Genomic DNA, 72,089 nt, shown 5'->3' with positions numbered 1-72,089 from the left:
TGAAAATATATAAGAATCAACTAATCTCATTTAAGAATAATGTCTTTCTCACAAATCAAACTGTGATGTCGTCCATCCCATAACTTACAATTACGTTTTATGTTACATTGCCTACTGGGGTTACCGGACGCTTTTTTAGCTGCCACGGTAGAGTACTTTACACAATGAGATGCGGTGTGATTGCCGTTGCAGAACGGGCAAGCAGTTGCACGGTTAGCATTCGCTTCGGACCCCTTCTTACAGGCGGTTAACAATTTCTCCCCTCTGCAACAGATCATCCTCCATTGGTCATACAATGAAATCCAGCGCTTCAAACAATTTGTTTAATGAAAAATCACATTTACACAGATACTCAACTACCTTGGAATAGACTTGTCCTTGCGACAACTTCTGGTTGGTAAGACTTAGCAACATGCCATGATCTAATGGGGATCCGCTCAAACATTTGATTTGTTCAATTGAAAAAGTTAGTTCTATGCAGAAATTTTTTAGGTCAACATAATTGCACTTGGGGAAAAGATATTGGCTAGCCTTCTATGCAGAATGGCTAGTGTCTGCTGCTGTTTGCCATAATACTTCTCAAGCAAATCGCGGGCAACTTGGTGGTTTGTAGCTGTTACGCTCAAGGATTGAATGACCTTGAGCAGCCGTCCTTCTAATGAACCTAACAAATAGGTATACTTAGCAACATCATCTAGATTAGATCTACTATGCACATGGGCATCAACCAGTTCAGTAAATGTGGCGAATTCGCTTTTTTCGGCTCTAAATATGGGCAGGGGTAGCTCTTTGAGAAATGGTAAATGTGTTGTTGGCTGCACTACGTTAGTCAACGTGCCAATATGACTCAATAGCAAGGTTACAACTTGGCCTGCATCTTCCAGGACATTAATGACTTTACTTTCGAGTGATGACTCTAATTTGACTGTGTGACACGTACAGCATTCGTAACTTTCTCGTCTGATTGAACTCTGTCTAATAAATTCTGGTAAACATTCCCAGTTAATGAGTTTACAAGATTTGTACTGGCACAACTGATCATGGTGGTCAGAAGGCCTAAGAGGGACTCGGTTTGCGTTACAGAGGCAGCCGCCATTTTAAGTTTCTCAATCAATTCCAAATGATACAAAGGAAATGACATCGCCCTTAACGTTACGTTACGTTAATGATTTCCTGATTGCTTTTTCTGCCCGCTTGCGGCAGATTAATCTAATGACACAAGGAAATACGGCTGAACATGAGCACAATGGTTAAGCTAGCCTTGCACTGGCAGAGGGTCTTGCATCTAAATAGCCCCTAACGTGGGCAAAAAACAAACTAGACTGTCACAAAGCACCTAGCCTACAGTAACTTTTGCGTTTTCATTACACGGCGGGCATGAGGGCAGTTGCGAATGACCCAAAACTAAAACATTGAATACCATAATCAAGCTGCCGTTGCTTGGGGACTGGATCCTTGGGGCTATCCGGTTCGAAGGACCAAAATGTCGCAAATGTTATTGCGACTGGTTTCAGATTTGTGTCAGATAGAGGGAGGCTTGATAGCCCTACCTTAAGGGACAGGTTCAAGCCCGTGCACAAGGACAACTTAAATGGTAAACACGGAGGATTTTAACAATTTTATTACAAAACTAGAATTTACTGACGTCTACAGAGAAACAAAGCAGTGATGCATGAATTTAGGTGGCAAAGCACCCAAAATTTACATGAATTTAACGTAGCCATAAGACCACTCGAAAAAAACACAGAAAAGTCACTTAAATTGAATCATACTTTCATCAAAATAGCTAGGGACACATTCCAAAAAGTTGATTAAATAATGACAGCAAAGGTTTAAATCAATTAGCCCAACAATGGCTAAAGGAAAGAACGATTACTTACTGTACATAATGATGGCGTCGCTCGCAACTCCCCTCATGGATATGTCTCGCTCATGCACCACGTACCTGGGCCAGAAATAGCTACTGACTGAACTGAGTTAATTAGAAGGAAGAGGATGTGTTGTTTGTGCACTCACCTTTTATACTGGATGGATCAGGTTAGTCAATTTACTGGTAATTTTTTCACCTCAACAAGGAAGCATTCTTCTGTTTCTTAGATAATTTACATAACAACAAGAATTCTGTCATTAATCCACGGGGGGAACGAGGCAAGGACTAATAAATGTGAACTGACAAGGAAGAACCATTCTGCTATTTTTTCTCCATTAGGGTAATATATACCCTAAGAGAGTAAAAATAATTTGCAAGGATACAATTGTTACCCTTATAAAGTATTTTTATTCTATTGAGCGTCAAATCACTAAATCAGCATGAAAAATACAGAAGCAGCTTATATTTTGAAACTCCTCCTCAGTCCCCCTCCTCCTCTTCCTCCTGCAGCTTCTTGAGGGTTTTTAAATATATATATATATATATATATATATATATATATATATATATATATATATATATATATATTACCCAGGTTTCAACCTGGGTAATCTTAAAAGGGTTTGGTAGCGATGAACCGTGCAGCTAGGCACTGGAATAATATCCGTTTTCTCTCACCCTCCTCTCTCTCTCTCTCTCTCTCTCTCTCTCTCTCTCTCTCTCTCTCTACATTACCTAAGGCAATTAAATCAGACTCGTGAACTACAAAAATACATTTATTTAAGAGCAAAGCATAAACTAAATAACTCAGGTTCTTAACAAAATGATTAAATGAAAGGTTGAACTCAGATAGTCCACTCCATATTTCTCCCACAATAACCAACATTATTTTAGTCATAAAACTGGGCATAGTCATAGTGGAGTCTAGTACACAACGGAACATCAGTTAAGTTCTCATATAAATTCCCCTTTCTTCCAGAATCAGCTATAAAAAGACAGGAGAACATATCGATAAGCAAAGATTAAAAAGCAAAATAAAAAGGTCAAATGAAATAGAACATCTTTGAAATACTATTCAAAATACAGTCAAACCACACTTTTGACTAAAGAATAAGTATGCTTACCCATTCAACACAGATTATACACACTTCACTAAAAATACTATTGGAGGAGCCATTTTGCCCCTTTGCCGACTCTGTAGCAATCTCCCCTCTTGGCTAACTTACTTTCTCATTATGTAGGGAAAAAGCTCGCACACACACACACAAGACACTCCTAATAAGTGTCGTCACTAACTTAGTCACAAGATCATGACGGGATTATACAGAACATTGTTCACGCACAAGAAACAGCTTTAAACCAGATTCATAAGGCACCTCTGCATCAAGCGCCCATCCATAGAAACAGGACGTGGCACTGATCTGCATAGGTAGCAACTTCGACATCGCGCCACCCGAGTAAGGATGTGCTAGCACTTCCAAGACTTGTCACTTTGGGCCACTGTTTCCAAGGAAGTTAAATTGATGATCCCTACATTCTAAAAATGTCACAGCACATCACTTTACAACGGTGTCTTAAATATATTGTCTTAACTATTCCTTGTTGCATATACATACATAATAATATTATATATATATATATATATATATTTATATCTATATATATAATATTAATATATATATTATATATATATATATATATTATTATATATATATATCTTACACCCTTTTGACAAAACTACACAAACTGGAAACCCTTACCTGTTGACAGTGGCGCCCTCTATCTGCAAACATATCATTAGGCTATTAAGCTCACATAAATACAAAAATATACTATGTATTACCCAAAGCAGATGATCATAAAATAGAACAAAATGATTAACAAGTCATAGTGATAAAAACCCAAGTCTGCCCCACAAAGAAAACTAATAAGTTATCATTCCACTCTCCTGGCTAAGTATTCACTCCCAGACCCAAAATGTCAATTGTTTCATTGTATTAGTCAGGATAGAGAACCCCGTCTCTAATATCATGAAATAGAGCCCATCTGTAATAGAGCTACATAACATAATATTAAGTAAAGAGATACACTTCACACTTCTCTCTTTTCAAAGGAATTATTAAGTAAAGAGATACATTTCACACTTCTCTCTCTTTCAAAGGCAATATTAAGTAAAGAGATACATTTCACACTTCTCTCTCTTTTCAAAGGCAGCTGTTTCTAAGTCATTTAAAATATGTGCCATACCTTTTGGGTTGGGTTTTCTCCCGACACCTGGCGTTTACCAAAATTACCTCTTTCCTATCACAAAAGGAATGTGTCTATCTCGCAAGTGCCTTGGTCGGTTAGACCTGTGACATTCGTACAAATGAATGTACATTCTCGACACACCCCAAACCGCCCTGGCAACAGGACGGACAGCCTCCAGATTAAAAAAACTTATGCATCAGATTCCTTCATTCAAGAAGGCTGCCTCTACAGCTCAATCTGTCTCCAAGCAAGACATGATATGTAATTCACTAACACATCACACACTTGTAAGATGGCTCGACCACCTACGTCCTTTGTGCACTCCTGTCGCACACCACATCAGCAACTAATGCACAATGTATCAGTTTGCAACAAGATTTAGGGCTACCTCCGTTGCTGGAGCCCTTGTGCTTCGCCGACGCACAGAAGTTTAAGAACTCCTAGCGCACAAGTTGTGATCAGTATAACACCTAGCATAATCACTAATATTAGTATTGTGTAACGTTCATTGATGAAAGGCTCATCCTCGTCATTAAGATAAGCAGAACTCAATAAATAGTTGTAGACGCAGGTCAAGTGCGTAAACCAACTCGAAACAACTCAGCACACGCCATTATTCGGCGTCCGCAACCCTCGTGAGTGTATCCAACACCCTCTCGTCACGAAACTGTAGATTCAACGTTTTCTACTGAAGGAAACGTGGTCACCACCCCGTTGTCAAGGAAATATCCCATGACTTCCATGCAAGTGCTACTTGCACTCGCCTCATCGAAGATTGTAGACTCCTGATTTATCCCAGAACGTATCCTGAGACGATATACCGAAGACATCTCATCCTTTGCAAAGGCAGTCCATAGAAACGCCATTTGTGTGTAGACTCGACTTGACCTCTGGTACTGTAGAACAAAGTCGTTTCCATCGCCACCATCACGTAAAGTTGGGAATTCTCTAAAGTTTAAAAGGTCTACATGATCATAAGATAACTAAAGTCTTGCTTTACCCCATAAATCCGTCATTAATTAATATACTCAATCTCCTAGTCAAATATTAAAAATTCCTCACTAAACAAAACATAATCTTTACCCACTGAATCCTCATAAATAATCCCATATCTGACAAACACACTATCAAAAGAGAACCCATAATGTCTAACAGCAAAAACCCCTTTTATTGTTTATATAACTAACCTCCATAAAATATAATGCCGAACACCCCTTCTATCTAACTCACATACCCCGACAAATTATATCTCTTATCTAAAATAGAAATGCTATTTAGAGCTCAACACAAATTACAACATCTCTCGTAAGAAAAGAAAAAAATAAAAAAGAAAAAAAATAACAACAACAATAATAAGTGAATTTTCCCCCATTACACAACCCACATAAGAGAAAAAGAAACATATATAATTCAATATCTTTCCCGAACAGAATATGTACCGTTACGGAATTTGCTACCGCAGCAATCCCATCGACCAGAAACGACCGAAAAAGAATCCCCTTACATGATACATTTCCGTGGAATGCCATAGTCAACATCTACGAGAATAGTGCAAATGTCCGAGTAATCAACTCCAAAGGGAAAAATCCGCAACTGGATTCATTAAAGCATCATTAGCAAAAATCCACCTGTGAACACCTCAGATGCTTCAAACCGCACTACAGATTTGTTTAGTCAGACTTGCAATGCCAGAAACCCTTATTCTCCAAAAAAATCCTATACTAACACCACATAATCACATTCCACAAACTTATCATCAGGATATCACCAAGGTGTTCCCCCCCCACAAAAAAAAAATTGTCCTTAAATCATACCTCCCCACGACGTTACCCCAGTTATATAAAACCCCAATGTCACCTATTCGGCTCGTAAAACCACAGAAATTCAGCCCCAAATATCATACACACAGGAATTATTACATGTTTATCATCACGTTTCTCAGCTAAAACAAAAATTTGCCATATTTCCAACAACTTCCCACGTAAAATATTAACCTCGAAATCTTATGCCAAAATGCCGCAGATTTGTGCATAGTAAGAAAAAAACAGTAGAAGGAAAGGAGAGAAAAAAACCGTAAAAGCATTTTGCCACCAAGTTGCAAAAAAATAGACAGCAAGAAAAAAAAGAAAAAAATGCAATTGTGTGACAATATATTAATCACCACAACCACTTCTTTTCAATTTCGAGATATGTGTTAACCTCGATCGACCTGTTTTTTCCTCTAAGACTACAAATCTGTTTCCAATTTTCTCTTCAATGACTTTAAAAGGACCTTCAAACTTCGGGCCTAATTTGTAATTTAGTTCATTTCTCACATTAAGTTTTAAAAATACCTTGTCTCCGACATTGATCTTGGGATCAGATGTTTTATTATTACTCTTCTGTACCATATCTCTGGTTGGGGATTCGAGATTACGGCTGAGACAATCATGTCTCTCTCTCGCTGTGGATACCAACGCCTCGATCGTATCCTCCCCATGATAAGGTATAGTTAGCAAATCAAATGTGCCTCGTGCTGGACAACCAAACAAAGCTTCAAATGGGAACATTTTAATGGAATCACTAACCATAGTATTAATACTATGTCTAACAACATTAACATATCAGTCCCAATTCTTATCATTACCACCTACAGTTTTCCTGAGAGCCTCGAGCACTTTCCTGTTTGCTCGTTCGCACAACCCATTAGCCTCAGGTCTGTATGGAATAATTGTTACTTTCTGTATCCCCATGACTTCTGCTAAACATTCCAAAGTTTTGTTCACAAATTCTCTACCATTGTCGGTCAATAGAACTTCGGGTGAGCCATATCTGCAAATGATACCATTGAAAAACGCTATGGCTACTTCTTCAGCCGTTTTATGCTTAACTGGGAAAATTTCTACTATCCTTGTAAGTTCATCTATTATCACTAACAAGTACTTGTTCGCATACCTAGACTCACAAAAATTCCCCAGGATATCCATATGCATTCTCTGAAAAGGTCTACTCGGTATAGGATACGATCCTAATTTGCATGAAGTTATCCTTGCAGGCTTACATGCGTTGCACACCGTACAATTCCTTACAAAATTTTCCACATCTTTCCCCATGTTTTTCCAAATGTATTTAGCACGAACCTCATCATACGTTTTTTCTATTCCCAAGTGTTGACTACCGAACCTGCAATGAACTATATCCAAAACCACTGGAATTAGGACTTTCGGAATTACGATCTGTGTTGTATCTCCTTTACTTTCACTAGTTCTCAATTTATATCTAATTTTCCTTACCAATAGATTACCTTCTTACTCCAAACCCGAAAAAGGCAACTTATAACGTTTCCTAACTAATTCCCCTCTAAGAAACGCTTTTGCATCTGCTAGAATCTCGTCTTCATCTTGCCTTTGCTCTATGAGAGATATATCCCACTGTATAGCCTCGCTAGTGATTTGCGCGACTTGGAATTCTACTGAGAGCATAAGCAAATACGTTAAATTTGCCCTCTATATATTTGAGCTTTGCATCAAAATCTCTGATAGTTAAAAACCATCGATCTCTTTTAGGCAACAAATCGGGTTTATTAAAAAGATCTAATAATGGCTTGTGGTCTGTAAGAACTTCTACTTTATTCCCCATCAATAACATTTTAAAATGAACTAAGCTCGACACTATTGCAAAGGCTTCTTTATCTATGGTAGCCATTGATCTCTCGTTGCTGCCCTTTGTCCTGAACTTCCTGCTATAAAAGAATATGGCATGGAATTTCCCATCAAACTTTTGCATAAAGGAAGCACCTATACCTTCCTGGCTTGCATTAGCCTGGGGTTCCTTCCATTGAAATTGGACGTCTTCCCGCAATACATCAGTTAGGGGAGCTGCTATATTAGAGAACCCTTTCACAAACCTCCTGAAGAAACCAGCGATACCCAGGAATGACTTAATCTCTTTCTTAGATCTGGAGGTGCGAAAATTCGCTATTGCTTTGACTTTATCGTCATTTACTCTAACCCCTTCCTTAGATATGACATGGCCTAGATATGTGATTTGCTTTTTCAAGAACGAATACTTGGCTAGCTTAATTTTCAACCCCGCTAATCTAAGCCTCCTAAGTACTTCTGTAAGCACTTCCAGGTGTTGTGCGATCGTGTCTGTTGCGACCAGGATGTCATCCATATACACAAAAACCTTTTTGCCCAATAACCCGTGCAAAACTGTGTTCACAAACCTGGTAAAGGTCATCGGGCTGCCCGATAAACCGAAAGGCATTCGCGTAAATTCATAGTGTCCCTTGGGCACTGAAAAAGCGGTATATTCCTTGCTACTTTCACTAAGAGGGACCTGCAAAAAACCCTACGCCAAATCAATTGAGCTATAAATATTATGTCCCCGACTTCAACAAAAAGATCTGGTATGCACGCGACTGGATAGCAGTCAGGGATCGTCTTTTCATTTAAACGTCTAAAATCGACGCATACATGGACAGAACCATCCTTCTTAGGCACCGCTAACAAAGGAAAGTTGTAAGGAGACACGCTAGGTCTAATGATTCCTTCTTCCTCCCATCTATTGACCTCTTCCTCTACCTGTTCTCTGACTTGGAAAGGTATGCGATATGCAGTAATATAAATAGGTTTTGTGCCACTCTCCAAATTTACCTTATGCTCTAACACATTAGTCTACCCCCAATTTATCACCTTGTAAGGCTACCATATCCCCAAATTCTGCCAAGAGCTCGCTTATCGCTTCAACATGTTCGCTATAATCTGCATTAGCCAAATGTTCTCTAAATATCTGTTTCCTTGATTGCGTTTCTGCCTCTGAAAACTCAGGTTTCCCCTCTACGATAACCACTGAACCAGTATCACGACTCCAATCTTGGAAATCCAACATATATATGTATTCATTTGGTATCTCCTAACTGTATCATTACAGTTTAATAACTCCAACCACGTGGTCCTATCCATGGATACACTGTTCACCGATGCCGTGCTAATAACCCCTCTAAGCCTCTCGCCATTTCCAATAACACACACATCTGTAGGTTTTCTCACTTCCTTCAATTTGACTTTTACCATAGTCTTTGAACCAGGTAGTAACACAATATCTTCGGATAAAACACCTCTGTATTTGTGGTTAGTATAAGTAGACTCTTCTCGGGCTGGTGGAGCATGTCTCAAATTGCTACTCATAAAGTAGTTGGCAAGGTCATCAACGTACATGCTATTCGTGACTCCACTCGGTAAATTTATAGTAATGTCATTAATTCCTAAAGCAAACAATGTACGGCTTAAGACACTACCTTAAGGGATTCCTTCTTCAAGTTTATAGGTTTTTGAGTAGAAATTTTCTTCTCGTACTTAAAAAGATTCTGTCTGTTAAAAAGTTCTTAGTAAATATTGGTAAGTGGCCTCTTAATCCTTTGGAGTGAAATTTTTGCATGATGTTGTGTTTCCGTGTTGTGTCATATGGTTTTTCTATATATAGAAAAATATTACTACTGTCAATTTTTTCTGTTCAAATTCTTTTTTATATATCTTCTAAATGTGTTGATAGATCAAGGGTAGACCTGCCAGCTATTGAACCTGATTGAGTTGGCATTAAAATAGATGTTTTGGTTATAACATGTTAGGCTTGTGTTGCCATTTTTGCTAAGATTTTGCATAGACAGCTTGTAAGGGATATCAGTCTGTAATTAGATGGGTTACTCATATCTTTTCTTGGTTTATTTATTGGAATAATAATAGCATGATTCCTTTTTTCAGGAGAGGTACTTTTTAGCTAGTTACCATTATAAAATGTCAATACATATGATTTAGCTAAAGGAGCAAGTTTTTGCACAATTTCAAATGATATTTCATCATATCCTGGTGCTGAAGGATGACATGAGTTGAGGGTGTTGTCTAGTTCATCCACGTTAAAGATAGAATTATTCCAGATCTTCAAGAGTTTCAGAATTAAGTATAATATTTTCTTTTTGTTTTCTGAAGTCCTGAAAATGTGTATTTTAGATATGGTGTATTCGTCTCAACTATTGCAGTTTTTCTCAGTTTGCCTGGATATATTATTCAATGGTTTAATGTAGTAGTTAATTGTCATATATTATTACTATTTTGTTTGAAATGTTTACATTGTAAGGCATTTTGTTGAGTGCTTTAGGCGAGTTTTGAGCCTGTTAAGGTTGCAAGCTACTATGAGATTCAGGGCCTCTGTAACACGGTTTTTTCGCAATAACTTTTTATCTATGCATTTCATAAATATAACGCTTATTCAGAATACATATTATATCAACACATAAATTTTTAGTGTATTCTGCACCACGTAGATTGGCTATACGTAACGAAGGCTAAACCTCTGGCAACAATGACATACAAATTTAAATACAAGCAAAGCAGTACACCTTTATGAACTCTGGAACCTCTCCACTGATAATTGTCATAATGAACAAACCAACAAAATATGTTAATAAATACAAAAACACTTCGATTATTAGTCTAAATCCCAAAATAAGTTTCCAAAGAAATTACAGACTACTTTATAGGTCACAATCAGATTGACAAGATGTAGGGAATAGTTGGTAATTGTCAAAAACATAGTAGACAAGCTTGATTTGATAACTGCTATATCTAATGTCAAGCAATTTTTATTTATTGGCTATCTATCTATTTACTGAAAAAAAAATAGCCTGTACCGTATATTGGCTTTAAACCTTCACCAATAATTATCGTCAGAATGGTGACTTCATGAGGCTCCACCCACTTTCGCCTCGTTATAATTCAGGATAACACTGAAGGCTACCATGGGTATTGTTGGATTAGAAAATTTATCTTCTGGCTATAAAAACTAATTTCTCGAGTAGTTGTAAGAAGTGCTAAATGATCCTCAAGGATCCCAGCAGTTGGCCTAAACGTTTAATTCATGTATATTACTGCTATACTGTTGTGGCACTACTGCTACAGTAGTATTACTACGCTAGCACTGATACCCCACCCACATCTATGTATCGTTCCGCCATTCATAAAGTCTTTGGGTATTGGGTTTCAGAGCCGATGGAATTTGTCTGGTGGATGGGCGGGGCAACATTTAGTCAAAAGGTGTTTGTTTACCTTGCTTACGTAATGGCTCGTAATCATTGGCCATGGCGTCGGCTAGATCATTTTTACTCTATAAAAATTAAAACTATCGGGTTTAGGTTATTGATAATGCTGACAAAATTTGTGTGTGGTTGTAAAATATACATATGTCAACTTTCAGCTACATTCGATGCTTTGACAAGGAGCAAAGTCCAAAAAACCATGTTACAGAGACCCTGAATCTCATAGTAATATATGTTTTATTTTACTTAAGGCTGTTAAGGATAGATTCCATCGTGGGGGTTCAGGGGATTTTGTGGAATGTGGTTTAATTTTTGGAATGCTAAATTTTATCTGTGGCATTTGTTATGAAGTTTGAGAAGGATTCGCTGTGGTACTGTGATCTTGATTATGTGGGAATGGTGGTATATTTCGAGAGTATACGATATAATTATCCTAATCAGCTTTTTGGACATTATATCTTATACATGGTAATATTTTGGCATTGACTAGTTTAGGATATTAGGGAAATGGTCGCTGGTATACAAGTCGTCTAGGACATTTCATTCAAAAATTTCGGCTAAATCACTTAAACATAAAGAAATGTCAATCGTAGTCAAGGTTAATCAGGTAAGTATTGGAAGTGTGTTGGAACATCATTTTCACTGAGACAACATAAGTTGTGTTCCATTATATTTTGTTCTGTGTTGGTTCCAGATATGTCAGTGTGGTTATTAACATCCCATAGGGGATTAAAGCCTCCTACGATAAGTAGGGGCTCGTGTATATTGTTAGTGTGGAGTCAAAGAAGACAGAATTGGGTGCTGACTGATTTATTACTGTTGTTTGAGATTAAGCTAGCCTTATACCAGCACAGGTTGTTGCTCATAGAGCAGTCCGTAGTTTGTTTATTACTTTGGCAAAGGGTATACATACCAGCGTGCGGACGGAAACTTGGTGCCCGACCCCAGGTCTCGTGACCCGCGCGCAGAGTGAGAGCAATTTGTGTTTGATAACAGTCAATCAAATAACAATAACAAGAGACATAATGTACATACAGTGATAAAGTATATATATTGGCCAAAAGGCCAGGAAATTATACATTCAAATATGTACATGAGATTCTTGCTGCGTTGATAGATGCGGTACATGATCATAATTAATGGGTAAAGAAGATTGACTTTACAAGTACTTCCTCCCCCCTCCCGCCCAGACAATGATTATGAAATAATGATTGGATATGTTGATATCTGCAGTTGTGGGGTGGTTTTGACTGCGGTTTTGCCGGGTGGATGACATCCTTAGTGCGGCCCTTGGGACGTCCTCGACCTCGTTTATGGATGCCAATCTCTTCATCCGAAGTCTTGTTTTGTGGAGGAATTCTGGGATGTCTACCAGTTTCCTCCAGGGTTCTGCTGTCCATTAGGAAGGCTGGCTTTAACCTGTCCATAGATATCCAGTCTTCCTGCCCGTGGATGTTGATGAGGTAGGCCTTGGATGTTCTACTGATGACTTGGTATGGTCCTCTTTATGGTCTGGTCAAGGGTGGGCGGTGGGTGTCGTTCCTCATTAAGATGTATGTACAGGTTTTCAGGCCTTCTGGGCTGAAGTTATGGGTCCTGTCCACGAAAGTGTTCTGGGTCTGTGGCCTGTTCCTTCGCCAGGTCTTCGTAGTATATTCCCAGGTGGACTGAATTTATTTCAATCCTTGATAGGGCGTTGGCTACCGGGTTCTTCTAGCCAGGGACGTAGCTGATGGTGCATCCAATTTCAGAGATAGCAGCCAGGTGTGATTGCTGTCTTGCCGATCATGCGTCTCCCACCTTTGTAAATGCATGTACCAACAGGTTGTGGTCTGTTAGGATGGTGAATGGGCTCCCGTCCAGTAGGTACTTGAAGTGCCGCACAGCTTTGTAGAGTGCCACCAGTTCCCTGTCGAATGCACTGTAGTGGGTCTCCGGCGGCTTTAACTTGCAGCTAAAAAATCCTAGTGGGTGGGGGAACTGTATACTATCTGCTCCAGCACGGTTCCGCAAGCGACGTTGCTGGCGTCGGTGGTATGTCTCAGAGGGGCGGTGGGGTCTTGATATGTTTAGGTGGTGGCTTTGGCGAGGGCTGCCTTTGTCTGTTTGAATGCCTTTTGCTGTGGGACTTCCCAAGTCTGTGCTTTTGGCTTCCCTTCAGTGCTGTGGTTAGGGGATACATAATGTGGGCGATGTCCGGCATGAATTGTCGGTAGTAGTTGACCATGCTAAAGAACTCCTGAAGGGACTTGATCGGTTTTGGTGTTGGAAAATCTTTCACTGAGTCAACCTTGGTGGCCATGGAGTTGACGCCTGTCAGAGAGACCTCATGTCCCAGGAAGTCTACCTTCTCCACTTCGAAGGTACATTTGTTGAATCTGACTATCAAGCTGTTCTCCTGAAGGGATTTCAGCATAGCCCGGACGTGACCCAGGTGCTTCTCCAGGGATCTGAGGCCTAAAGAGGAGTAGGAGAAGGTATACGTCCCGAACGCGTGATGATGGCTATCTTCGGAATGTCGTCGGGATGTACTGGCACCAGAAAATAGGTCTTGAGAAAATTCATTTTTGTGAATATCTTGGCCCTGTGCACTTGTGCAGGACTCCTGTTAGATCCTGCATGTTTGGCAGGGGATAGTGGTCCGGTGTTGTCATTAGGTTCAGCCGACGATAGTCCCCACATGGCCTCCAGGTTTCTTCATCATGTGGAGGAGGGACACCCATGGACTCTATGCTTTTTTGCAGATACCCATCCTTTCCATATCGGCAAATGGTCATTTAGCATCCTGGAGTTTCTTAGGTGGCAGGTGGCGAAACTTGGTATGTGTCGGCGGGCCCGAGGTTGTGATGTGGTGCTGTATGCCATGCTTGGCCTGGGTAACTGGCACCTGACGTAGTTCTGGCTTGAAGACATCTGGGAATTCATGCAGGAGGGTGCAGTATTTGTTCAATGAAATGGAGCATACGGCAGGCATTCATGGTCTGGCGGAGTGCAGTCAGGAGAGGCAGGTTCCAGTGTCTAGAAGGCATTTTCGGCCAACGTCTACCAACAGTCCGTCTTGTGCAAGGAAATCGGCGCCTAGTAAGGGAAACTTGACATCTGTGATGATGAAGAGATATTCATGGTGGGAGTTCTGTAGGAAGGATCTAATGTAGACCTTCAAGATTTCAGGGGGAAGAATCTAATGCCAACCTTCAAGATTTCAGGGGGAGCATCAGATGGGGCTTCCATTTGCAGCCACTAGTGTGGCTGGGCACCGGATGTGCAGTCGCAGTTCTTCCCTGATGGCAGAAACACTGACTACATAGCCTCCGTGTCTATCAGCACCTGGCGTCCTGACATGGCGTCGTGGATGAAGAATCCTGCTGGCTGTGATTCTCTAATGTTTGCAGTCACTGCTGTTATGGGTGACCGCCTTCATAGTGTTTTGTGAAAGAACAGGGGGCTCTGCAATTCTTGGCGTCCTTTCTGAACCTCTGACGGAAGTAACACCAGGCTGGATTTGTCCTCAACTTCTGCTGCTGCAGCAGTGCCTTCTTCCTGTATACCGCATTCATGTCCCCCTCCTCAGCTTCTTCTGCTACTAGGCTGCAGGTGTTGTGATGTGCTTGGAGGCTTTGGTGGCCTCGTGTAGTCTGTGTGCGATGCTCACCAATTCGTCCATCATGAGCGTGTCTGCTTACATGATTGGGGCCGCACCTCCTGCGGAAGGGGCCACAGGAGTATTTACCACAACAAGCTGATCTCCCTCCTCCGTCTGTCTGAGTCGAAGCCCAGAAGCATCAGGAGACCTCATAGTTTGTCCAGGTGTCACTGAGTGATGGTCCCACAGGGGCTGGTTTATCAGGTGAAGGGCGCATTGGGCTCTCTCTGGGACGGGCATGGAGTATGTGTCAATGAGTTTCTTTCGTAGGTCTTTGTATTTGACTTTGCCCAGCTGCGAGTCCAACTATGGGGTAATTCTGTTGAAGACCTCCTCCGGCCGCGTTGTCATGGTGACGTCTGCTTTGGTTTCCTCGTCCGTGATTTTAGCTACACGGAAATGGACATCTGCCCGTAGGAACAAGGATGCGGTATTTTGCCACAGGAACTGTGGCAGTTTCATCGCCTGGGGTATCGTTACCTTCGAAGGCGAGAGGGGGATGCAGAGGATCTGTTTGTCCTTGGAACGACTTTCTGCCTTAGTGCCTAGCATTTTGACTCACATCAAAATGCGAAATATACGCTGTATTTAGTCAGTTAATGGTGTTTGGGGCTCATCAGAAGTCAAATCTATACACCGTGTGGTTCCGTTAATACTTCTGAATACGATCGACGTGAATTGTAAATGACAGGGCCAAACTGTTCGAGAACACCAGAATGTACCTGAAGAAGCTACACCATAATTAGTCCATTAGTGGTGTGGGTGTTCTCCGAGGAAGTAGCTTTCAGAGGTCTAGACTTTGTCGCTGTATGGTTCTGTTAAAGTCCTCTGAAGGTAAAGCGGCCGTAGTAAGTCCGTTAATGGCGAAGCCAAAACCACTGTGTTTACCGTCGCTCCCCGGATCACCAGTTGTGAAGTCAAGAAGATAGAACTGGGTACTGACTGATTTATTACCCGGCCAAAGGGTATACATAGCAGTGTGTGGACAGAAACGTGGCACCCGACACCAGGTCTCATGACCCGCACGCTGAGTGAGAGCAATTTGTGTTTGTTAACAGTCAATCAAATAACAATAACAAGAGACATAATGTACATACATTGATAAAATATATATTGGCAAAAAGGCCAGGAAATTCTACATACAAATATATAAATGAGATTCTTGCTGCTTTGGTAGATGTGGTACATGATCATAATTAATGGGTAAAGAAGACGTCTTTACATTAGTAAATTCAAATAAAATTTTGGCTTACTAATACAGGCGGTCCCCGGGTTACGACGGTTCCGGCTTACGACGTTCCGAGGTTACGACGCTTTTTCTTAAATATTCAATGGAAATTCAGTCCTGGGTTACGACGCTTGTTCCGAGGTTACGACGCTGACGCTTCCGACGCTCCGAGTTAACGACGCTTTTAAAAAACGCATGCTATGATAAAAATCCTTTATAGTTTAGCACAGTATATAATAAAAATATGTTTTTGGTTACATTACAACAAAAATTTTGAGGTTATGATGATTTTTGACACTTTTTTTTTTTTGTATTTTTTGAATTTTTTTAGTGACGCCGCATATGCGGAACTAGTTTGCGGGCGAATGAATACACTAGCTTGGGATGCGCAGTTTAAAACAGTCCAAAAGCGCAAATATATGAAAAATCATTGCTTGTTTCCAGTAACATAATTAAAAAAACTAAGTTTCTGGTTAGATTACAACACAAATTCCAAGGTTACGACGTTTTGTTATGCTTTTTAACGATACCTCATATGCAGAACTAGTTTTTGAGTCGGAGGTGCATAAATTAATTCGCTATTTAAACTGTATGGTAAATTGACCGAACAACGACCTCGGACGGTCGAGGACGCCAAGCGTAACAATACGAAAGGACGCCACTTCAATCGCGTGTCTGCCTGAAGTTCAGTCGGTTGTGTGCTAAGACGTTGCTGAAATTCCTTGCCATTTTCGCAAATTTACAATGGCTCCTAAACGCCAAAGTACTTCCTCCGATGATAGTTCATCCAAGAAGAGGAAGGTCATCACGATGGAGGTCAAATATGACGTGATAAAGCGTTCGGAGAAGGGAGAAACTAACACCGAAATAGGCCGTTCTTTAGGCTTGAGCAGGACCACGGTGGTAACCATTGTGAAGGACAAGGAACGTATTCTGAAGCATGTTAAGGATGCTGCACCGATGAAGTCAACGGTGATAAACGAGAAGCAACGTAGCCAGAGCATTGTTGAAATGGAGAAATTGCTCATGATCTGGCTGGAGGACCAGAAACCGCGACGTGTTCCGGTGAGCTTAAGTGTGATCCAGGAGAAGGCTAGAGCGCTGCATGAGGCAGTAGTGAAAAAGTTTGGCGAAGGCAGTGCTGGTGGTGAATTTTCCGCGAGTAGAGGTTGGTTTAACCGTTTTAAGGCTCGTGCAAATTTGCATAATGTGAAGCTGCAAGGTGAAGCTGCTAGTGCTGATAGCGAAGCAGCAGAAAGTTTTCCAGGTGGTTTGGCTGAGATAATTAAGGATGGTGGTTACACGGCTGACCAAGTCTTTAATGTGGATGAGACTGGATTATTTTGGAAAAGAATGCCAAATCGAACGTACCTTTCCAAGGAGGAGAAGTCAGCACCTGGCCATAAAGCTGGAAAGGAGCGACTGACTTTGCTGTTTGGGTCCAATGCAAGTGGTGATTTGAAACTGAAGCCCTTGCTGGTGTATTTGGCCGAGAATCCCAGGGCTTTCAAGGGCATTTTCAAGAGTCAACTCCCTGTGATTTGGAAATCAAACAAGAAGGCTTGGGTTACCTTAATGGTCCTTCGAAGATTGGTTCAATGACCATTTCGTGCCAGCAGTGGAGCAGTATTTGACTTCGAAGGGTCTGCCTTTTAAGGCCCTCTTAGTCCTGGACAATGCCCCTGGTCACCCTTCAAATTTTGAGCGACATGCATCCTAATGTGAAGGTGGTGTACCTCCCACCCAATACCACATCGCTGATACAGCCAATGGACCAGGGAGTAATAGCTAATTTCAAGGCTTACTACCTTAGAAGGACCATACGTTTTGCTTTGAGGGCCATAGAAGCTAACAAGGAGTTGACACTGAAGCAATTCTGGAAGGGCTACAACATTGCTGATGCAGTGAAAAATATTGCAAGTGCTTGGGACGAGGTGAAGACGACCACTTTAAATGGGGCCTGGAAGAAACTGTGTCCACAGTTTGTGCACAGTTTTGAAGGCTTTGACCAGGCAGAAGACGTCGAGACTGTGACGAGGAAGATCGTAGGGCTAAGCAAGAGGCTGAAACTAGATCTTGAACCTGATGATGTAACAGAGCTGCTGGCTTCCCATGGAGAGGAATTGTCTGCAGAGGACTTACTTGAACTTGAACAACAAATGATTGAGGAAGAGGAGGCGGCACCAGAGCCAAAACCCAGGTCATTAACTGTGAAAGGCTTGTCAGAGGGTTTTACTCATCTGGAGAGAGCCTTGGCTTCTTTTGAGGCAGAAGACCCTAACGTTGCTAGGTTTGACAAATAAAACGTGGAATGTTAGACTTAGTAACTTTCTACAAGGAGACCCTGAAGGAGAAGCAGACGAAGAGAAGTGTGCAGTCCAGGCTTGACACTTTCTTTCACAAGTCTCCACTACCACCACCTCCCACTCCTAGTCCTGGTAAGGAATTCTGAACTGTTTTACTAATTTATGTGTTTACATAGTGTACATATTAAAATGTGTTAATTTTTTAATGTAACAACTAAATGTAAGAGTAAATTGTAACTTCATTAATTTTCATCATTTGTAATTTTATTGCAGAAGTGGTGACAGTTCCAGATCCCCCTGTACTACCTGTGACAGTTCCAGATCTCCCTGTACTACCTGTGACAGTTCCAGATCTCCCTGTACTACCTGTGACAGTTCCAGATCCCCCTGTACCTGGACCCTCTGTAGCAGCCCGCCCACCTGTACGTGTACAATCAGGTAAGCAATTCCATTTTTCTCATTTTCATGTTGGAAATTGTTTACACCCTACATACATACGTACACTAACTTACATAGTGGTACAATGTGTTTGATGTTGCATAACCTTATTATTTTTTTTTTTTTCATTTCAGACCCCTTTGATAGTGACAGTGACCCAGATGACCCTGAGCCTTTCCATGGTTTTGATGCCTCGCCCTATTCATCAGGTAAGGAATCCTTAACAAATTTGTATAAAATGTTTTATAAATTGCTAATAGAAATTTTATTAAAAGTGTACATATGCTACAATTACATCCACCTTATAATATATTTATGTACCCTATCATTCTTTCCAGATCTAGATGTTCCCTCATCAGTTGATACGAGTATCACCTCTCCAGAGCCCAAATCAGTTGATACGAGTAGTATCACCTCTCCCATTCCTTCAGGTAAAAGAATTCTTCATTTTTTATATTGAACATACGTATTACACACTACATATGTCAAACAGTAATAACATGTGCAGTAGTTACAGTAGTAGTAACTATCATATATTTTTTATCATTCCAGACTCCCAAGCACCTGCCCATCCCACTCCATAGCCCAGCCACCCACTCTCATGTACCATATGGCCATCCCAGTAAGCAAGCCAACCACTAGAATTTGGTAAGGACATTTTTTTTTATTAATGTTTTATTATTACATATGTAATAACCATGTTATGTATGTCCTTTAATATTAATTCTTCATTCCAGACTGCCCATCATCCTAGCCTGTTATCTGTGATAAAGCACACTGAAGTTAGGTTTGGAATGCATCCTTATCATGAATGCTCTACACCTCCACCTCCATCTCCCACAACCTAGGTAACAGCTTTGAGACTCACTAAAAGTTGGTAAGTTATGTAAGGAATTTCTAAATTAAGTTTTATACTACATGTTATATGTGATATTAAACCACTGTATGGTGCATATTACTGTATGTAACTTACTCTGCATAGAGGACTTACTGACAAAATTATTTTTTGTACATTCCAGAGTCCCCTGAATGATGTAGGCTATGGGGCCACATAAGACTTTGTCCATCCAGGGTTACATTGAACGACAACTTTAAACTAAAAGTAAGGAATTAATTAACATACATTAACTCTTTTAGTACTCTTGATATATCTACAGTAATTAACATATTGCATTCACAACTTTCTGTAGTGTATATTTTGTACACTAATTTTGTTACTTTTTCCTTCCAGAACCAACATTTTTCACACAACTCCAGGTTGTTACTAACAAATTACTACAAGTGTCATCAAGGGATAACTACAAGTAGAAGCACCATTTTTGGATGGAAAAAACCCTTCAGGAAAGTATACGTATCACATGTAACATGTAGTGTAACAAAGTATGAACAGTAAGGTTTTTACATACAGTAGTATATTACATACGTACATTTTTTATTTTTTTTACAGGAATTTCCAACCAAGTTTGATTATGTACATACGTGTTATAAACCACTGTACGTATGGTTACTGTATGTAACTTACTAAACATACATAACATGACTTAACTTTGATACTTTTTTGGTACATTCCAGAAAACCAGGACCCCCTCCATGATGCAGGCTATGGGGCCACATAAAACTTTGTCCAGGGTTACTACATAACATAAAGGTAAGGAATTATACATAGTAGTAAACATACATTAAGTAAGTTTTATACGTACATACTAAAAAAAAGTGACCAAGATCTCTCACATGGGATAAGTGATCAAGGTCCCTCATGGAATTACGTACATACTGTACACTCCCTGCTGAACAGGGGGTGTAGACCAATCATTTACTATGCATACCAGTTGATATTAAACCACTGTATGGTGCATATTACTGTATGTAACTTACTATGCATAGAGTACTTACTGACAAAATTATTTTTTGTACATTCCAGAACCCCCTGAATGATGTAGGCTATGGGGCCACATAAGACTTTGTGCATCCAGGGTTACATAGCACGACAACTTTAAACTAAAGGTAAGGAATTAATTAACATACATTAACTAAGTTTTATACATGTTATATATGTGATATTAAACCACTGTATGGTGCATATTACTGTATGTAACTTACTATGCATAGAGTACTTACTGACATACTAATTATTTTTTGTACATTCCAGAACCCCCTGAATGATGTAGGCTATGGGGCCACATAAGACTTTGTGCATCCAGGGTTACATAGCATGACAACTTTAAACTAAAAGTAAGGAATTAATTCACATACATTAACTTTTTTACTCTTGATATAACTCAAAGTAAGGAATTATAAACTAAAAGTAAGGAATTAATTAACATACATTAACTCTTTTACTCTTGATATCTATAATTTACATATTGCATTCAGGACTTTGTGTAGTATTTTGTACTAATTGTGTTATACTTTTACCTTCCAGAGCTACCAGACTGGGATTTTAGTGTACTCCAGGATCTACCAAAGGATTACTACATACATACTACGTAGTGTACAGTGCATAATATAGTGTTTAGTGTATAATCTAACCTAAGGATTAAGTGTAGTACATTGTGCTTTATAGTGTCACAAGAGTTTAATAAAGAATTATACCTTCAAGAACCATCCTTTGCCATTGAAATAACCACACTACACATCATGCAATACTTGCATGTCACACAGGTAAGGTCTCTCTAACTTTTTCTTAGTTTAAGGCATATTTCCAAGTGTCGTTCCGGCTTACGACGATTTTCGGCTTACGACGTGCCTCAAGAACGGAACCCCCGTCGTAACCCGGGGACTGCCTGTATTTGTATATCATGCCTCATTTTAGTGTCCTTCCTGTAAGTATACAGTAGCTTGTTCTGCCATAATAGAGTCCCTAAGCGTGACGCAATCACCACCACTCCCTTGGGGGGGCCCACTTGTCTGTTTTTGCCCCATAAGAAATGAAAGAGGCCGAATTTGAACCAGCCAGAAAATCGGTAATAGAGGAAAGTTAGGATTGAGACCCATATATTTTGACTGAGAAAATACAAATCTATACAATAGCATGTAAAAAATACTTGCTGATTAAAAAAAATGAAATGACAAGTAAACAGAATAACATTATATAAATACTTATTTTTCTTACTCAAATTATATGGGTCTAAATGCTAACTTTCCTATATTAAAAATTTCATGGGCGATTGAATATGAGCTCCATGTATTTCCTATGGAGATAAATCTTTATTGTGGCGAGGGCCAGGCGATCACGTGACCTCCGACGTCATGGCTTCGACCTAATTTTAAGAACTTTAATCAAGGAAAAACTTATTACATTGAAATCAGAACAGGAAAGAGTTAAAGGACAGACTGGTTAGTCTGCTTATTGTAAAGCATAACGGGCCCAATGTGCACTAGTGAGCAGTAGCATGAGAGGATTAGGGCTGATGGCCAGAGGATACCCGGAGTTTGTAAGAACTTTTAAGTTGATGCCTTTGCCTGAGCACAATAAAGGAAATATGTCAGGTCGACCCTGTTTGAAGATGACTTTGGGGTTGTTTCCTGGGTCCTGTCTGCTGCCTTTACCAATCACGACAATTTTGATAGAAAAGAGAATAAAAAGGGAGGGTTATGTTGGGCCGTCCTCAAGGAGCCAAAGCCAAGGAAGAAATATCCTTACTGCATATGGTTTGTTTGTTTGTTTGTATGGTGTTTTTACATTGCATGGAACCAGTGGTTATTCAACAATGGGACCAACAGCTTTACGTGACTTCCGAACCACGTCAAGAGTGAACTTCTATCACCAGAAATACACATCTCTCACCTCTCAGTGGAACGCCCGAGAGTCGAACTCGCGGCCAGCGAGGTGGCAAGCCAACACCATACCAACCATGCCACTGAGGCGGCTTACTGGATATTGTATGATGCCTTTGTTTAGTCATGACAGAATTCAGCGAGAGTATCAAGGAAAATGAAAGGGTGTCGGGACTTGAGTAGAGAAGAGCTAGTAACAGGAGACTGTAAAACAAACTAGGAGGAAGACAGCTTTGCAAGTGCCAATGCCCGATGTAGTATAAACACTATTACGGAATCGCATTCCAATACAAAGTGAGGGGCCGGCCAAGAGTATCTGGTTTGGTAACACCTACAGAAGCGAGGGAAATATGATTAATGGGTAATGCCCCTCGGACACTTGCATCTCATGCTGATGGGGCCTAACTGATGAGCATTAGATTTCCATGTTTGATCACCTGGAGGGCCAAATAAAAAAGAAATAAAAGTGGGACCTGTTTGTCACAAAGTTTATGTCTCAAAGAAGAACGTGATTGACGTAGTAATAGTGAAGTAAGTAAACACATTATCTGCTGCTTTTATATCTAGATTTATGCATTAGGTAAATATCAATCTCAACTCCTATTTTGTAATTCATGTAAACTGCAGAATATTATGAATTCTGTTTATGGATCCCATTTTTGGAGTTATATTCAGTAACACCTCAAGTTGGCAAACTTCCGTACTTTGCTACTTTATCAGTATTTCTTGCTAGGCTGCTATTTTAGTGATCGGTTTTTACTCATTTTTAAACTGAATGCTAAGCACAGTTTAGTCTAGGCTAGAAACTATGTGGCATAGCTGTAGGATATTTGGATAATATTCTTATCAGGATTTGTTGCTTATGAGAAAGGCGGACACCAAAGCGTCCTATAAGCTGAGGTGCCAATTACCCTAATGACAGGTTCATGATTGTCTTAATAATTAAAACAGCAGTAAGCATCTGATCTCTGTAAATGATAGATACTTCAAACAAATTTTGCATTTCAGCCGATACTATATTTGGACAGACAAATGACTATCGTGTTCATGTAAGGTGCCATTGTTATGTAATGGTTCTCAGAAATGACAGCGGCAACGACTTTAGAGACCAGTGATCCTTGCCCTTAGCACAAAAGCAGTCAATAACAAATGCCTGCTGGAGATAACGGATGTTGGTTGTATTAGAACCACTGAATTGAGGAGAAAACACGAGTTGAAGAACCTTAGTCACAGATAAGGAAATAGGAGACCTTATAGATGGTATAGGTAGAGTAAATGACAAGTATTGAAGTCTATGCCATAATGATTTGAACTGCAAGACAGATGGAGTCAGTTTCCACACCAGATACCTAGTTATGCCAGATGCATAATTTTTTTTTTTTTACAGTGGACTAGATTTAGAAAATCCAAATGATGGTCATGGCTCAGTAAAAGAGATGTGTAGATGACTTCCTTCCTCCTGTCTGGGATAGAACAATGGAAGGCAATGAAAGTTTCCTTGCCCATCATTGTAGCAGAATGAAACAATTTGGGACCACTAGACAGAATGACATCTATCGATTTGTCCCAGACCAGTAGGAATTCATGTCTTGCTAATGCCTGAATGACCAAGTTTTGATACATTCACACTATAAGTTGATGGCTCTCTTGAATAACAAACAGGTCCAATTCTAGATTTGGAAACAGGTTGGGAGTCACTTGAAAGTTTTTCCAACATCCACTCAGCTGAGGATGTCATCTGCTTTGATAGGGAGTCTGTTATCACACAGTGACCACGTGGTGGATTGACGGTAAGTACCATTTCCTATCCGAAAACATGTACTTTGTCAGAATCAATAAGATGTGGGTCCTTTTAGGATACCTCAATTTTCTGAAAGGAAAATAGTAATCAGTTCCAGAAAAATAACATTACTTCCTTAGAGCAGGTGACCATCTTCTAGCTACCTAACAATCCTCACAGTGGTTTCCCTAACCTGTCAAGGATCTATGTGTTTAACTATCTGTATGATGGGGAAGTCAGTGAGACTTGTTTGGCAAGAGCACCCTTCCAGATCCACCACAAAAGTATCTTCCCAACCACCTGTCTGCATATTAGTATCACAAACCTTTACAAAGCATTTGAGAAATACACTATAATCATGTTTTGAGTTGCAGTTTGAGGATTAGGTCCACCAGATTCAAAATTTTCCTAAACTAGGATCTATTCCAACTGTCAGGGGTACACCATGGATTGAATCTTTCCTTATCCTGACCCAGAGTCTGACTGAGAAAATACAACCAGTTCTGAAGGATATGTCAGAGGTTCCAGGCTCACAAAATGCCTATTGGGTGTGAGGCAAGATTCATTAGTCTCAAGTCATGAAATATTTTGACTAGAGTCTACTGCACATAACTTGCTGATTTGGAAACTCTCCTCTCGATAGTCTCTTAAGTGAGCCAGAAGTTGAACTCCTCCTTGAGGATGAAGTAAGACTCATGCTTAATGACAAATGAATGTTTTTCTACGGCTCCTTATGACGGAGATTATATTGCGGTCTGAACTTTAATTTCAAATTCCTATATAAATGCTCAATGCACGCGTACATGAAAAATAAATTAGACGGAGAGAAGAAGAAGAAGAAGAAGAAAAAAATGTAAATCGCATTTGCCCTTTCTGTACACACTTCTACAAGGACAGTTCTGATTATTGGAAAAACCTTGAGGGAGGGGAGTGAGATCATTGTGACTCCAGCTTATTGGAAATTATGCTGTCCCCAAGGCAAGGACCTCCACTGAATGTGGTGCTGTACAAGGCAGCCCCCGACCTGGCAAGCCTTATTAGCTCCACACATGCCAAAGTGGTACATATTGCCAGACAGATGAAGTCCATAGTTTCAGTACCAGATATCTAGCTATGCCAAATGTATAATTTTTTAACAGTAATCTAATTAAAAAAATCCAATTGATGGTCATGGCAGTGGGATTTGAGTAGATGACATTCCCATTCTTATGGATAGAACAATGGATGGCAATGAAATTGATTTACTTGCCTGTTGTTTTAGAACCAATGAATATTGAGCCAATTTGGAGCCACTAGGTAGATTGCAATCTTTTAGTTCCAGTCTTGTAGGGATGCACGTCTTGCTAATGCCTGAATGCCCAAGTTTGGAGATTCATAAACGCTTAGTTAAAAGTTCTCTTGAATAACACGGGTACAATTAAAGATTTGGAAACACTGGCAATCATTTGGAGGAGGGTTTTTCCATCAGTTCAGTCAAGAGATGCAGTCCGCTTAGACAGGAAGTCTGCGACACACTTAGCAACCCCATGAGATGGATTGGTGACAAGTTCCACTTCCTATCCAATAGTTACATTATCTAGGAGCAAAATGTGGGTCCTCTTTGGAGGTTGTAATTTTCTGAGGTAGTATGATAGCCATCAGTTCTATGAAAATATCACCTTAGAACAGATGGCCATCCTTTAGCTACCTACCAATCCTCCCAATGGTTACCCTAACCCGTCAAGTAAGCATCCACGTTCTAACTATCTGCATGGTGTGGAAGTCAGACCTGTTTAGTAAGAGCAACCATCCAGATCCACCACACAAGTATCTTTCCAACCACCTGTTTTTTTGCGTGTGGTCTACTGTGAAATCTTAATCGGACATTTGAGAATTATACAGTACTCCTGGATCTGTTTTGAGGATTAGGCCCTCATGAAACTAACTAGACCAGGATCCATTCCAACTTTCAGGAGACACCATGGACTGGATCACTCCTTATTCTGACCCAGTCTGGCTGGGATACAACCAGCCCTGAAGCATGTTCCAGAGGTCCCAGCCCTACATAACGCATGTTGGTTGTTAGGCAGGACTTATCCCAATTAGGTCGGGAAACCTTTAATTGGAGCCTGGTTCATTGTTAGTTTTGCAAGCTCTCCTCTCTAGTGGTCTCCTAGGTAGGCAAGAAGTTGAACTCTTCCTTGAGGAAGCTGTAGACATTTTCAATGACAAATTAAAGTCATCATTTGTGGCTACCTATGAGAGCTTTCCGTATACAGTTCTCCAGGGAGGGATCAAATTGTTGGAATGTGGTGCTAAAGCAAGCAACCCCCAACATGGCAAGTCCTAATGAGCTCCAATGCTTCCTTTGGCATTCTTAGAGTTGCCTGTCCTTTCCCTAAATAGGTTGGCCTTTCTTGGAAGTTACTGTTGTAATATTCACTGCAGTTCCTGCCTTTTCTTGTTGCTGACAATACTGTACGTCAAATGTTGTTTTGGTTCGAGGTTATGCCAGGTCTTCTTCCTAAGATTTTGGTTGAGGGGGGTTGTTGAAACTTCTGGGAATATAACTCCTCAGGTTCCCACTTTCCCTGAGTAGGCACCTTAAAATTCTGCAGATGAGCTATTACAATCTTCAGAGATATCATTGCAGAAGGGGAATGTAAAAGCAAGGTAGAACTGAAGAGGCACAGACATTGGAACCTCCTAATGCTTATTTTTGGGCCCGGAGGTGCTACACAATGAAATCATATAGTAACTCCTCATAGGGTCAGCATAAAGGTGTCTAACTTGAATCAAAGCATTCTGGAAGACTGGTAACTCCCTTTCATTTTCTAGGATTGTAAAGAGGTCAGGACAAAAAGACTGAAGCCTTACGTGGAGCTCAGGAGCGGCTGCATCATCAGAGATTTTGCCCATAGTGCCACTGCCACCAAACTTCTGGTAGTCTTATTGAATGTGATTTTCTCTTCAAAAGAAATGTGTTCGCCATTCTTTTGTGGAGCTTTCAGATTCTGGGGTAGCAGATATAAATAGCCACTGCATCCACTTTCCAGTAATGGCAGAGCTTGAAAAATTTTATCCTCACAAGATTGTGTTGAAAGTTAAGTGGCAGAAGGTTTGAGCCATCCTAAGGGGAAGTAGTTCTCCAAGATTATGGAGGAGGTATACTATACCAACATTAAAAAAGTATTGGTGTCCATGATTCTCCCTGCTTGGGGTATCAGAACTAGTCAGTACCGAGGAAACAAAGTGTCAAGTAATGACTCGGGATCTATGAGACTAACTCAAACTTCTTAACCCTGTGTTTATTTGTTTGTATAATTTCACTAAAAGAGGTGGTTCTGAGGATTTTCTAGTCTATTAGTAAAGCTGAAAAATCTCTGCAATATCAAATTCATTGTAGCATTAAAATGAATTCCTAGTAGGAATCTTAACTAGCATCCCAGATAGAATGGTGATCAGTATGGGATCTTTTTTGGAAACTTTAACCAAGCCTCAGACAAAATCTCTTCAGTAGGAATCATCTTGACAGATTGGGCAAGGGTAGCCATATCACCATTGCCTGGGGAAAGAAAAAAAACTGGATATCTCAGTTTAAGGCCTAAAATCATTGGGGGAAACAGGGACTTCAAGGAAAGGGATCACCCACATCAGATTGTTGCATGGGAGCCTAAAAATTTTTGTGGTTTCCCTTCATGCAAAATAAAAATACAGTGGCCTTGGGCCTTCAGAGTTTAGTATGAGGAGTCCATTGACATGTTCTGCTTCTTGGATATTAAATACTCCATCTCCCTCACAGCCATAAAGTAAGATCCAGATTCCAGTTTCTTATATTGGCCATGAGTAGAATCTGATCAGAAAAGCAGGGTACTCTCCTGCTTTAGTTGGGAAGATTCACTCTCTTCACCACTCCCATTAATACTTTGGACACAGGGATGGTCTTGAGTGAGATTTTTCACCATTGAGGTTCTTGCCAGGAGGATGTTGCTTCAAATGAGTAATTGTTTTAAAAGATGTTTGCCACTTGGAATTTTCTAATATTGCATAGAAAATGTTATGGGGAAAAAACTTCAAAGTGCTAGCCAAAGTCTGCACAGCATGTGACATACTATGTGGTATATGCAAACGATGAAACTAAGATACTGCCAGTAACTTTAGATTTAGTACTAAAGAATATCTTCTTGGTACTTATTGTTTGTATTTGCAATGTTTAAAAGAATTTCTGCAAAGCTTCTTGTATACAATCAATAATAAGTCATATTTTCTTTATTTCATGTTCCTGATACAGCAATTACATTTCCAGTAATAGTGGGTTTCTCAATACAAATTAAAATTAATGTGGAGACCTGTGTTTAAAGTATGAACAAGTCTATCGCAAATATTAAATGGTGTAAAAAGCAACACCTGAACCATTGCAGATATCTCCACAGGTTCAGTCAACATTGTGTTAAAATTTAGCTAAGACATTGTGTTAAAATTTAGCTAAGAAAATTCATCTGGTCTTGTATCATTCATAAATCAGAAATTGAATTAGTGCAGCTTTAAAACATTTACTCAATACATATGTAATGTTATCACACATAACTGCCACTACAGCTCTCGGTAAAAAATGAAATTATCATAAATACAATTTGGCCAGACTATATTTACTGACACTGGTTATTTGTAAAGATGGGTATTACTTCATGTTTAACTTTGAAGATTCTTAGGTCCCAAGTTAAAGAGTTGATCTTCAAAGATAAAACAACTTTTGGGACCTAAAAATCTTCAAACCTACAGAAATGAAACATAAAAAAAACTCTCACATCAGAGCTGAAGTTACATAATTTTAATTTGATGGGGTGCTCAACAAACCCCCTCCTTCCAGCAATTTTATGGATCTAAATGCATACCAAACATCCCATATCTTCAGTTTTCCCATGGCTTTTGTACTATGACCCTCAAACATGTAACATACAGGTTCCTTCAAAACTTTGATTTGGCCCATTCCTTAAAAATGCAAATTACAACATTCGGTGCAACATCACATCAGCAATGTCAAGTCTCTTGATAAACTGAACATCCAGGATCAAATCTACCTGCTAAAATAAAACCAGAAGTAACTTGGACTACCATTTATTCAAGCACTATATAATGTGGAATGTACTTATACTGCAAATGCACAAACACATATAAATCTTGTTACAGTATGCAAAATAGATATTCAATGAAAAAATCACAGCAAATGAAATGGCACTTTTTGAAAATGAGAGCAAATGGAGAAATACAAAAAGGAGCCTCAACCACTGGACTGTTCCATTTACATTGGTGCCTTTCTTCTTGTACGCCTGACTATTGTTTCTAAAGATATGAAACTAGAGTTGACACTACTGTAAACAAAACCTTCAGTCTTTCCTTTAACCATGAAAAACTAAAACAAAACGCCCATTTGTGTGTGCTTGAATGTGTTTGGCTGCCTTTAGTCAAATTACTCAACTATGTTATGTGAAGGTGATCAAGATATTGAGTTTTAGAAGTCTCGCCAAATAATAAAATTTAAAAATTAAAATGCTTTCTGCTTAGCTGTTCCCTTATCTCACTAAAATAAAACCTAAAGATTTAAGACAGTTACAAAAAATCTTAACCCTTTTGCTGCAACATTTTGTCAACTAGTTTTTATTGCCATTCAAGAAATAACATTTTTACACGACTCCAGGTGTTATATCACACAGGAAAACTTGAGAGGAAAGAAATCTTGAAATAGCACCAAAATATCATTAATGAATGGAAAACTTCACAGGCACTTAGTCTACTTCAGCTCCTGAATTTCAACATGATACCGTACTGTACTTATAAAAATAAAATTTATTCCATTGCATGAACAAATCAATATACAATTTGTCCCTTGCAATTTTCATACCCATGCAAATCCTCTACAATTGCCCAGTGTTGTTTTACTAAATTTAGATGTACAGTACAGTACTAGCAATATACTAACACTCACTACATACAAATCTGCTTCATTAATTTCTATAAAATTTTCAATATTCTTTATTAAGAATTTCTTAAAACCAATAATGCTGTGACCTATGGATACTTGTGAAAGTATTCAAATTCAGATAAAAAAAAAAGTGCCCAGTTCCATCCTTCTAAATATGAAAACCTATAACTAGGTCAAACTTTAAACATGCAGCAAAAGGGCAACTATTAAAAGTTATCTCTACTACAGAAAACTAAAAAATGCTTCTCTCAACTAAAAATTAGGATAAATTAAAAGGTTCCATTAGAAAAAAAATCAGAAAAAAAAACCATCCATTGGACAGGCAATTCTGCTCAAATAAAAAGTGCCACTGTAGCACAGTTCCTTAGATTAAACACTTACGCTAATATTAAACAAAGGGTTTCTGTGAAAATCATCCAGATTAAATTTATCAACTTGGAAAATAACCCCCTTTTTTTTACACAATGTACAAAGATGAAAACTGAACAACAATTCTGATGATTGAAGGCAGTCTTAGAAGAGATTGCAGTTTTCACCTAAGGTAGAAAAAATCCTTAAAAACTAAGACAGATCACAAGGCTCCTTAAAGTTAATATTTAAATCCAGAATATCACTCCATACTAGAAATAGTTTGGTAAGTCTGAAGAACACCGATTTACAATAACAGTACTTTTGCATTGAGGCGCTAAGGGATGTGATTACCGCAAACACCAGCAAGCAGAAGGCAGTGTAGACAGTTCTTGAAGAAATCAAAATTCGTGGGAGTTATTAAAAGGGAACTTGAAAAGGATCACAAAAAGGGATCCAGAGAGCTAGAAGAGATCAAATGAATATAGTTGCAAGGAAGAGAGGGAGGGGACCTCACATTCTGGGACACTATAGCAGATATGAGAGTTATGAGGATAAATGGACCTTGCATCACCAGTCACCCACTCATTCAATACCCTACACACACAGAGTATAGTATATGGATCATAACTGAATATAATACCTAAATATTCTATTATTATCATTTATTTATAATGCCTACTTCTGTTAGTGGGTGTGCTGTCACTTTCATACATAAACAGACCAAGATGACATGAACATCCCAAATTAGAAAACTGGCAGTAAGAGGCATTCCATCTATGAATAATCATATGATTAACCTTAAAAGTACCTATCACTGAGAACCCAGCATTAAATATTGAAACACTTAAAATCTTTTTCTCCTCTTAAGCTGAGCATATGCATAATGTACAAGCATACATCATCAGATGCGGCGGAATATAGCAGATTCTTTAGGAATCTTCAGTAAAGGCAAATGAGATATGGGGCGTAGCTTTGAGGGAACATCAAATCTTCTTGAACAGTGGGAGAAAACGCACTAAACCACTACCAGCCCTTGGGCAAAATAGGAGGATTATAACACCACCTTAAGGCTGACAAAGGCAAAATGGATCTCCCAAAATCCACAATACTAACCTACTAAAAATGGGCAACATCTGATTGGTAAGAGGGGACAGCAATATGTTAAGTGCCTTAGAATCTCACATAAAAGGCTTCTTATGGTCTTTAAGCCCCATGGCCTGATATTTAGTACTATTTGGCCCCACTAGGATGGCAGTCTTCATGGAAATGTGGTCATCAGCAATCTAGTCTAGTGGGCTCCGATGGGTCGAATGGGTGGGTGGGTGAGAGGGCTGGGAAGGAAGGGTATAATCTTACTTATCCTGAGGATGTATCCTCACATTTCTCTGCTTCTGCGGCGGCGATGCGCTCTTTGTTTGCTCGAACAATTTCGGCCCGGCGTTCCTAGATGTGAGAAATCAAATTTAATATGGTTCATGTATCAATTTTCCTTAAAACTCAAAATTCCTTATAACCAACAAACTAATTTTGGAAAAACAATCAACTTCAGACAAGCCCTAGAAGATAACAAGTTCTTGAAGGCTTAAAGTAACTTTAGTGGAGACAATCATTAGGTCATGGAAAAGCCCTCAGAAAAGACTGGCACATTAAAATAAAACATTTCTAAGACCCTAGAAAAATTAATCCATTAGGTTATGGAAAGGACTGGCACATTAAAATAAACATTTCTTAGATCCTAGAAAAATTAATCTAAAAAATCCACACTTTAGGCATAGTAAACTACATACCTGCTCCTCCTTTGCTTTTCTAGCCTTTTCCTCAAACTCACTCCGAATCTTATCTGCCGTTTCTAATCTTAGAGCAATTTTTTCCTGAGTTTTCTTTCTAAGTTCCTCCTCTTCCTTACTCCTGTTCTCCTGGACCTGTTCAATCTTTCCAGATAATGTTCTGACACCTCTTGCCGTTTAGCTTCTTTCTCCAAAGAAATTTTGCGTAGCCGTTCCTCATACTGTGCAATGTCGTCTTCTTTTTTGCTCTTGTATTCTTCCTCCTTCTTTGATACAGTTTGCTGGGCTTCATTTATCTTATTTGACTATCAAACAAAAAATAATCAAAATAAAACCAAAACAACTAAAAGTCTAAAAAAAAATCCAAAATAACTAAGAACTAAATTTTCTAAAGTGTGCAAAGTATAAAAAAAATCATTGTGCAAAACTATAACAAAAATACTATGAAGGCTAGAGTTTTTACATGCTAACCTTCATATTCCTGTTTTTTTCTTTGAAAACAGAAAATGGCTATGATGAAAATCAACTTACGTGTTCTCGAAGGGGCTCCAATTTCCTCAGAATTTCTGTTTCCCGATTAGCTTCTGCCATGGCTAATTTTTCCTGAATTCTCCCTTCAAGTTGTCGGATGGCTTCCTCATGGCTAAGGCGAACCTTCCTTGCATATTCCTCCTGTGAAGTCAAGATATTTGAATAAAGCCACCTGTTTGTCGAAACATTATGGACAAAATAAAAATTTTAACAAAAAGGTACTATATCATTAGTAAGATACTTTTTATGAAGTCTACATTTCCCAAACTCACATGGTCCTTAAGCTTGTCCAACATCTTGTTGAGGTTTTCTGTGCGGTTTTCTTCAGCTGATTTCATCTTTACCTCAATGGCTTCTCTAAGCTCATTAGTTTGTTCATCAAGGGCCTTCCTCACACTGTCCACATTGTTTAGCTGTAAGATGACAAAAGTCCATATTATAGGCACAAATAGAGGTACATCATTAATCAAAAGTACAGTAATTTATAGTAAAACTCAGTATACAACTATTCATAGTAAAACTTTGTATACAACCATTTATAGTAAAATGCATTTGTATAAAACTATTGCTTAACTATGATTCCACTTTAATTACAGGAAACATTACCCGAAAATACTACACTTCATTAAACATTAAGATAAACATATTCTAAAAAGCATAAATTTCCAACAAAGTAGCTCAAAAACTTTACCAAAAACGATCACATCACTCGGGGAGAAAATAAAGTTAAATAATATGATGTTAAAGCCCCACTTTGACGAGTACTTATCACACAGTCTATATCCATCGTAACTGAACACCACAAGACTAATTGCAAGGTCAAAATAAGAGTACTGTTGTTTGGTCAAAAAAGGCATCCTGCATTTTATACAAAAATCCACACTTTTTTTCTCTCTCTCTCGTCTTAGGAGGAGACAGGTCTACTTAATCAGAGCAAGCTGCATATGCAAAAGTGGTGTGGTATGTCTTTCATTTTCAGATTCTCATAACTGCAAATAATGTACACTAAAGAAGAAACACTTTTCTTGATGTAGTAATGACATTTCCTGAATTTTAAACAATAGCTAGTACATTGTTTTACTGTTACCCAACTCCCATGTCATTCTGTATAAAAACAAATTCCCCCCCCCCCAAAAAAAAAAAAAAAAAAAAAAAAAAAAAAAAAAAAAAAAAAAAAAAAAAAAAAAAAGCGGCACCATTCTAAATATAACAAACAGAACAGCCCACCAAAGAAGAAACCTCTAATAGATGCCTGGTCATTTCACTAACCCCTACAGTTTCTAGAGAATTAACCAACTACTCACATGATCAGTAATCTTTGCTCGGAGGCCATTAAGATATGCTTTACGATTGTTGGCACTGGTGTCAAGTTTATCTTCAAGAGCAGTTTGAGTAGTAGCAATAAAATGCTTGTTGGCTTCCTCTCTCTTTCGACTGGCATCCTCAAGCCTTGACATCCTTTCGCTGACTGAAGCCAAGCGGGATGCCTCCATGGACTGAAAAATTCATATCATATAGTGCACAGTTCAAAGCTTTACCTTTAAATAAAAAAAAAAAAAACTTGCTTTCTCAATAGGTGACAACAAGCCATTCACTTTCCACTAAAATATTAAAAGTTAGGTAATAACCCTGAAATATCAGGTTAAAATTACATCTTCCATTACCTTTGATATTTTCAAATTAAATCTACTCTCCATAATTTGCCCTAAAACATTTAAGAACTAAAACCTCTTGACTCTAAAAAGAATCTGCCAGCGTTGACAAGCTACATACTACGAAGTGACAGAAACTTCATTGTTTCACCGTTTTAAATATCTTAATGACTGTCCTACCTTTCTGCGTTCCTCAGCGAGCACAAGCTTCTGAGATATATCCTCAGCAGTCATGTTCTTATGCTTTGGAGAAGTGGTTGGGGGTGGTGATGGTTTGTCAGCTGAAGGTTCTGCCAAGATCACCTCGTAACTCATACCGCCACGTGATTTCTCCTCGCAGCGGATTTCTGTGGCTGTAGGAAAATAATTTGCAATTATCAACTGAATATACTAAAATCACTAAAACTAAAGCTCTTTAGAGGAAGCCAAGTTTATAAAGTAATAAAATTACTAAAGTATCCATTGTCGGAGAGAGAGAGAGAGAGAGAGAGAGAGAGAGAGAGAGAGAGAGAGAGAGAGAGAGAGAGAGAGAGAGAGAGAGAGAATGGGCCAAATGATGCACAAAAATACCAAAACTTAAAAGAACAAAACATAATTACACTGGGGCATTTTTAAGCCCGCCCAGAGTACAAAAATTTTAAGCTGGTCTAAAAATTGATCATCTTCTATTTCTAACACTTATAAGTACTACTCACATTCGTACATTTTCCAGCCTCTTGTCACAGAAGTGTCTTCAAAGAACCAGCATTAAGTAAAAAAAAAAAATACGTTAGAAGCAACAGAAAAATTTAAATACACACGAGTACCTTCGAAGCAAGCAGTACATCAAGACAAGCAAAGCATCAATACTGTCATGCACTGATTATCTTCAGAAAGTATCACTAGCATACTTTTAACAAGACACACGACAATGTGAAGGAATGTGTTGAATTACCAGAAATATCTAAAACAAGAAAATGTGAAGATACTAGACAGACTAACGATGCAAATAACAAATACCTTCATTGAAACACACTTGAAAACAAAAGCAAAAACTTAATGCTGATTGAGCACGAATCTGATCAGAGAGAGAGAGAGAGAGAGAGAGAGAGAGAGAGAGAGAGAGAGAGAGAGAGAGAGAGAGAGAGAGAGAGAGAGAGAAATTGTCCAACAATCTAGCGCCCAATTTAATATTCAAATAAGAACACCAACAGCACTAAACTAAACTTTTAAAACTTATAAAAGAAACTTTTTTCCACTTTACCCATTAAGCCACCTGTAGTCAAACACGCTAGACATTTTAATAAGAAAATTTTATTGCACAAGAACTTAGTAAGCCCTCCTTTTGAATTACGCAATAAGTAACATTATTTATTCTTCTCCACTGCCATAAAACAGAAGCTATTCCTTAACCACGACATAAGGATTTTGTGAGGAGAAGGCAAAGGGCAGAAGGAGCAGCAGGAAGAGGAGGAGCAGCAGCAGCTGCTGCTGCCCTTCCTTCATCGGCTAACACCCACTCCCTTTCTGGCTCAGTCAATACCTGCAATGCGACAAACCAAAGACACTTCATAAAATGCTTACTCCGAAAAATATACAACTCGCTCCAAGACAAACTTCTAACCTAAGTATTCCCGACAACACAAGTCTCTCCAGATTCCCCTTTAAGAGCAGTAGGGGCCAACGCCCCTCAATCAATGCCCTGACCCTGCCAAGGTCAGCACCGATGGAGCTCTTTAAAAACTCCTAACTACCATTTTCGTGCCAGCAAAACGACCACAAAATGATGGGGCAACATTTTGTATAAGCATAACCTTATAAAAGTATTTTCCACAAGTGACACTTTTCAATTTCAATTTTATTAAATAAAACACGGCAATAAAATTTCTACTACTACGATGACCTTCAGTGTGACAGTTGGATTGTAGTGAACTACGCACATTCCTTATAGTTCTAACGAGTACTTGAAAAACTGAGAATAGTTTAAACAGTGACATGACCACTGGGGCAGCGGGTACCTGACGTTATAGTTCTAAATGCCCGTACAATCAAACTTTAATTTATGCCAGCCGATTCAGCTCCTTAACCTTACACTATTAAGTCTTCGAAAGAAAGAGGTCCAAGAGGTGAATGAACCCGACGGCCAAAATGCTGTCTGCCTCGCTACGAAGACCACACAGACTTAAAGGTGACATGCTCTATATATCCCCTCCCCGCGCTGAACAGGGTTTGGGCTACCCAACACAGGTCTAATCCGTCAATACGATGACCTCAAACTACTAAGATTTTCATGCAATGACTTAAAAGTCAAAGAAAGAGCTAGCAAGATCAGACATGTGAACTTGAAACGCATCAAATCATTTTGGTAGTGACCACTTACCTCTTCCGAAACCTCGCCAAGCATCGAACTAGTACACACTTACGAAGCGCAAGTGTGATTGTATACGATCATTAATGAAAAGTCACCCGTTTCTTCGTAGTACTATGTCTTACCATCAACATGTTCCTTCCTCGGCGAAAATGAGAGAAAGAAGAGGTGCCAGAAATGCCATCTTAACCATTCCTTTGTCATACGAAAATATTCCACACACATTTAAGTTAATAACATCCACACGAAAGGTCATGATCACAGCAAGCAACAATGTCAAATACCCTTTAATAATCTGCTTGGGTAAAAATTTTGAAACACTAATCTACCAAATGCTACCACAAAGCTAAACAAGATTCCGAACTATAATGGAAGAGTAACTATAAACGAACGAGAGAGAGAGAGAGAGAGAGAGAGAGAGAGAGAGAGAGAGAGAGAGAGAGAGAGAGAGAGAGAGAGAGAGAGAGAGAGCTGTCAATGCAATGAGTATAAGGAGGAGAAACATAGGACAAAGGAAAACCATTGTAACATAGCATTTCAACAGAGTATGTCTAAAGCAACTGTTGCCACAGGACGTCTCTAGTTCCACCAGTAGAAATGCAACTAATGCATGCAAAAAGGAAAATTCAAGTGTAAACGCCAAGTCAGCAAATGTGAACAAGCTCAAACAGCAGAGGAAAAAAGAAAAACAAGAGGGGTTGTAACCGCCGACAAAGAGAGAGAGAGAGAGAGAGAGAGAGAGAGAGAGAGAGAGAGAGAGAGAGAGAGAGAGAGAGAGAGAGAGAGAGAGACTTCAGTTTGGGTTGAGGGTTTGTTGGTGAACAAACTTACTTCAGTGCTTATACGAAACTGCTGCGCCATTTCACTCACTTTGCAAAGTTTTGCTCAAGATTGCAACCGAATGAAAAATTGACTCATTGGAAAACTAATTAGTGCTTCAAAACTTATCACAGACAAATTCCAAAAGAAAATACGTGCAAATTCCAGAGGAAAAAAACGTGCAAATTCCAGAGGAAAAAAAAACGTGCATGTAACAGCTTTAAGAACCAAGGATAAACTCACTGACCAAGCAGCAGCGGTAGCAGCTTGGAGTCGAGTTCAATAAAGAAAAACCTGATGATACTTACCGACATACTTTCTGCCTTTCTTGGGCTGCTTGCATTTTGGTTTCTTGCTACCTTTCTTGATGGGTTTCTTGTGAAGGCGTCCTGAAGAACGGAATCAAAGCACCAAATACTTAGAAATATTAACTTACAATTTAACCGTCACCTTCCTGCTTGTTGGATCTTCTAACGAGAAATTTCTAAAGAAACAAACGTGGTGGTTACGGCGCGAGTCACCTTTAATGTCCTCTTGTGCCAAGTTATTTTTCGCACTGACCTCCACACGATATTAGTTAAAAGACATTTTAAAAAATTATGAATACAGTGGTACCTAGAAACTAACGGTGCTAACCTCTTCCCCTCCCCAAACACGAAGTACGAATTCGCCAACTGTAATGAAGTTTGCTTCATCGGGGCAATAAAAAAAAAAAAAAAAAATCTTGTTGGTATGACGGCATATACGCTCTTGCTTACCACTTCTCTCTCTCTCTCTCTCTCTCTCTCTCTCTCTCTCTCTCTCTCGATCGAATGCAGCGTCTATTCAATGCGTTGCCAGCTCATCTGAGGAATATATCAGGAGTGAGCGTAGATGTGTTTAAGAATAAGCTCGACAAATATCTAAACTGCATCCCAGACCATCCAAGATTGGAAGATGCAAAATATACCGGAAGATGTACTAGCAACTCTCTGGTAGACATTAGAGGCGCCTCACACTGAGGGACCTGGGGCAACCCGAACGAACTGTAAGGTCTCTCTCTCTCTCTCTCTCTCTCTCTCTCTCTCTCTCTCTCTCTCTGTCTGTCTGTCTCGAGCGGTCAACATACAAATCTTAATAAATTCAAGATACTGAGTTTTTAGGGATATTCCCAAAATATTCCTGAGAGAGAGAGAGAGAGAGAGAGAGAGAGAGAGAGAGAGAGAGAGAGAGAGAGAGAGAGAGAGTGTGTGTTTAGGGACATTCCCAGACTATTCCTTCCGTAGAGAGAGAGAGAGAGAGAGAGAGAGAGAGAGAGAGAGAGAGAGAGAGAGAGTGTTTAGGGACATTCCCAGACTATTCCATCCGTAAGAGAGAGAGAGAGAGAGAGAGAGAGAGAGAGAGTGTCCACACCCAGAAGAGGGGGGAGGGGGAGGAGGCAAGGGAAGGAAATCCCAGCGATGAGTCACCCAGGGAAACACAGTCTGGGATCTGCCACCGCCGCACAGCACAGCATCCACATCAACTTCGTTTTCCGACTAACACGAAAGCTCAAACCTCACGAATGATGACTAGCAGTACTTTTTCTATTTTCAATTTTTGCACGGAGCAGTCTTTCCAGTCAAAGATTCCTTAAAAATGTTAGTCAATAGTTCTGCTTCCCTGTGCACCTCCGAGTCCCACAAATTTGTCTAAGGTTATTTTTCATCATGCCACAATGATGCTTGAAATGACTGCATTCTCTCAATGTATTTCTGCTAGTAAAAACGGTAGAAGCATTTTGTGTAGAATTAAAGTCTAATCAAAAAGTTTCATCAGGGCGTCTTCGGTAAACTGCCAACATTGACGAGCCATCTATACAGACAGACAGCAACAGTCTCTGTTACATCTCCCGTCTATCAGGTTCAAGGCAGCGGCGCTTGAGGAAGTTGTCGGCCATTAATAAAATGTAGGTTCAGTCCCTGTCCCCTCTCCGTTCCATCGCTTAAGCGAACCCTAAACAGTGAGACGACGACACCCTCCTCCACAACAAAAACAATCCACCCCCTGGTATGAAGGTACAAATCCCCAAGCAGCTTAGGTCGGTGTCCAACGCAAATTCAAGTAGTACTGTTCCTTCTGTAGTAGAGAATTAGATTGTCTTTATGAGCCGATTTTTATACGGATAGCATAAGAGAGGTTGTAACATTTATACCCTAAGCCTTGAAATTCTAAATACCATAACGGACGAAACAGGAAAAAGCGGCCCCCGATCCCTCCAGGTATACATGGTAGGCTCTAGGCCAGGAGGGGAGGGAGGGAGGGGGGTAGGAGAGAAAACAGGAAGAAGGGGGAGCATGAAAGAGGGTGGACTTGAGGGCATGCCGACTGTGGGGGATCGATATAAGCTCCACAAGCAGATACTTCACCACCTACTCCTTTCATTTCCTTTCCTTTCCTTCCCTCCTGTGCTTGGGGAAAGCACCGCCTATAAAGCCTACTGCCAAATCCGAGACCGAGCGAGGAATGAACTTCCACAAGACACGCCTCAGAGTGATCATCTTATAACACTGCCAAGACATCTCAAATTTGAACCAACAAACTGTGAACAAAACTGCGCAAGGATATTCTGCCACCCGAGCCCCCTTCGACAACTGAACAATGACGACTTAAGGCTTGGCAAAAATATAACGGAAGGTATGACATTAAAAGTCCGCACTGCTAGAAATCGATGATACCTCTGCTGCATTTCCAAGTTGAGTTGGATATAGAATTTAGGCCAAAGGCCAAGCACTCGGACCTATGAGGTCATTCAGCACTGAAAAGGAAATTGATAGTAAAACTTTTGAAAGGTGTCACAGGAGGAAAACCTCAAAGCAGTTGCACTATGGATCAATGTAAGGAGAGGGTGGAGAGTAAGATGGAAGAAAGAATATGAAAAGAGGTACAGTCAAAGGAACGAAAGGGGTTGCAGCTAGGGGTCGAAGGCACGATGCAAAGAGCCTTAAGTAACGCCCAGTGCACCGCATGAGGACCACTGACGGCATTAGCCCCCTAAGGGAGCTGCATTTCCAAGAGTACTTAAGCTTCACCATTAATTTAAAAAATGTTCACTGAACACTACTAAAAAACAATTAAGTCGTCATCATTCCATAAGGTGAAATACAGTGCTCGAGAAAGATTAAAATAAATTCATGCCCTGACCATCTACGAGAATACTAATTTCTATGCGAGCATAGCAAAGACAACATTCGTCAAAGAGTTGGCGTGACTGTCTTCAATAGTGATAACTCAGCCGGCACCCTGCAACACGACACCCAACTCTGCGGTAAAACTCACCCAAAGTTCACTAACCCACATTTTTCCTTACGCCAACTGCCCGCCCGTTCAATTGTTGCATAAGTGGACACATCACCTACGAAATGAGTTACATCATTTCAAGGCTCAAAGAAATCCGTCAAGATCACGAACATCATTTCATATTTTCTCAAGTTGATGATGACCCAGAAGTTTGACTCATGAAGAAAATGACATGGTCTTAGCATCTAACCTAATGCAACTACCTAACAGAAAATGCATTATGCAACAATTACAAAACATCCCCTTTTTTCTAATGGGCGTGGCTCCAAACGAAAGAATCTTTGAACAGAAGGGGGCAACTTTCTTATTCCACAAAATCAACGTACATAAAATGATCGCATAATTGCAAAAAATCTGTCAAGTTCTGCAACATATCAAAACATATCGAAAACATTAACCAGTCTTGCACTTGGCACCTACGACTGACCCATTGCATGTTGCACGAGCTGGCAGGGGCCCCACGTGAACCCGCGATTAGACCCACATCAATAATTGCAACGATGATCACAGGTGCACTTGACAAAGCACAGAGAGAGAGAGAGAGAGAGAGAGAGAGAGAGAGAGAGAGAGAGAGAGAGAGAGAGAGAGAGAGAGAGAGAGAGAGAGAGAGGCCAACAACAAAAGCAATGAAAACGAAGCTCGACAAACAGAATACTAAGCGTAAGAAACTGAAAAACCAGGAATTGGCCGCTGGCGAGGTAAGGTAGGCCGCTAAGGAATTCACGAGACTAATAATGCGTCTGCATGAATAAGGAGGCACCGATGTTGCAAGACCCAAATTAGCATCGGCAGGTCCTCCTGTGGCTTGACGCAGACTCCATCGAACCCACGATTGTCTAACCAGCAACAGAATTTCCACCCTTGACTTGACTGGAGCAACAGCCTTCATTGCCTTATGAGATCTTTCAGACTAATCACTCAAAATAAATAAAAAAAAAATGAAGGAAAGCCGTATCTGACGTCGGTAAAACTCCTATTTTTACTTCATTTCCTACCTTATATCTTCTATTTTTCATTAACTTCCATCCCTGGGATATTCAAACTCCATAATCAACTGCTAACATTTTCAAAGCGAAGCATCAGAAGGTTTAAAGGTATTGAGTAATATATTCGATATACCTTCAGATGTGTTTGTGTATGTATATATATAATAATATATTTATAAATAGTACATACTATATATGTGTATATATACACATACATACAAGCAAAATATTTATACAGAAAATCATACACACTAATATATATATATCTATAAAATATATATATATATATATAGATATATATATATATATATGTATAACAGAATCACGAAAGTTAGGAACGTGATAATCCATAAATAAAGATAAATGCCAGATCCTTCGTTTATTTTTCCTTCGTGGCATTTATCTTTATTTCATTTATTTATATATATATATATATATATACTTATTATATAATGTATTGCAAGTAACTAAAACTATCCTAAGAACTTTAACTAGTCAAAATAGAAATCTAAAACTTGGCCAAATGTACAGCCAAGGAAGGTAAACCTTTAGGAGACTTGATAAAACTCCCATTAAAGGAAAAAAAAAATTTCTTTAATACTAAGAATCGACAAATCTTGAAAACATCTGGTCAAATTCTTAATTGATCGGGGAAGGACGACTCGGTTATTACAACTCTAATATATTCAATACTCAAATTCATTAATCTTTCCAATTCCCCGGGTGCTGCTGACTGAATAACGGACACCACTTGATATGTAGTACGTCAATCAGGGTCACTATTGAGACAAAAAGTCTCTGTGACGAGGAATGATTATTTTGAAAGCGAGATGGGACTCGACGATGGGCGTCATTTCGTCTCAATCCAGGTAACAGACCAATCAATGTCGGCCAGAAAGGCGATAACCAGATAAAAATCAAGGCCATAACATACCAGTGTCGGAATGTGAAACAAGGAAATAATACAAGTTCTGAAGTGATGAATGCATGGATGAACATTTATAAAAATGAAGAGCATCCACCTGAACCCTCAAATCCAATAGGTCTGTCAAGATAACCCTAAATTCATTTCTATACCATTGCTTACAACAACTAGGGCAGTGTACCGGAATGCTCTTCATCGTTCGGATCACACGTAGGAAACGTGCACGCACGGGGACAACCTTTATCTGAAATGGTAGGTTAAATATGTATGTAGGTACGCACAGTCAGTTTTGCTGAATCCACCCCTGTCCGCCAAGTAGTACGTGATAGAACGGTCGAGTACGCAAGTAACAAGTTCTTTAAGAGTCGGCCATTCTTTCACTTCCAATGCACTTCCCTTCAATATCCTTTTCAGGAGAGGAAGCGAACCTCTTAACGCTGAGTAAGCATTATATTCCACCCATTTCCAAACAGATTATTCTCTCTCTCTCTCTCTCTCTCTCTCTCTCTCTCTCCAGGCCTTTACTACGCTGGCAAATCTTGTTATGCTGGCATTTGCAGCAGAGTCGACACAAGCTTCTCTCTCGCCAAATAAATCATTATTTCACGTTAGCTTTTGTCAATATCCTGACACCCGAAACTCCAAGTATTAACAGTTCCCCGTCTAATGTAATTAATGAGGTTAAAATATGAAATGTTCTAAAATACAGACCCATAAGTGTTTAAAATTTGTAAACATTTGATTTTCTCGACAAATTATAGAAATTTTCCAAGGGTCCAGCCAAATAAAGGAGACAATTTTCATGAATTATTCTTATTCTCTAATAGACTAAACATATACCAAACAGTTAAGAGAAACTATCGCAAAACGCATTGAAATGTAGCTTCCTTGGTATGAAAAGCGACTGGAGCATAAAACCAACATGAAATTTCAACGAAGTCCCCCAGAACTAACTGCAACCTTATCAATTCTAATATAAACAAGGCTAGGAGTTTCTGGCATCTGTTACAGGCGCCAGGCTGTCTAGCAATAATCGATCCTTCAGTTAGTCACCGGCATTCAAGGCGAACGTACGCATTATGATCCTAAGGCTGACTGGGAGGGGGAAACTATCCGTTGGCAAAGGGAAAATTAGAGATAAACAACCAATCCTACTGAATTTACCACAAAACTTCAACGTAAACACTGCCAGGGAAAACACTCGATTCTGACACAAATGTTTAAAATCTACTAGTGTCAAACAAACAAACAAAACTTTTGGATCCATATACCAGACCTTCGATCATTTTATTTATAACCAAAGGTGAATCTTTTGAAAATCTCAATATTCTTTGACGGAGGGGGTCCCGTAAAAAAAAACAAAAAAAAAAAAAAAAAAAAAAATTAATAATAATTAATAAATAATAATAATAAGAACTACAATAAGAAACAACAACAACGGCAGCAACCAAAAAACAAAACAAAAACAACAACAACAACAATAATAATAATAATAATAATAAAACAAGCAATGAAGAGAGAAGACGTGCGAGAGAAGGCCGTAGTTCATAAAAAACAATCTTAAAATTGCATGTGTGGATGGGAGGCAAGTTATAGCCTATACGTAACTCGCAAAGAATTTATCATCTGCTGCAGGTGAAGGATAAATATTTTCTCTATATATAAATTACCTATTAAAGGAGCACGCGCGAGAGATCTTTCAATTCTTATAAATGACAGCAGGAATTTTTACCCAGACAGTGGTAAATGTTTCACCATGACGGCAAACCTATGGAGAACGAAAAGCAAACTTTCATTTTATTGTTTGTTTGTATGGTGTTTTACGTTGCATGGAACCAGTGGTTATTCAGCAACGGGACCAACGGCTTTACGTGATTTCCGAACCACGTCGAGAGTGAACTTATATCACCAGAAATACACATCTCTCACTCCTCAATGGAATGGCCGAGAATCGAACCCGCGACCTCCGAGGTGGGACGCTAATACCATACCAACCACACCGCTGAGGCGCTTTTCATTTTATTGGATTTCACGAATAAATCCGATTAGCGAAACTCATAAAACTTAGTTCCCCCATTACAGGCATTTTGTGAAGCCCAATAACAGAAACCCTGAAAAAGTATATGAAAGTAACCACTGAGAATTGAGAATTTATTTATATATACCACCATATGTAAGTAAAATGGATTCACCCCTCAAGATATATACATCTTCACCCCTTAAGATATATACATCTATCGCCAACTTGAACGAGCCAGTGCCAAAGAAGGCTGCTAAAATCAATGCCCCTTTTTGGGAACTACCCACCAGAAATCAGGGAAAAGTTCAATTTCACACACACACACCGTGGGGCATTTCATGGAGACATTTCTACATCAATATTGACATTCTCACCACAATCATTTGGGGGACCCTTGCAGAAGCACTAAGCAAGGCAACAAATAAACACGGCAGCTCTTAAGCCGCCGAACTAAATGTAAGGAAACCAAAAAAAACCCGACACTGGTGCGAGGGGGAGCGCACTTTCCACGCTTCCCCTTGGGAGGAGAGGTGCTCCGCAAAGATTCTGAATCCGTAATGAGAAGCGATATCCCTGGAGGTCAACTATCTAAAACTCATTAGCAACTTCAGCCGTCCAATGGTAAGTTTGCGAGTCAACTTCCCTTTCCTGTCTCTGGAACTCTGCACAGGTCGGGGATTAACATGAAACGCCTTTCTGATTCATACAGCAACCCAGTGCTTATTATTCTACAAGATTAATAATAATGAATGATATAAAGTATTAAGTTTCGAGTTTGGCTTTCGTAGGCATTTCAAAATTGAGTCACAGCGCCATTTAATTAAGAAATAATCAGCAGGGTCATTGTCAATTTAATGATCCTGCGAGTAAGAGTAATATAAAAAGAAAGAAGAAAAAAAAAATTGATTTGTCTGCCTTATCTAAAGCAGAAGCGCTAATCATTAGGGTTACCACAATGGCGGATCCCACTTACCCATAACCATGAATAGGCCCACCGCCCCTTCTAAGCCTACAAGCAATGATATCCAAAAGAGGATTGCCTCCATAATGCCTCGAGCCTCTGGGACCCTTTTATGATGCATCAGCTCGTATTCAATAACTCCTACCTCATCCAATAAACACAAGTCTTAATGAAAAATTTATATATGTATATATTGACTTGTTAAAAACAAGATTATTTAGACCACAAAAACTTCCGTTATTGGCTATGAATAGCCTCTCAGCAACCTTCTCACGAGAAGACTAATGCGCGTAAAAGCAGCCCCAAAAGCACTTTCGTTTCCTCCTGGTCATCATCAGTCATAAGCGAATGGCAGAGTAACAGCCTAATGCCACTCTTGCGGGGAGGGGAAATGGCTCCTCTTCACATCTTCACCACTGCACACAATCCTATCAGTTTGCCCTTAACACCCTCGCGACACAATTCCGCGGCCGAACGGTCAACATATGATGCGCGAGAAAATTCGCGTCCAAAATGACCAAAAGTCTCGACATCATTCAATTCACGAGCAAATACGTTAATAATAATAAATCATATTCTTTGTTCACTCTCACCAAGCGTGGCACTCTCCCTCGATTCGTCGCCGCTCCCCCCTCCCCCCTCTATCTCCCTCCATCCCATTTGCTTTCACACCTTCCCCTTTCGACAGAGCAGCAGCACTCCATTAACACTAATTCCTTTCTCCTCTTACTTTTTCGGAGAACCTTTTCCCATCCCCAAGACACACAATACAATCCAGACTTGTTCCCGGAAAATTCTCTCCTCGCTGCAAAGTAGATACTAGATGGTAGGGGAAGGTTAATGCGTTCAGCTTTTACTGTACAACCTATGCCACGTTCAACGATTTTTTTCCTTAATTTCTACGCCTTTCTATAATGCTCTCCTTTATCATACAACTATACTCACTCAAAAAGCTAAACGTGTTCCTGCAGTAGTCACCCCTCACCGCCAAAATATTAAAATGGAGACAGAGAACTCGTCGCTGCAAACAATCATGAAGTCAAATGAACTTGAATATGCTAAAAAAATTAATTTAACTCGAGGGCAACAATTTAATTTCGGAGTTGCCTTAATTAATCTATGTGAACAAACATACAATAACCAAAACTGAGGTCTTCCACACAACCTACTGCATGAGCGAACCCCACAGGCGCCACCCATACAAGAACAGACGTGACTAATCTCCACACCCTAGACAAAGTCATTTATTGATCGATTTCTTCTGGCGCCCGATAAAATTTGTGACTCACTCCAAGACAGACAAGCACGCAGTCGGCGACGAAGTGTCGTTCGACATGGCAACGGCCAATTTGCTTACGTATTAAGAAGATCCGATCCCGCTGGCAGTCATCCAGTGCAGTTGATTTGCCGTCGGCCCCCTACCCTCAAACCTTTTTTTTTTTTTTATTCAAATATAGGATAAGATAACCCACAATCGTTGAACGCAGCGTACTTCACCCAACTGCATAACACATATCACGTAATTTCCCTGCAAATTAAGAAAGTTCGCAAATGCTGAAAATTAATTATTTGACTGAAACGAGAAACCAATCAAGTAGTTCACAGATGGACAAAACTGATCAAAAGTATCTGTACTGAACACCACTAGCCCGCAGCAGGGGAACTGATGCACTTGTGTCTGGATAACACCATCATTCCATTTATTTTCCATATAAATTTCCACATCAATTAGCTCCAACTGAAGTGGGCAGCTTAATACTTTTTTTTCCAGAGAGACTGACAGCCAACTGGGAAATGGACCTCTGCAATGATCAGCAATCTAGGCCAGTCTGCAACCTTGTATCAGCAATTTTAAGCAATTTACACTACGGTTATCATGGCCAAGGCCTTCAGTCTGATTTTTAGCACAATTACTGAAATTCTAGGAACTTTCTAGTGACTTATTTGAGAACCAGCTCCACCAAGAGCAAAACGACAGCATTTTAAGGACACAGACTCCTGGAACACTAAGAAAATGATAGATGTGGCGATGCAGTTAACAATAAATTATTCTTATTTATGTATCCCTTCATAATGCGTCCCATCCCTTACAATGTTCAAGTCCCAATTTCTTACAAGATTACAATCATGAATGACTTGGCAAATGAAATCTGGGTAAATGACAACTTGGACATTTTTGAAGTGTCAGTTTAGCTATCAAGGGAATACCAGAAGGCCTTTCTATTACATTATTTGAACAAAGCTGATAACCTGATCAAGTAATAACTCGAAACCACGCACTTCCTCCATTTACTGCACTAGTAGTAAGTGTTTCAATTTCGGAGGCTTTGCATCACTAAGAACAACACACTTACTCAAAATGCAAGGCAACGAAAAAACCGTCGATTAGTCGATTGAAACGATCCGCCGAACACTTAGAATTTCGCCCCCCTTGTTATGTGGGCGGTGAGCTGAGTGGCAGAACTAAGTTCCCATCTCCAGGCCCAATTTTCTTCGTCTCCATTCACGCTTGGTCAAGTGCGTAGCGGAGGAGAAAATCCCGGGAAGGATATAGTACCTCCCCGTGAACAGAGGCCTTGTCAATTCTAACCAGCTTAAATCTACAACTTGTCGCATAACTGCTTGTTAAATTTCAATCTGATCTCGACATCTACTGGATATAAGATTATTAAAAGTTTAATGTAGCTTTCAGAATAGCTTTCATAATCAGTATTGAATTAAATGAAAAATGAAACGCGACACCAAAGTTCTTAGAATGATTCATTACTCCGCGTGGCCGACCTGGCATCGACGTCATCCGCAACGGGTAATCCACAAAAACGAAGGCGGATTACTTCGGTCAGAGGGGAACCTAATCCGGGTGGTGGCCATCAAGGACCCTTCTCAACCTCCCGCCTAAAACCTATTTTTCCTTCCCTTTACAAAGGCCCCTCTCCTCAACTCCCTAGGGTGTAATAAAAGGGATAGCCTCCCCCCTTTGAATGCACACGCGTTAATTCAACAAACACCACACACCCCCACGAATCTCAAATTTATTGCCCACGCCTATCGACTGTAGTGCTCGCGAAACATTCAGGTGAACCATTTCCCTCTTCAAAATGACTCTGCACATCAGTCAATTCTAGATATACTGGCGATTTCGAAGGCCTCCCAAGAAACTATTGATCATCAGCGTTCCAACATGAGCGGCGCACCAAGGAACCACACAACGAATAACCGACAAAATTGCCAGGCCTGGTTGTTACGAGATATAACTGGATAACAACATACAAGGTCTGAGTCTCCAAACAGGCAGTCAAGCAGGAGAAAACCAAAATTATGAAAACAAATACAGATACAGTGTTACCATCATCTCCGCTAAAAATCTTAGCAGATCTGATCACCTAAAAGTCAGCAGACCTAAGAAAGAAATTCTTTATTCTGTAAAACATTCCGTTTGTCACGAGCACAACTGCAGTTCCTGGACTGCAAGCACGGACATCTAATCTAGAGAAGACATTTTTCAAGTCCAAAAAAAAATTGCGGCATGGGCATACCAAATAGAACCAAGTACGACTACACGTGAAGAGAAGCAGAGAAAACCAGTAAGGAAAACCTTTCATATCATAGCAAGGGTAGACGGAGGCGTAGTGCTGGGGCCGGGCGAAGGCTCGTCTGGGCAGAGAATGTAAAAGGCTTTTGTTGCCGCCTAGTCACGTTTACTGCCAAAAGGAATTGGAGAGGGGAAGGGAGGGGAGGGGCCAACACTGGAAAGGAAACGCGAGAGAGGGAGGTTGGAAGAATACCATTAACACCGGACTCAAGTATCAGGGTAAAAAAAAAAATATATATATATATATATATATATAATAATAATATATATATATATATATATATATATATATATATATATATATATATATATATATATATATATATATATATATATATATATATATCTATATATATATATATATATATATATATATATATATATATATATATAATATATAATATATATATATATATATATATATATATAAAACAGAATAAGGTAACGAATTAAAAAGGAAAATTAACAAAAAGCCAACGAAAACCTAATTAAGGGGAAGGCATGGAATGCTACTCCCACCAAGTAAAACTGCCATTAAGATACGAACAAAAATAATGACACTTCTCGTGCAACGCAGCACGGTATCTCTCGTAACAATTCTTGAAACAAGTTACACTACTTCCACGGGCGCAGGACTTCACAAATCGAACTATGACACGTACACGCGGTAGGAATGGCAACCTTCTAGGAAATCTTGAAAATGTAAGCTTTATAATTAAAATAATCAAGTCAGTCACGTTCCAATAAATAAGAAAACCCAATAACTAGAGGCAGAGAGAAAGATTCCCCCTTACGTTACCAGATTTTTCTCAAGAGCAAGAGCCCTTACGTTACCGTATTTACCTTCCCCTTTCCCTCAACCCCCCCCCTTCTATCTCTCTCTCTCCCCTCTTCATTGTCCCATCCTTCACTTCCTTTTCTTTCTCTCCCCCCTCCTTTCTCCGCCATCCAAGTGACCGGCATGTCTGAGAGCTATTGATTTACCTGCATCATTTCCTTCCCTGCCCCGACACACACACAACCCCCCCACGGAAAACAAAAACCACCCTCCTTGCCAATGCCGCGCTCTTTGCCACGTTTCAGCTGTGACTACCGATACTACACTGTATACTATGCCTCTGGATTCAAAACAAGATCCTGAATCGGGACAGAGGCAATTCCAAAATTTCTGCCTTAACTTTATACTTTTGATATTAAGAGAACGTTCATATTATTCACATCCTCAGTATTTAAGGTACAAATACGCAAGCGCGCACACTTACATGAGAGAGAGAGAGAGAGAGAGAGAGAGAGAGAGAGAGAGAGAGAGAGAGAGAGAGAGAGAATCTATTAATTACCCTAGAAGTTAAAACTTACTTTGCTGAGACTTTAAATTTATATATAAAAAAAATAGAATGGTAATTCAGCCATGAAACTTTCACACCAACACTTTCTCCAGTGCTTGAATACATCCAAATATTGCCAGAATACAACCCATTCTCAAAAATTTTCTAGTAATTATTTTACAAATGAAATTCTACTATACTGACATATGACAACCACATATAATATACATATATATATATAATACACATATACATACACGTCTATGTACAAGATGTATTTATATTAGCTCACACCCCAGAACAGAGAAACCAGTTCTCAAAATAATCATTTGAAACTTGACAATGGATAAAGATGGTCTCGCGGGAAACCGGTCCGTGCAAACTGCACTACATATGCACAAGGGAGGAAGCACGTGGAATCTCCCACTGGCAAAGCAAAGCTTCATTTCCAAACACGGCACTAACTAAGAGTCACAGGAAACAGAAACCTGAAGTTTGCTGTACTTGCCATGTCAAAATGACTGCAGTATTTTTGTACTTTTGCAACAATACTTTTATATTAGGGTGTTTCTATGCATTAACTACTTTAATTATGAGAAGAAACAACCACCACACTAGTCAGCTCCTGTCGGTAAGGATTTGAATGTATAGGCTGAATATCAAATTTAGGCCAAAGGGCAAGCGCTGAGATTTGTGAGGTCATACAACATTGAAAGGGAAATGGAGTAAAAAAAAGTTTACAAGCGTTATAGGCGGGAAAACTCAGAGTTGCACCACGAAGTCATATTTAGCAGAGGGTACAAGAAAATATGACAATATCCAAAGGTAGCTTATGTTTACAATGTTTACATATTGTTGTAAAAAAAAAAACTAATAGTGCGCCACTCCGAAATTTCAATGATCGCACACATAAGCAGCGAGCAGATTTTATTGTTGTCGACTATAAACTCCATGAGCTAAAAAAAACCGACTCGAGACAGGTGCATTTAGAGGCACACTTCCATCCCTTCAACTGCTATCAATCACTTATAATACATATTCACAATTCCTTTAGCTACAATAAAAGTTCTCATAGAATTTGAAACCACGAAATTAGCGAAGGACCCGAATCATTAAGATACCCCGAAGCTTCATGGGCGAAAATGGACTACTTAGCAGGATAATGATCACCGTAAATAACTGTGCCCTAAAGAGTGCCCATAGATGTGTTACGAAAGAGGCCATTCGCCCTATTAGATAGATTCCTTTAACACCTTCGAACACCTGGAAGCTTTTTTTTCTATTCAGTAATAAAAGATACAAACCTTACGAACACTTTGAGCATTTAGACTTCGGGAAAACTAAAACATGGAAGTGGGAACCTGCAATGACTTTCAATCAAACTGGACTAAACACCTGTTACAACTGACGGGACAATAATCAATTTCACAACTCTGCGAGGAAGCCTGCTATGTAACAAGAACTATAACTAATAACGCCGTGGAAACTTGGATTCAAAAATCATAGACCAGACGACTCCTAATAATTCATCGATTGATTGCGTGTGCAAAGACACCTTTCATTACCCCAAACACTGCACATGTGAGTTGCTGGGTGGGGCCGATTGCAGATGGACCGGGTCCAGTAGGTAGATGGAATAGGAGAGAGAGAGAGAGAGAGAGAGAGAGAGAGAGAGAGAGAGAGAGAGAGAGAGAGAGAGAGAGGGGGGGGTGTAAGACCTAAGCATATTCACGGATGAAGGTCTTGAACACGTCCCAGCATTATTCACGATCATCTGTACCCAATATTGCCACAAATGAAATCCATCCCAGTGTGCCATAGTCAAAACAAACCACTCCTCAACAATAATGAACATGAAAAACACCAAACCAAACTCATCTAGGTTTTGTTAGACACCTTTCAGAAAAGTTCTGTTCCCCAAAAAGTGTGTCCTCCAGGACCTGCAAGGAGAAACCTTTGAAAGTCAATAGCCAGCGCAGCAGCAAATGGATGGCTATGGCGTCAATGTCTTGGCGCCACCGGGCATACATCATTATTGAACAAGTCATGACTGCTGACCATGCAGGAACTGCGTTGCATGACTAGTCTCTGCCCCCTCATGCTGGCCACCGGTAATGGACACTTTCCGAGGTGTTACATAATAAAACATGTCCATACCCAACTTCACTTTCCAAATCCAACTCTGTTCTTCAAGACTCGATGTTCATTGGACACTCGAGCAAAGTGACCCTTGAATTGAAGAGGAAGCATATTCCCGAAACGAAGATTGAGTTTTAAAGCGAAATACCATTTTAACTCTAGCATGGATATCAAAACGCTTCATTACAATTAGGATTACACAACCAACCAAATAAACGGACCCTTCAACTTCATTATTAGTTCATTAGCCATGATTTTCAACAGCCAGTCAGATCTCCCCAATTTTAGTGATGATTGACAGACGTTGCTCTTCAGCCATACGTTCCGCCTTACTAACACGCAGCTGCAAAGAGATCTGGTCGAGAAAAGTTTAAAACAACATTACTTCTCGTTACACTCAACAGCTGGACCTGAATGACTATCAACGATCATAATTTCTATATTGTCACACCCAGCATATTGCCAGCATACACACAATAGACGACGGAAAACAAGGGTCATCTGAGCTTAAGGGCTTAGACAACTCTAAGTTACCGGGAAGGGAATTGTATGTCACCAGTCTAGTTTCATTTATTTACCAAATTAAAATGTAAGAAATGTTCGCTTGTATCGCATTATATAGAAAAGAATCATGACTGCAACAAAAGTATTCAACACAACACTTGCAAACTTTAAACTCCATACTTTACAAAAGTTATTAAAAATGTCCCGCTTTTTTTTATTTTCGCTCAAAACGGCTCTAATAAGTATGACAATGTCGATCAAGAATAAAAAAAAATAAAAATAAAAACTTATCAACAGTACCCGACAACCAAAGGGTAAAAAAGTTCGTTCTCCAAGGAAACTTAAGATATTTCGACTAAAAGAAGAAGTTGGTCAGTACATTTCAGCCATAGGGACGAAGCGCATCACGGCCACTTGAAAACAAAACAAAATCGCATTGCTTTCAGTCGGAGATTTATTCAAAGCAAACTGGGGTTTCTTGTATACTTCATTTACAAATGCTAAGCGTTTGGCTTCCCTAGTTTCTGTGATAAACTTAACTTATGTAGATTATAATGAATGAAACCACGAATCACTGAAAAACTTCGCGAAGACTAAAATACCTACGTTGAACTCCGATGCAGGTTCCCTCGACACTCGAAAGAGCAAAAAACTAAATTTGAATTTAGAGCATCACCAATACTCAATCAAATGACAAAGCACTAAAGTCACACAAGTGTGATTATGAAATAGCCCGGTAAGTACGTATTAAAAAATAAAAAAAATAAATAAATAAATAAATAAACAACTATAGCTATACTATACTATAGCTTTTCCGACCTAAACAGATCAATCATGCTCCTCACCAATGACCTTTCCTAAATGACTGACACTTCGTGAGTAAATTAACTAGGAATATCACGCACTGTCAGCCTGGTCTGTGTATTTGGAAGACTTTTATAGACTACTTATCAATAGGAAAAAGAACCACGAAAAAAATGGGAGGCACTATTTCAACTATTCGTAGAGATCATTGCACAAGATGCAACAACCATCTCCGATGACTTTTCTGATATTTCGTTCAGTTTCTGAAAGAAACTCCATGCCATTACAATACTATGACGTTTCTTTCAAAACTACTCAATATACTAAAACCGTCAACCTAGTGAACTTTGACTGAGCAGGTTTGTGTTTCCCAAATAAAACTATTCATGACTCGACAGCGTGCATGTTCAATAAATTAACATCGATAAATCAATTTCGTCTTTATAATCCATGAAGAAGCCTTCGTATGAAAGCGAACGGGCGGTGGCAAAGTCTCAACCCTGTCGCCGAATCTAAGTCTCCACATGTCTTAAACGATCCAGACAAGTCATCCAAAAGCCGCTATCAGTTCATTTATCTTGAAATCATCCTAAAATACTGTTGCATCGGCCGGCTTTTGAGATACTGCAGCATCCCCGGTGCAAAAAGGTCGATCGAGGCACTGCGGGCCTATACGATAGTCGCCCTTGACGACACGGCCAGCTCCGGATCGATCGAGTCATATGGGCGATGCTGCATTACGGTTAACACTACACTCTCGACCTTATTTACATCCAAATGGGCGCGGTTCATAGAAAACGGAACTTTCAGCCTCCTCCCCCTTTTCTGAAAGCCCGTTGGCAACCAAAATTCTGAATGAAAACACTGCTCTCTCTCTGATGGGCAGACAATTGGTGTTGTAAGAGAAGACTCTCTTCTTCCACTTTGCACAATACCAAAATGATATTTTCAGTTCTTTAAATTAGAAGATCCAACTTGCAGCACCTGTGACAATACTGATCATATAAACAACTTTTCAAACGCTCATTATGTATCATTTGTACTTGACAACAGACAGTATATGCAGGAGAAATGAGGGAGCTAAACATCAAAACAAAAGGTCCAGCTAGATCTAACCTGGCAATGCCGAGTTGACCGAGCAGGTCTGGCAGAAGCACCGCAGGAAAGAGTCGCGAACGAGTCCGATGAGCATGGTGGAGGTTGCTGGCTGATGTTAGGCCTTGGGGAAGAGAAAAAGAGCACTTGGAGAGGCCCTATGGCAACACGAGTTACACTTGGGCGGTGGAGGAGGAGGAGGAGGATTCCCGAAGGACCGCTCGCTGTTTTTGGCGTTGCTTATGCCTCCTCCAGGATACGCACTGGATGTCCAACGGCCCGAAGCGTGGGGAAAGGGATTAGGGGAACGGGAGGGAACCTTCCTCTTCGGGTTCCCAATTGGTAACAGCTAAAGGAGGCGGCGAGGCATATAAAAAGCCCGGTTCCACAGCATGGATTCCCTCCACCTCGTCCTTCGAACAGCCACGACGGCGACAACCACCTCTCTTACTATCACCACGATCGAAGACCCGAGTCGTCGATGGTGGTGATCAGGAGGGGGGTGTTATGTGGGGGGAAATGGGAGGAGACCCCAATGAATGAATTGGATGAAACAGAAGTATTGTGCTTTGAGTTTCAGTGCTTTGTCTCCAAAACAAAACCAAAAAAAGACTAGCTCGCTAACTTCTTGTCACAGCAATATTTTTTGTAAAAGATCCTACCAGCTAAATATGAAACTTACTGTACATTATGTAGAATATCTCATCAATTCACTTACCCTTTATTGAACAGATTTATAACAACAGTTTTACGTTTATCACTCTTCAGCACAGAAACCAAAACAAAACACCATTCATCACAATCATCATTAGCGTACATCTTCCACAATGAACCACATGAGAATCCTATATAAAGAGCTGAATGACTCTTGACATTCAAATGACAATCGATGCCTTTTTACTCGTCATCTCAGAGCTAGAATTTGAAAGATTATTTCCAGCAACAGAATGTTCATTACAAAGGCTACAATTTATGAAATTTGGTTTGACTGGGCTTGACCTTTTACCGACAGTTGAAAAAGAGCAATGGCAACAATGAGTGCATCAAAGGGCGAAGGCACAATGACTTTCAGGAAGAGGAATATAATGAACAGTGATGGCAAAGAATGTGTGCCTGCGTGGATGGAGCTCAGCACTAGAAAAGGGGAGTGTCACATCAAGCGCTCACACAAAAGAATGAGGATCGAACAGGTCAGATTTGTTTGTTAATCTTGAACAAGTGCCAATGCACAGATACCCGCATAACGACTAGTTTCACTGTTTTTGAACCAAAGAATTGATCACACAATCTGAGAACCTTAGCACTAACCAGAGCACAGATTTGGAATGGGGCCTTTGGCCTTTCCAGCTTCGAACACGGCTTTCGTGAGGGGGGGGAGGGGGCAACAGCTAAAGGGGTCGGAAGCCACGTGTTCGACCGAAGTCGAACACTTCTCGAAGTGCCAACGCAACGGCAGAGTCAAGCGCAATCGTGTATCCAGATTGCTGGGAGGTTAAACACAAACTTTTCAGTCTCATGTGGTTCAAGGGGAAGATGCGAGTTTGAATTTTCTACAACAAATTGAGCTCAACAAAAAGTCCGCAGTGGCAACAACAGCACCTGCGATGTAGTATGTTCTCACCACTTGAAAGCCAGAGACCGAATGGACTCCCGCCGGGATCACACAATGGAGGAAAGGCGACGTCTCTGGAGTGTGACCCGCAACAATGCTATAAGTAGAGGGAGGAAGTGGTGGTGGTGGTGGTGGAGGAGGAGGAGGAGGAGGAGATGATGGTGGTGGTAGTAGTGACGTGGTGTGTAGCCGGAACGACACTGACACTCCTTCGACTGTGCCAACTAGCGCTGCTGCTGCTGCTGCTCACAGGCCCAGCGGTTGGCTCGATTCCTCCCTCTCTCTCTCTCTCTCTCTTCCTCTGCCTCCCTGGGTGTGGTTCCCGCGGCTGCGCTATCCAGCCACCATCACAATCCACCGCCAATACTCTACCAAACCCCAACCCACCCCCATACCAGGGTCACCCTACCCCCTCGTCTCTTCAAGCAATCCCCTCGGATTCTCCTTCCAGGGACGTACCAGACTTCTCTATTACCCCACCGACACCCCCCCCCCCCTCACGCCTGATGGTCATAGTCTGGTGTCGCTGCCTAATACACCACCTGCACGCATGCAATGCAAAGCATAATCGGGCCCATACAACAACGTACACGTTGGCTCATCTTCAAGCAGGAGGAGCTTTTCAAAGAAGGAAACCAAAAAATGACACTCGGCAAAATCAAAACCACTACTTGAAAAGAAAATTCCGCTCGAGGACAAATAGAGCATCTTTTCCGCCCAGCACTACAGCTCTATGCAAATGACAAGTGCCACCAACCGTCCTTTTTTCCATGCCAACAAACTAACATTACATAAGCCCGCTGCCACATTCGAACCGCAGTAACAGAACGAAGACATCTCGCCCGGCTTCCATGTCTTAAGATATTAGGATCTTTTTCATTTACGATACTACTTCAAATTAACCATAAACTTTTTCAAGATCCATAAACAGGTGACATAATGAGGTATTCGTTAACTTTTTTAAATGCTATGTAATGAAAGCTGAACCTACAGCAAAGTCAATTGAGACAGTAAGACCTACTAAATAACCGGGAGTCTTTTGATTTGAAAAACTAGTATGTGCTTACATATATTCGGCAATTTTGAATATACACAAACATCATTCCATACGCTGCCTCTCTTGTCACACAAGCTTTCTTTACTCAAGAAAACAATCTTATTTTCAGCGTACCCAAAACTGCCATCAATAGGATTGTCTAGATTGAACGAGCAAGGATGAGTAAGTATCCCTTTCGACGAATATTAACCAAAAGTATTAAGGTTATGGAAAACAGACATTTTACCCAGATGCACCTGCGGCTAAATAGTACACTTGCTTCTCGCCAACCAAATACAACCTAATCAGTTTAGCTCCTCAAATGAGCTTTCGCTCCAGCTTCATCAATTAAGAGTACCGATCATACTTTGCACAGAACATCAGCTACGATCAGTCACGACGTAAGACCAGGTTACATATGATTTCACCCTAACCTTGGATTGGGGAGCTTCCGTTTAGTGCAAAAATTAACATTGAAGACTACATGATTTCCGTACGGCCAAATGCCCTCATTCAATACGTAACAAAATGCAGAAATTTGGAGACGCTCAATCCAATTCAACATTTTCGGTAGAAGCCGACGAACGCAACTAACAAAGAAAGCCCTCAAAGATCCAAAGATGCTGCTGCATCCGAGAAGCCAGCAGCCAGCTAACTCCTTGCAGCTGACATTGGATTTTGGGGGAAATGCTCTCGAGAAATCAATGGATTTCCCCAAGACTATAGGAAGCCTACTAAGCACTTCAGCCAGTTCAATAGTAACTGGCACAGTACATATCGCTGTCAACCTCCGGGAGGCGGCATTTCCATTCAATCTGTTCGTGTTCCCCCTTCGCCCTGTACGTACTAAAAACGCAAATGACAAATGCTACGCTCGCAATATACTTTTACGGAGGTAACCATCTGGCTTCCTTATATCGCCCCAGTCTACCTGGAATAGAACCGGCAACTTTCCATTTCTCTTTTACCAGATGAAAAAAGGTATGAATTATATAGCGTACAATACCTAACCAGTGTATTATTCCTGGGGCTTTAGAATTTTTACATGGCGCTATCTCTTCTAATTACACCATACTTGCCCGTCCAAAGGCGCCCGCGAGTTTCGGGAAAGGGGGTGGGGAGGGGACCACATCCCTTCAACATCGCCAAACTCGCGAGCCCACTTCTCATCTGAAAATCCGATGACCGCAACACGACACTCTCCCGGCAACAAGGGACTTATAGCTATTTGTCTGTCCACCATATTCTTGTCCTAAGATTTCAAATAAAATCAAATTTCATACATATCAGTAAGACTATTAAAGACTATTATCACATGCTCTCAACCATCCTATAATGGGCTTATAAGTCAACAATACAATTAATAGTTTAGCATTAACGTCGATATCTTGTAAGCTACCAGTGAAAAAGAAAAAATGCAAAACTAAAAACTCCAACCAGTAGTCACAACTGCACCTTACTAATCCAAATACCGAATTCACCTCACATATATTCACAGACAACACCAAAGTACAAAACACTTGAGTATTGACCTACATGTGCTGTGCGTGCTTAGGTGAGGGACAAAATATATGCAACATATCTGAAAAGTACGTCAACTACACATTGAAAAACAATGTAAGTTTTTATTTACCTAGTTTTTTTTTTTTTACCAAAAGTTACACGACAAATAGATTCTTTATCAAGTTCATAATGTCCTAAATAAAAATAACGTTAGTGGAAAAAATTGCTACTCGACAAAAATGCCTGGTAATTACCATAGCTTCATCATGAACAGAAAACTGCATATATCACTGCAGTGATATATGCCAAAGACAGGGCTCTGGACGCAAAATGATCATGAAATACCTTTGGGATTTTTATTTAATGGACATCAATGATCCCCAAAAACTCTGAGCACATTTTTACACTGAGCCATTTATGCTGTGTATCTAGACTAGACCCTCCCAGGGATCCATCTTTCCTTTTAATTCCACTCGACGTCTGACTAGAACTATTCTGCCCCATTACGTTCATCAATCGAAAATTCAAAATGAAATGCGAGCCTTAATCACTACAAAACACCACCTCTAAAATACTAACTATAAAAGAAATGTCAACGGGCGCCTGAGAAGCAGCAACTAAAGGTGAATGAATGCTCTGCAACAACCAGCCATCTAGTCACGCTTTGGTATCTAACCTAGAATGCACACCATGACTGGGGCACCGCTTTTCAGAGTACTACCGAGAGGTCACGATGACAGCGGAAGAGACAAAAGGCTGCAATGCTGTCAGGACCCCGTGGGCAATACTTGCAACCTTCATGGCGCGGTGTTCACCGTCTATGAAACTTGAGGGAGAGAGAGAGAGAGAGAGAGAGAGGAGAGAGAGAGAGAGAGAGAGAGAGAGAGAGACCCGGGTCAATTCCTTTGCTTCAAGAAAGTCAAGGCATCTCATTACCGGGCATTAATAACCACGATAACTTCTCACATAATAGGCCACCCCCCCCCCCCTCACCACTCTCGATCACCGTGCATAACGAAGCCCAAAGACTAAAGCAAAACAGATGCTACTCGTCAGAAACAATGTTTTCAGTCAAAACTGCCCACCGCTCTAGGCCTCCCGTGGCATCACACTGCATACGATTATCGACGACAAATTGACTACTCAAGTCAACTTCATCCAGAGGACACATCAAAATGACTTCAAACGTCATAAGTTCAAACGGTGGTCAACAAACGTCAAGAGACAATATGCTACCAACATCAGTACCAGGGTTTTGCGACACACGTTTACATCAGCCATAAAACTAGGAACAAAATTATTTTGAAGAAAACAACGGGATCCCTAAAAAGACTGACAACTAATTGAGATACTCCCCACTTATAAATTTCATATTGCAACAATGAAGGGACGACATGGAATGCAAGTTAATGATCACTAATTGACACAGTTTAAGGCAATGCTTTCCCCGTGAATAAATACTCCAGTGTTTAAATACCAACGTTTCACAAATGAATGACCCCACTCCTCGCCCCTGCACCTGACAAGAAAATACTACCACCCATCCCAGAGTTTCCATGGTATTTCTACTCTACAACAATTATGCCGGACCTTCACGAGTCAACAAGACTACAAAGAGCCACTAACAAGAAAACTATGGCACTGCCATTTCCCATAAAATCTGAGGCATCTCGACTACTAGCAATTCTCTGGTTTGATGTTGGTTTGCCATAGAATGAAGTGGTGTCCACACAAGATGAATGTACGTACGATGGTCATGCACGTACTTCTCCCATGTGCGTGTCCGTTGCGTGAGTGGGCGAGGTTTGTGTGCGTGTGTGTCGGAACAATCAATACCAGACACCACTACCACTAGCGCCGCCGTCTGCCGTCTAGGAGGGATGACGGTCTAGGGGCAGGACGATGGGGGGCGAGGAAGGCACCACGGTAAACACCCCCCGCCCCCTCCTAACCCAGAACACCCAATCACCAACCAAGCCGCCCGGCCAGTTACTCACCACCTGATGTTAATAGAAATTCCGCTCTACCTACCTGGGCATCTTTCAGGTGACCATATAGTAGTGTCACCCTTCAACACCATTTTTTTTTTTTTATTATACAAAAATATTCGAAAAACGACCTTTACCGTCTAAACCAACTGAACTGGCAAGATGATTCTCTCATCAGAACTATGTAAAGGTCAAAAGCTGTGTGTTTTTGGCCAGGCAATAAAATGGATAATATTCACGCACGTATATACCTTCTCCTTCCAAGTTTCGGATATCCACTTCAATATTTTAGTTAGTATCGGCCATTGCAATATAAAGGAAATTAGATCTTTTCTCTCGCAGATCAAATCTAATTTAACCGATACAAAACTTGGTCAAGCGCAAGCTTCAGCCATTTACAATGCGTTGAATTCTAGCTTACACGTATACAAGGCACACATGTATATTAAGGCACACAAACTAAAGAAATTATTCTTTATGCCTAAGACCTAAAGTCCTTTGAGATACACTATTATGATCTCCAATCATCAAATTGCAGTCATCTCCTCAACTCCTATTTTTAGACAATCATTTATTCAGTCACCACCTGCACTGGCACTAGAAAAACCACCATCAATGAGACCAGCTTTTAAATTTGGTCGTTTAACTACTACAGGACTCCTTCCTTCCTCAGGTCTCATCTTCAGATCCAACACCTACGAGAGACCGAGGATGTCGGGACATCGTGGGGAGGGAGACAGTGGGCCCTTAGGGTACAGGTAGGGGAGGGTATGCTCACCACCCCCGATACGCCACCAATACACCCAAAACCCATGGCTTTCATCCAAAGGCGAAGCTCCCAAGGTTAAGCGGTTAAAGGTAACCGTTCGAAACACGGGGCACAAACAGAGCTACTTTAACCCAGGCAGTCTTGTTATTCTAACCATTCAAGAAGCCCGAGTCGCCAAATTGAAATCATTTGACAGCACGGTGTGACCGGACCAAAGGCGACAGCAAAAAAATAAATTCATAAATAAAATAACTTCCATAAAATCACAAATACTACCTACATAAAATCACTTTAACCCGACAAGCAGCAAAAGAACTCGAAATTTACAAATGTCCCATCCATTGTTATCGTGTGAAATTCGCATACATGAATTCACGTCATCTAGTTTAACTTTTTATGTCGAAGGTACAAAGTGCTGTGTAACTACGTGCCTAGAAAAACTACTCCGAATTCCATAATTACGGTTAGAATAAATTCCACAATTACGCTTACAATAAAAAAAAAAAAAAAAAAAAAACTAACAAGCCCCTGGGTTTTAAGACTTGGCCCAAAATATGTGGGCATCAAAATACATATGGTCTAAGGGAAAAATTTATGCCTTCAACTGCCATTTTATAACAATGGATCCGACGCCTATAAGTAGCTTGTTTAATGAACATGCAAAAACAAATTAATTTAATTCCCGTTATCTCCTCCTGCGGAACTGAAACGTCATGATTGCACATTAAAACTGGTGAAGCTATCTTTTATGAATAAGTAAAATATTCAACTTTTTTTTTATCCAACACTGTACAGAATAGCTATCATAGTTATGTTAAATTCTATTTGAAAGGAAGAACCATAAAAATACTGGGGGAAATCAGGCACTAAAGTTACTTCATACTTCTTTTACAAAATTATACGGAGACGAAAATACATTTAAGGAACGAGAAATTCTTTTCTCGAATGAGCCTGACTTACACAAAGCCTATGACCTGTCAATATGCAGGTGCTCCTCCCTCCCGCCTGGCGTTCAACTCGATTCCCTACCCCAGGACCCTCGATTAACTTCTGCTTCAACTGGCACAAAGCATTCTGGGGATTAAGTACCAAAATGTGATGTGGCATCCCTTTCCATAGAAATATGCGAAAATAAGGTAGTCATTCCCAACGCTTTCCAGAACTCCGCCTGCGTCAGAAATGACAAAACTGACATGAAAAGGTGCCCTACGTATTTATCATCCAAGGAACTGGTTCAGCCCACTGCACTGCCAGTGTGAAGAGACAACGGAGTCAATTTTTTATTCAACAATGGCGCACCAAAATCTTTAATTTAAAAGTCGATTAGTCCACCAACTTCATTCAGTTCAAGTGAACACAGGCACAATGGGCTTTAGTTTTAGCAAGAGCAGCTTCTTCCGAAAGGAAATGTTGAAAGAAAAAACCCACAGAGTGGTACTGTCAACTCATTTCCGTCGACGGAAAACATTAGTTTGACGTCGTTCGGTCAATGATACTCGAAGGAAGAGTTCGTCAATGTGAAACGAAGGCCAATAACGTATTTGCTCGTTATAATGAGTTAACCAGCTCGTCCTATTTGCAAGGGGTGACAGCTTCTGAAGTGTCCCCTCATCATTCGAAATACTGAAGAGAGAAAGAAAAAAAAACCGCAGCTTTCCAAGACCACCAATGGATCAGCCACAGACACTCCGTCAATAAGAGAGAAGGTCAATACTTCCAAGTCAAAAGCGTCTACTCCTCTGTATCTAAACATGACTGATAAGAAGTTCAGCTTATGCTTTAGTAGCCATATACCCGTCACCACCGTTTACCTCTCGGCTAATGAAATATGCCATGTGGCCTCAAGAACTGCAGCTATTGAAGAAATGGGAGGGACAAATCTCCTTTAAACCTCCAAGGTTAAGGCAGGTAAGGTAGAACAATCAACTGCCCTTGATAACTCTACTAAATTCGAGGAACCAATTTGCAAGTAACTGCACGAGAGGAAGGTTACCAATTCATGAACATATCTTCAATTTCTCGTGTAAATCGTTACTAAAAATGATAAAACTTTACAATTTCACACTTAAATTTACTGGAAAAGTCACATCTATCCAATGAAATCAAAACCTGTCAACATAATCGGTCAGATTATAACCGTTGTTGGTCTTAAAAGTGCGCAATTACGCCAGAAAAATATTTAACGTTTGCGCCGCATGGCTCATTCCTTGACAAACTAACCGTTATAGCGTCTTAACAATACCGAGGAAACCTAATCACGGGTCTCTACAAATGATTCAAGTTGGTTAGCTAGGTTCTCTCCTAAAAAGCGCCATCTAGGACTATTATTTCTTAGGGTCATTACATTGATATTTGGTCTTGTTGATGTTTTGACGGTCATCATCCGCAACGGGCTTCTTGTACTAAACACGCCGCAAAAGGTGGACACATCATGCCGGTTTAAAAAAAAAAAAAAACCGTGGGGGTCACTACCTAGGAAAGATCCGGAAACGATTATTATTGACTGAAGAAATGAGACAAGATATCCGTTGTAGCAGCATTTCCCTTTTGCCTCCAGTTCCCTATGGTAAAATCAATCGCCGAATGGCGAAAATCGTTCCTTGAACGTCCGTCACCTTGGAGCCAAGGAAGAACAAGGGTGGGGTTTTCGCAGGTGGAGCCAACACATGCTAGTACTGCACACCTCCCTCCCCTACCCCCACCCCAGCACTTGACACCACCTCAAGGTGGGGGGCCGTTTGTGTACTTTTATTCAGTCCTCAAACTCTCAATTCATGTCCTTCACTCTTGTGTCTCAAGCCCCTTGCCTTCTACTTATTGTTGAATGTGATCAAGTTTCTGAGAAAACAGCAAAAACGAAGATAGCAAACGGCATGCATTCACTTTGTAATATGCAAAACTACGGGACGGTCGGTGGGAATATTTATTTGGCTAAAATATTTGCTGTAAACATCCAGTAGTTCCCACTTTCAACAGACAAGATATTCGCAAAGGGATAAGAGATACTACTTTTAAGTAAAAACAACCACACAACTACTTGGGAATTAATAAAGTATCTTAAAAACCTAAGCAAAACAATACAAAAATATATAGAGAATCAAATTGACTCCAATCTCAGGGAGGAATAAGCCTCTCAAAGTTGCAACTAATGTCAATTTAGAGCCTTTCCCAAAATAATTACCAGTCGGGATTAGTGAGACCAAGGAACCAATTGAGGAGCAATTATTTAGTGGTCTCTATTATGCTGGTAGTAGCAGTTTCTTATGATCTGAGAGAGAGAGAGAGAGAGAGAGAGAGAGAGAGAGAGAGAGAGAGAGAATGCAACCAAAATGATCAGCCGATTAGTACTCAAGTTCCAACCTTTTAATAAATGACCAATTAATCTTGCATAATTTCCGAGGTCAAAATCCATTCAGTGAGGAAGAAAGCAAGTCAAGCCGACTTTTCCCATGACCAGTCACTTCAGTCTCAAGAACGAGACACCGATAACTAAATGGGGAAATAACACAGTTCCACAAAGCTTTTACCAAATCCGGCCAACCCAGTTTTAAAATGAAATGTTCAGCTGACACTTGACAAGAAAGCGTTTAGAATGAAATGAGTTTCTACAACCCTAAAGGTGCAACAGACCTGTCGCCCAACCTTTATCTAAACTCCAAAACGGGAAAACAAGTCTAGTCAATATGTAGCTTCCTGCAGACATATCCAGACACCTTATCGACCGGCCATTCAACAAGCAATACCGCAGTGGACGCTCAACAGTTCGTAGTAGTTAAGTCACCATCAAATCTTGAAAGTAAAAAAATCGGCCCGGCATGCTTATAAATTTAGATGACGTAGAATTGGAAACTTCAAGCCTTTAACGTCCTAAGACGTCTACAAATTTTCAAAGGAGAAAACAAAGTTTTTGTCTTGAAAAGTGGTCATAAAATCTAAATGTTTAATAATGAATATCACAGAAAAACCTTAACGACGCCTTTGCCATCACTGCGTACAGAACTCAAAAACATAATACAGCACATTGATTCTAGTTATCACATGCACCAAACTACAGCATCTCAAACCCGGGGATAAACAATTGTACTGTTGACTGACCAGGCCCTCCAGTAGTTGAACCAGACGAAAGGAAAACTATCCTTCAAGATGATGAAAAATCACAATCATCCCCAAAAGCTGCCAACGAATGAGGCCTCAAGAAAATAAAATACAAAAATAAAACAGAAATGGAAATAAGGTAAAATGAAAAACCATCGTACATCACTCAACCTGAAGGAAGGATGAGTCATACGGGGAAACCAAGATTCCTGGGGGGCGGGGGGCGAGACCCCCGGGGCAGGCAGTACTCCCTGGATCCCGGGGAAGAAAGTTGGGATCCGTGGCTTTCCCCAACACTTCTGCTCTCTAATCCGAAACGGGATACGGGATATGAAGAGGGCTGCATGCCTGGTTTCAAATAACCCTAGTCAATAATCTGAGTTTTTCGCGAACTACATTTTGCTAATCGAAAACCCTCCATTTTAAGTGATCTTCAGATATTCGCTTCGTCTGCAATGTGAATTCTATCCATTACATTCACTAGCACTCGATATAATGGGATGGGGGACTAACCCCTACGAGATTTTTTAAGTCGTAAATGAAGGGTATGGACGTCTGACAAACCTATTAACTACTTAGAAAGCAATCTTGTAAGTAACTAAAAGCTACGAAATTAAATTTTTTTAAACTCGGCTGCAGCAAAACTGTTCTATAAATGGAGTAACGATCACCTACCTATTGCTTGCATGTCATTCTATATATATATATAATATATATATATATATATATATATATATATATATATATATATATATATATGTTACATATACATGTAATGTATGTATATATATATCTATATATATAATATATATATATTATATACATATATACATACATACATTTATATATATATACATATACATATTATATACATATATACATACATACATTTATATATATATACATATACATATATATATTATATACATATATATACATATATATACATATACATACATATATATACATATACATACAACGATCATCGTATTATGAATGATTATCGTATTCTAGTGGTACAATAAGGCAAGAAATTACCAATTATCTGATTCAGTGTTAAAAGTGTCTGGCCTAAACTACAGCTACATTTTTTTAAAAAGAATAAATGTTTCAACATAGTACCCTAAGCTATCCTCTTTTCTGGTTTTGTTAATTTTTAAAATATTTTGGCACGATTCAGGTATCCCAAAAATGGAAGATATCATGTCAACAGATCATTACATAGTGTTCTAGATTCAAAGTGAACGGTCAAGATCTCAACCTAACAAGCCTATGTATGTGAAAAAAGATAAAAGAATGCATAATCCCGACACATCGCCTTGACTACATCCAAACGTTTTTTCTCCTCAATTCTATTACCGCTCTCCTCAGCATTTAGGAATGAAAATAGGAAGGAAAAGGGGAAAATACAAACCAAATAAGCAGCAAAAGTACACAAACAAAGAGCACAAGGCACGACGGAGGGGAGGACGGGAAGAGCTTGTATTAGGGAAAACCAATGGCGCAGACCATTCGAGGGTAGACTAAAATATGTACGACCACGCAGCGCTCTTACTCAGCCACACATTGCAAAATTAGTCATACCCTGCACCTGCTCCCCAATGAAATCCAAAGGCATTATACATTATCATTCACTTAATACTTTTATTCATCTATAATGGCAAAGGACTTTGTAAAATATTCCTTGTAGTACTTGGACGGTCAAATTCTTCCAGGGAAAATTCGTAAGTTACACACGTGAGGTTTATTCAGAATCACCCCAACAATGGGAGGGGGCCCGTTTTTTCTTCAAAAGTAGATTTTTAAGTGTTACCTTCTTTCCAGAACGAAAATAAACAGGGATCGCTTGGTGAAAAAGAACTTTACTCCATAAATGTAAACCATATCATCTTAGCAAGTGGCAAGGTTATAAAATTCAAGGCATCGAAACAAACTACTGATGACTGATGTTATGAAAAAAGTGGCGTTGTTGTTGTGAAATAGGATGAGAGAGAGAGAGAGAGAGAGAGAGAGAGAGAGAGAGAGAGAGAGAGAGAGAGAGAGAGAGAGGACTTCCTAAATTTTCTAAACGACCAATGCCCACAAGTGCTACTATTTCCCCCCAAAACAGAAAGAATACTAATAAAATCATGGGAACAACCGTCAACCTATCGAAGACTGCGCCTAATTAACTACAGAGGTTACAAAACTTTCATTTCCCCAGCCTACCATAAACGCCTACCTATGCGAAGATTAAAAATAAAACCCCTTCAATACCCACCCATGCACATTTAGTATGGAGGAGGTTGCAACAATGCCTTCCCAACTTTACACCTACACTATTCAGTGTTGTTATTGTTTATAAAAAAAAAAAAAAAAACTCCTTATACTTAGCATTGCTCTTCCAGTCAAATGACTGGCTGGCTTCACTAGGTAACAAAAACATACCAGAAAAAAAAATAAATTCTAAAAGTCTGCGTACTTTAAACCCTTAACAGGTTAATTCTATATTCATCTATGCAGAGAGAGAGAGAGAGAGAGAGAGAGGAGAGAGAGAGAGAGAGAGAGAGAGAGAGAGAGAGAGAGAGAGACTTTCACTCGCGAGAAAAGAAAAATGAAAAGTTGAGAAAAGCTAGGCCATGAAAGGCGTCGGCTAAATTAGATCGCCTACTCTTTAAGTTAACACCCATTTCCATATCCATATCCAGACAAAAAAGGCTTGAACACCTCAAGGCGTTACTTATAAGAAGTATAATACACCATGAAATCCTCATTCAAACATCTCATGAAATACAATCTGCAGTAAGGGACGTCATTTAATGTTGCTCTTTCACACAAGGATCCTCACACCGTAACTTTTAAACTTTTAAGAACTGAAGTATGATAAATCTCCATGATAATTTACTTGCTAGTCTTCTAAACAACTTTTAAATAACTTTCTTCGAATATCAATATTTAACAACTACTCACAAAAGTTATGTTTCTACTTTGTAACTATCCGACAGACTCATATATTACTATATATAATATAGATAGATATATATATATATATATATTATAATAATATATATCATATTATAATAGTATTATATTAGCTGCGTTCAAATCTCGAGTTCAGTGACTATTCCCTGATATCTTGATAATAAGAACAGGTGAGAACAAAATTAGCCTAGGAGAACATAAACTTGACTCTACATTAGCTAAAAAGGTCACATCACCGCGTTACATGACAAAAACAAAATAAATAATACCTTATAACCCATACTGGACGAATGGGAAAATTACAGAAATTACGTATTACAGCTTAACGGACACCAACACTAGAATCAGCCATGAAATTGTTGGATGGAGGTGCCCAATACATAATTTTTATGGAATATTTCATTCTTTCACAAAACTTCTGACCGACCGTGTTATGCGATAGGTGGTTAACACCAAAGGTTAAATGACATCAACCATAACTAAAAGACACCATTCAATCCCCGTCCATGGCAAACGGCTGACCTTCGAAAGGAATTTCTCTGCTCCCTCCACACTGTACGTAATACAAAGGCCTCATCAACTAAAACGTATGAAAGTGATGACCTAAAGGAACTTACTGAACAATAACCATTCACCGCTGCCTAAGAACATACGAAAAAATAAGGAATTGACATGCGGCATGATTGACAGTGGCATTCTGATACCTTCAACTCTGGTTCTTTCATAAAGAAGCTTACGATTAATGGGAGACTTACAATTCAGCAAAGTCAAAACAGATAACTTTTTCCACAAAGCATCACGTGCAAATGTCACGTGACCAAAGAATCCGAGATCATGATGCTTTAAAAACATATAGCATTACAAGAAGATCAGTGTGTGTGTGTGTGTGTGTGTGTGTGTGTGTGTGTGTGTGTGTGTGTGTGTGTGTGTAGTGTAGAGAGAGAGAGAGAGAGAGAGAGAGAGAGAGAGAGAGAGAGAGAGAGAGAGAGAGAGAGAGACTATTGGTACACATCACTGCCATACAACTAGCGGACAGATATACATACATCCCCAAGTAGGAAATTAATTTGTAATACCTACGTATTGCTTCAAACTATCAATCTATCAGTCACTCGAAGGGTTTTGGTCTGATGGCATTCACTGCTCTCCCGCACAGAAGCCGGCAGTGATCGAACAAGTCTTGACTATCATGGGAACGTCTATGAAATATGCGAAGATCAATAACCAACCATCACTGATGACCACTGAGCCTTCTACCACTATCGGTGGTTAAGCGGAAACGGGATATTAACTAAAATCCTTACTGCAACCATCACGAAAAAAAATACGTCTCAAAGGATGGAAAATACTAAAGTGAAACTATTATAATCACTATACAAAACCTTCTGGTCCGTTGCAAATCAAAAACTATGGGAAATCAACAGGTGGCAAATGAAATCCACTTACCTTGATAGAAAAAGACTTTCAACAAACTTTCCACTAGAACTGGCATATTCCCATACCTTATGGTAAAAGTAACCTCCCCTTACAAATCACACATATCTAAGGAATTTTTTACTCTTTTACAAAAACAGGCTAAATGCAACATAACATTGCGCTACTTGCCTCAAACCCTAGCAACCAGTCAGGACACAGGGATATGCCATTTCCAGGGGCTATGACTCGTGTATACTTACGTTTTTCTCCCATACTTTCGACAGGCGCCATGCTGGATTGACCTGTAGGAAGAAATATAAATCAATGAACGAGTAAATGAAAAGGTGCCAGCTCATCTTTACATGCCAATCAAGTTTATTACTGCAGTCATCAAATTCCAAAACCGATCGGTAAGGGAAAGCATCACATTACTACACATGGCAAGCTTCAATCATCAAAACTGGAATGTCAAACTAACAAATAAAAGTCCACGCATGCATAGAAATACGGATAATTGACCGGTCTATTAAAAAAAACTATTGTTAGTGACGGAACAAAGCATTTCACACAAAATTAGTAGTTTCAATTGACGAATAAGTTTCTTCAAAAACATTTAGGACAAAAACCTCCAACGGAATCCTCTATATAAACCAAACTCATGCAAATGCTCCTCAATATCATTACACTTGCAATACACACCACCCACAAAGTTCGAACACGAACAAAACGCTAACTCGGGTTGTGAAAACAAACGCTAACCGGGGTTCGAAAACTCACACAGACTGAGGTCTGTAGTACTCGGGCAACAGTACTTGATGTCAACACGGAGAGACCTGGTGAAGGGTACCACCTGCACAAGAGGAACTTCTCTCATGACTGCCCACAAAACACGTGGCCCTACTGTCTGAACTTGGTAATATGGCCGACAAAACACACAGTATAACCCGCCTATATAGACCATGAAGACTAATACGAGCTTTGCACTGTAACTGTCAAATAAATTCACAATACAGTTTACCTCACTGCGCACAGGCGGTAAGAATTAACAGTTCTGGATCACTTAAAATCACAAGACAACTCTTTTTCTTCCTTAAATCAGGATTATGCAGGTGATGCAGTCGCAGGAAAACTGGCACACCTCCACTGGCCTACTTAAGTCGATGAAAAGGGGGAGGGGTCGCGGGGGAAACGATTAAATAAAATAACAAAAAATCTAGACTTAAT

At 39.9% G+C, this 72,089-nt stretch overlaps 1 pseudogene; it reads right to left on the bottom strand.

The window, feature by feature from the left end:
• Positions 1 to 29,448: 29,448 nt before the first annotated feature.
• On the bottom strand, positions 29,449 to 57,310 carry LOC135202199 (golgin subfamily A member 6-like protein 22; annotated as a pseudogene).
• Positions 57,311 to 72,089: the final 14,779 nt, after the last annotated feature.

This window comes from Macrobrachium nipponense, chromosome 23, assembly GCF_015104395.2.
Source record: "Macrobrachium nipponense isolate FS-2020 chromosome 23, ASM1510439v2, whole genome shotgun sequence".
Classification (NCBI taxonomy): domain Eukaryota; kingdom Metazoa; phylum Arthropoda; class Malacostraca; order Decapoda; family Palaemonidae; genus Macrobrachium; species Macrobrachium nipponense.
The sequence above is the reverse complement of the archived record's forward strand: the minus strand, read 5'-3'. Positions and strand labels throughout refer to the sequence as shown.